Source organism: Neltuma alba, unplaced genomic scaffold (genome assembly GCF_004799145.2).
Source record: "Neltuma alba isolate B1F8T4 unplaced genomic scaffold, ASM479914v2 tig00010324_pilon, whole genome shotgun sequence".
Classification (NCBI taxonomy): Eukaryota; Viridiplantae; Streptophyta; class Magnoliopsida; order Fabales; family Fabaceae; genus Neltuma; species Neltuma alba.
Window position 1 is genome coordinate 977387 of NW_021635235.1, and position 72089 is coordinate 1049475.

At 32.8% G+C, this 72089-nt stretch overlaps 3 protein-coding genes across 3 annotated transcripts; 1 reads left to right on the forward strand and 2 right to left on the reverse strand.

Annotated features, from left to right (window-relative positions):
* Nucleotides 1-15991: 15991 nt before the first annotated feature.
* LOC114755716 (uncharacterized) lies at nucleotides 15992-20417 on the reverse strand. The gene is made up of 6 exons (XM_028944582.1): nucleotides 20037-20417; nucleotides 18666-19619; nucleotides 16766-17182; nucleotides 16478-16682; nucleotides 16212-16396; nucleotides 15992-16128 (listed from the first exon to the last, which is right to left on the reverse strand). The coding sequence occupies exons 2-6, from the start codon at nucleotides 19612-19614 to the stop codon at nucleotides 15992-15994; spliced, it is 1893 nt and encodes a 630-aa protein (XP_028800415.1). The 5' UTR covers nucleotides 19615-19619; nucleotides 20037-20417.
* An 11272-nt stretch (nucleotides 20418-31689) lies between these two features.
* On the forward strand, nucleotides 31690-35395 carry LOC114755721 (patellin-3-like). The gene is made up of 4 exons (XM_028944586.1): nucleotides 31690-33162; nucleotides 33317-33441; nucleotides 33678-33819; nucleotides 34484-35395. Exons 1-4 carry the CDS (start codon nucleotides 31813-31815, stop codon nucleotides 34736-34738), a joined length of 1872 nt encoding a protein of 623 aa, XP_028800419.1. The 5' UTR covers nucleotides 31690-31812; the 3' UTR covers nucleotides 34739-35395.
* Nucleotides 35396-37089: 1694 nt separating this feature from the next.
* On the reverse strand, nucleotides 37090-42394 carry LOC114755723 (uncharacterized). Its single transcript, XM_028944587.1, has 9 exons — nucleotides 42126-42394; nucleotides 41502-41625; nucleotides 41353-41408; nucleotides 40706-40868; nucleotides 39938-40026; nucleotides 39386-39518; nucleotides 39081-39173; nucleotides 38089-38191; nucleotides 37090-37614 (listed from the first exon to the last, which is right to left on the reverse strand). The coding sequence occupies exons 2-9, from the start codon at nucleotides 41562-41564 to the stop codon at nucleotides 37250-37252; spliced, it is 1065 nt and encodes a 354-aa protein (XP_028800420.1). The 5' UTR covers nucleotides 41565-41625; nucleotides 42126-42394; the 3' UTR covers nucleotides 37090-37249.
* Nucleotides 42395-72089: the final 29695 nt, after the last annotated feature.

Consider the following 72089-nt stretch of genomic DNA (forward strand, 5'->3'; position numbering starts at 1 on the left):
AATTTGTTAGCTATTTGGTATAAATTTAAGGTGTTACAGGGACAAATCAAGTTAGAAATATTACTTTGATGCTTAGAAACTCAAAAACACTCTAGATGTTGAAAATATCAATCGCAACTCTTATACAAGTTTAGAGCCGTTCACCACGGCCAACGACATAGCAATAGTGACTCAATTTTAAAAATTTGTAATTAATTCCTCACACCTTCAAAAATTATAAATGAGAACTGTTTAAAGAGCTTGAGATGTATAGTTGCCAATGCAAAAAGAATCATTCAAAAATGTTATCATTTGTGCCCTCAAATGATTATTTACCAAAACTGCTTAAAATTTTATACGTAGTATGGTAGCTTAACTTCAAAAATTCAAAATTAATTCTTTGCCTTTTAAAAATGAATTTATTGGAAAGCTTAAAGTATATAGAGAGATATGGCCTCGAATCATCATTCTTAATGTTTCTAACCTTAAATCTCCAAATTAAAATACTTCAGTAATCATTTTATCAAAACAATCATCACTTAATCCATACTAAATCTTGGAATTAAAATCTAGGATTTTACAAAAACTATATTAAAAATTATTTTCATTTAAGAGAGCATTAAAAATAAATAACTAAGAACTTGTTGAGAAGCACAAGGAATATGCAAAAAGAAGTATAAGGACAACAAAAGCATAAGGGCAAAAATGTCTTTTGATTCCAAAAAGCTGCTTTTGCATAAACTATAAGCATGTTTCAGGTGCCTTTACAAGGGGTGTTTGAACTAACAGTGGCAAGGATAGCTTTTGTTTCATATGACTTTTACAAAAATAGTTAGAGTGAAAAGCAATTAGTGCAATGTGATTTATTTTTGGATTGATACTTATAAAAAAAAGTCAGTTTAACAAGTTAAAACCTGTTTGTATGATTAATAAGAAAGTAAGTTAAAATGTAAAATGACTGAAAAGAATATAACTTTATTGAATAGTATATATTTATATTATATGTTTATAACATAATAATTGTTAGAGAATAATTAAAATAAAAATTACAAAAGTAAGAATAATTATGATTGAAAATCATATGTACTTAAATTTTAGGGAAAACTAGGCAAAAGTCCTCCTATTGAAAATATAATTGGTGAGAAGGATCTAGATCAAAATACAAGTACCCTACATATATAAAATTTGCACTTGGCATATAAAATTTATTATTTACTTCTTACCAATTAAATTTTTAACAGCAACTTTTCTCAATTTTTCCTAAATTTTGTAAATATGATAGTAAATAATAAAGAATAATAGATTTATTTTTTTAAAAAATAATTTTATCATTCAACAAAAAAAAACTGTTTCATTAATATTAAAACAAACTCAAGGGGTTGGGGAAAAAAGAACTCAAGGGATCAATGACGGGTTAAAAGCATTCTCTCCCCGGCAAAAAGTTAAAAGTATTCTCGAACTCATATCATGTGAATCCCACTTTTCTGGTTGACGCGCAGTGCAAAAGACAAAAGCCACAAATGACATGTTAAATTTTCTTCTTTTTTTTTGGATTACTCCATCCTGTATCCCAGGAAATAGGCATCTTTCAGCCGTGACAACGTCCCCAGACTAATCCGGATTCGGGGCTTGTAAGGATCCATACGGACGGCGCCCCCTTGCCCTTTGGAGTGCTGCGTTCCCACGTCTCGAACCCAAGATCCGTGATTAAGCTAGGACGACCCCAGCCAGTCGACCTAACCCCGCGGGGTTAAATGACATGTTAACTTTGAAGCTACTTTAGAGCATAAGCCCATTTACTCCCAGCGTCTATCCAAACATGGATGTTAACTTTGAAGTTACTTTTTCTAACTTTTTGCGGTGGAAAAGTTAGTTTGGCAGTCACTACGGGTGTGTTTGGGATAGCGGTGGCAGAAGTAAATTTTTTTCAATCTAACTTTTACAGAAGTCAGATTGAGTAAAAGTCAGATAGTATAATGTGATTTATGTTTGGATTGACTTTGTAAAAAAGTCAGTTTGAGAAGCTAAAACTTGTTTGGATGATTAATAAAAAAGTAAGTTTAGATATAAAATGACTGAAAAAAATATTCCTTATTTGACATTTGCAAAAATTTAGTTTTTTTTTGTCATTGTCCCTAAATCATAATACAAATATTCTATATCTATAATATTTATACTTACTATATAAAAATTTATCAATTACTTCTTACTAATTATATTTATCATCAAAATAAAAATTAAATAAGGTCTTATATTAAGGATCGAAAATAGTATTAAGAACCACCTCAAGTGGTTAGGTTAAAAAAAGAAAAACACACATCATGCATAAAGTATTCTCTCTCCTCCCTTACTCATGGATCCCACCTATCCAAACTTACCGTGGAGAAGTCAGAAGCAATGAATTTGAGCTTTTGGAAAAAAGCTCTTTTCAGCCATAAGCCCATTTACTTCTACCGCCATTCCAAACATGACATTTAGACAAAAAGTTACTTTTTTCATCAATTGCCGGTGGAGAAGTCAGTTTAGAGGGTCTCCGTGATGCCAAACACACTTACCATGATTCCAAACACACCAGTAATCATGCTTGTGGACTCAAAAAACAGCTTAAAAGCACTTGAAATGTGATGCCAAACGGAGCCGAATAGGTGAAGAATATGGCATATGGGTTGGGAAACATATTCAGGTACACCTTATTTTAAGACGTATTCTGAATAGTTAAGATTGAATAGTCATGTTCTTCGCCTATAACAAATCCTCCCTCCCATTTATAATATAAAAGTTGGTTAACTTTTCTTATATACTAAGAAATAAAAGTTTAGTCATTAAATTTGTCCTATAATGATTAAGTTTTTCTATTTTATCCCTAAAAAATAATAAAATTGTATTTAATGTTGTACTTTTATTATCTCTTGTCTCTCTCCTCTCTCTTCTATATTTAATAGGGGCGTAAGTGAAAAAATCACATTAATTATCACAACAACGTCTTATATTATGATCCAGAGAAAGTAAAAATTCCATTGGTGAGGATGTTGTTTTCTTTATCATCATGTGGTGGGAATAATATTAATACTTTCCAGCCTCTTAGATGCTTTTTTTTTTGTGCCAATTCTCATTAGCATAAAATTCCTTGACTTATGACTTGGTATTATGTGGATCTCTTCAAACATCATTTAATTGCTACTCATTTATTTGTTTACATGAAAATTCTCCAATAAAAAATCCAAGTAATAAAATAATATAGGTTGAAAAATTTTGTTAGATAAAGCATTTTCCAGCAGAGGTAAAACCTTTTTGTATCTTTCGTAGACCAAAAGGATGTTGTTTTTGGCAAACAAATAGGGCTTAAGCCCAAAACAAAACAAGGAAAGCAATAAACAAGAGGAGACGGGGCAACCAAAGCCCAAATATCGCATTATCACATCCCCATGCAAGTGGCTCAAATGGGCTCTAGTGGAGACTGGAGACCAATGGAGCAGCAAGGCAAAAGATTCTTAAGAAAGCTTTCTTTTTCTTTTTTTTCCCGTCTCGACGAGAACATTGAGAAGACAGATACAGAACCATATACTCTGAGGAGGGCACACTCACATTGGCCTTCATCAACACCTAAAACATCATGATAGCCTCAAGTTAGAGACTTTTTTCCCCCAAAAATAAGTATCATCTTATTAGAAGTAATGATGTTCAAGACATTGTCGAGTATTCAATGTGGGCATTTCTTTTAGTTGAAATTTAAATCTTGATTCGCTACACTATGAGAAACAAGTCTCTTCTATTAGACTCAACTCTTATAATATAAAGGCTTCTTCTTCTTTTTTCAGTTACAAGAGAAGGTGATCACCGAGAAAATAAAAGCAAGTCAACTACTCACCACAAGCTGATGGGAGTTGTTCGGATATAGATGATCCATTCAGCTGCAATGGAGCAATGATTTTTAGTAGACTCATCCGAAATACAAATGGTAATTTGATCAAAGGTTTCACCCAAAAAAAAAACTGACCTTTTTTCAGCCACAAACTTGGATTATGACCTGAGTACTGCAGCTGAATTATTGGCTATCCTTAAAGGCATCAGGTTCTGCTCATGAGAAGTGTTGGGCCATATCTGATTAAGCTCACAAGGCTTGGGGTCCAGTTATATGTGGTATACCCAATTATATTATAACATTGGATTAATCATTCATAACGTAATAAACTAATATTTCAATCCTCATTAGATAGTTGTTCACATTTAATATTCCATAATACCTCAAATATAATTACTTCTATATATCTATACTTAGCAATATACTACCTCCGGTCTTTAATATAAGACCCCGTTTGACTTTTTGTTTGGTCTTAGTTATAAGACCCCAATCCATTTTGTCTCTCATATTTATACATTTTTTTTCAAAATAGTCCTTCTAATAATGATAGTTCTAACCAATACAATTAATTAGCAAGGATATTTTAGGAATGACAACACTTATTAATTACAAATAACTAACTTAACTTGCTTCCTTAATCTCCTCAAATAAGTCAACTGGGTCTTATAATTAGGACCGGAGGTAGTATATATATATATATATATATATATTGTGCAATGCATAGGCGTAAGGGAACAATTATCCATTACGAGAAGAAATATAGGAAATGTGGGAGCGGTTGTTTGGCAAGCTTTGTGACTCACTCTGCACAAAAAAGTATACTTTCTTCTCCTTCATTATAGTTAGTGCGATTTTAAACAACCATCCCCTGAAGCGTAGGAATTTATTTCCTTATGATTCGATTTAATCATTCTTTTTTCAGTGTTTGTCATAGGCTGATGGCCTTATGATTTCGGATGAAAAATTCAAAAAAAAAAAAAAAAGAATTGTTACCCTTGTCATTTTTTTATTATTGAATTAAATTAAATTAAATGGCAAACACTAACACGCTGAAATTATAAATAATGATTGAACCGAGTACCTCCCATTTACAAGACAATTGATTACCCTTGTCATCTTTATTCTCCACCCTTGCATCTTCAAGATACTGTACCATTTAATCCTCACCATTAAATCCTTAACGTCACCTCCCACAAGTTTTTTTCCGTTTGGACCAAATGTCCCCACGGCCTTTAATTACCTGCAAGCATACACGAAAGCAAGACAAAATCATTAGTTACGGGCATAGAAACTCTAATAACAGCCGCATTTAGAAATAAAATTCTAGAACTGTACAATTAAATTTTTATTGACTTGAAAACTTAGAAATATATATAATTCAGCTCAATTAACATCAAATTGAGATTAAAAAGTCAAAAAATATAGAAAATATATAATTTTTCATAATATTAATGAGACAACAGGCACGAAGGAAGCGAGCTTTTATCAATGAGTATAGTTTACTTTTGTTTTGCTCAAACGCTTAATAAGTTGATTAGATATATCTTTTTTAATACCAAATTACTTAGATGTATCTAACTTATAAATAATGTGGTATTAATTTTAGATTTTTTGCTTATAATTTATTTTTTCAAATTTTTTAATAAGTAACGTCGAGTACATGTGATTGATTAATTTTAAATATCCTGCAGGATGCATAAAAAAAATTTTCACTTTATTATACATATGTTTATATATATCTCCACCGTTAGTGCCAAATAATAATGGATCAATTTAAAAATATTACACCATTGCCGGTAATATTTTTTACTGATAATAACTTTTATAATGATGGTAAAAATAATTTCTTATTACCTTTTTTTTAATATAATATAGTTTTACAGAACTTATCGCCTATATAAGTTATGTAAAACTATATTATATTACATTTGTCCTGTAATAGTTTATACTGATAATGCAATATTACTATAAAATCCTTCTTATGTATATCCATTATCCATATCAAGACTAAAAAAAGCAAGAAGCTTCAAAACTTTAACTATGGATTATGTGACGTTGGATTTAAGAAATCCAAAGCTAGAAGTTATTGTTTCAATTATGTAATAAGTCTTTTTCTTTTAGCGAATTGTAATATGTCTTTTTAAATTTTAAATTCTTCACATCACCCAAAAAAAATTAAGAGGCTCCAAATATTTCACAAAATAAAAGTAACAAGGGATTTGGATTCTCTCGTAATTCTTCTCCCTCCTTATCCTTTAAGTAATTACTAAATAAAATGTAAATATCGATTCTATAATAAATCTATACCATGTGGATAATTTTTTCGAAAAGAAAATTTGTTTAACTTTAGTCAAAATCGAAGGCCTAATAACTTGTGATTATCCGAAGAAGTCAATTTCATTACCTATATGATATGGAAGCATGAAGTCGATTATAATAAATTAATAATAAAATAATGATAGTTGTAATGATATAATAATACTAATTTATATTTAATTCTTAATTGATAGGAACATGTTTTTGACATAGACAACTAGGTCTTGGAATTTACATGAAAAATCATTTTTGTTTCATTAAGTATTTGATATGTTTCACTGTCATCACCTAATAATAAGTATTTTTCATTTAAAAGTATACAAACATTTTGTATTTACACCATATGATTTGTATCTTATTTTAAGTCTTCAACAGGTGCAAAGTTATCTTTCGCTATCAGTGATATCCTATGGATATCAATTTGTTGTGTATATGAAAATCTTCTTAATAACTAAATTATGATAATAATATTTTATCATTTAATTTCAAAATTCTTTTAGTTATTAATGATAAAAGAAATATGAATTTCATTTAGAAATCATTTAATCTTTATAAATTAGATATCCAATCTTTCCATTATTCCTTATAAAATAAAATAAAGTGACAATTTCAATTAAGTACAACTGAAATGCCAAAATTCATATTTAGACCTAAACTTTTAACAAATTTTTAATTAGGTCATGAGGTCTAATTAAAATTTTTTTATATTTTTAAAAAATCAGAATACCCCTCTATAATTTAAAAATAAAAATTGAATGTAAATGTAAGTCTAACTTTGATTTTGATTATTTTTGCTCGATTTAATTGGAATTTAATTACAATTAACTGGGATTTAATTGATAAAATATATTACATCAAGTCTTAACCAAAAAGTACGACCTATTACAAAAGCAATCGAGTATGGTTCTAAACTCCTAATATTAGCAAGTAAAACTAAGCTTTTCGATAGACAAGGATTACAGCTCACAAGTATGAAAGTGAATATGTTCTTTAAATATGTAATTTTCAATTGTAGTGCGTAAAAAATTTCTCTTCATCCCTAACATACCAAGTAGCACCCCAGAATGTATATAGATAAAAAATTTTCATAGTGCAATGCATAAAAAGAGGAAAAAGAAAACAATTCGCCGCAGTTAACGCAGGTATGAGTTTATAGAAAATAATAACTTGTTTCACCAAAAAAAAATAATAATAACTTGTTTCACCAAAAAAATAATAATAATAACTTGTATAATCAAAATTCATCTTATTGATATCATTAATCATCAATTAATCTAATTGCTATAATTAGAATAATTTTAATATTTAAAATAAATAATTGATTCCTCCATTCCGATATAAAAGAAATATTCTAATTTATGACTGAAAATAGAAACACTAAAATAAATTATTTTAATATTTTTAATGAATTTTTTCATAAATGAAAATTTCAGGTGACATTTGTTTACTTAAGAAATGTTGGAAAATTCAACCCAGAAATATAAATTATAATAACTTAATATTGAATATTTCTTATAATTAAAATACTTTAACATCTAAAAAGAAATAGTTACAACTTGAAAATAAAATTTATTTATTCAATGGCTTCTTATATTGTAATTTAAAAGGTTTAATTAAGATATCTTTTAAGGTTTAAGTTATATATATAAATATATAAATTTTTAACATTGCAAAATTACTTATATGTTTTTTAGTCTAAAAAATAATCATTCAAGATGAGAGACCACTCAAAAAAGGCAAAATAATCGTTTTTCTTTTTTAAGTGAAAAGGGGTATTTTTATTTTTAACAATATCTGAAAATTTCTAATCATACCTCATGGTTTAATTACAAATTTATTAAAAGTGTAGGTTTAAATTTAGGTATTTCAACCAGATTTGATTGAGATTCCCTCTAAAATAAATATACCAACATTTAGATTAGCCAACAACCAATGTGGATTGGTCCAAGTGGTAAGCGGTAGAGCTGGTAATACGGGCTGGGCCCGCGGGCCCAGCCCGCCAGCCCGCCAAAAATGGCGGGCTCGGGTTGGCAAAATGCCAACCCGCCAAGGTGCGGGCTACTCCAGCCCGCACCGCTTTCAGCCCGCTCCGCCACGGGCTAGCCCGCCGGTTGGCGGGCTAGCCCGCTTTTTTTTTTTTTTTTTAAATTTTAATTTTATATAATTTCTAATATATTATACAACATAATTGGAGGATTTTAACCCCCAAATTTCATATTTACATCTTCTCATCCATGTAATTGCATATGTAATACATACATAAAAGATCTACTTAATTAATTTGGATAAGAAAAATAGTCAAATTAATTATTTAGAAAAAAAATGTGTTAGTTTTTCTAAAATATATTCTCAAATTATAAATTAATCCTCACATTATTTTATTATAACTCATTACTCAAGTTTAAAACTTCAAGTCCAATTTTAACATTACAAACTAAGCTCAAACTTATATAAATAATAATATTTTTTAAAAAAAAAAAACTTAGGCGGGCCGGCGGGCTAGCCCGCCAGCCCGCCTTGGCGGGCTCGGGCTGGCAAAATGCCAGCCCGCCAAAGTGCGGGCTACTTCAGCCCGCACCGCTTTCGGCCCGCACCGCTGCGGGCTGGCCCGTATCCGCACCGCCAGCCCGCATTCCCAACTCTAGTAAGCGGCTTAGTACCGCTTAAGCGAGGTCTCGAGTTTGAGCCTCAGCGTATGCAAAAATTCCCGTTGGGCTCCGGTAAACTGAGTGAGCAACAAAAAAAAAAGAGATCAGCCAACAATTTGTCACTTTTAAATTATTTGTTATTTTAAATTTCACAAAAGTAGTTTTGTTTTTCACTTTTCCTGAAACAAAAGACAATAAGATCATTTCACCTAAATTCTAAAATCTCCTTTTATTCTAAGAACTAATATGGAATTTGATGATTATAAGGGTTTGATTTGAATTTTGGCAATTTCGTTACTATTTCAATGTCTTTTTCCTAATAATTTTTCTATTATTAAAATATTTAAAATTAAAAATATACAAAAGCCAAAAAAACAATCAATGACTTACTCCATCATTCAATCAACTTTCCATTAAAAAAAAACAATGATTTGACGAGCACATGGCCTCGTAGCAATTAGGCTTCTCACTTCCAAATGCAAACCTGTCCACCAAACAAGCTTCCTTGACAATTGACATTAAGGTTTTTCTATTGGCCCAAAAAAAATAAAAAATACAAATGTAAAATCCTGCATTTTCCTGTAAAAATTTTCTTATAAAAAAATGAGCAAAAGTTCTGCCAGTAAAGGGGCATTGAGGTATTGTTCATAAGCATGTACCATCAAAAGAAGAAAGGATTATTTTTTTTATTTTATCCGAAAAACTGAAATATGTAATAATTATTACATTATTTTTTATTATTTAATAATAATTATTCTTTATCAATTTTCTAATTTTAAGAATAAAACATATTTTATATTTATTAAAAAGTAAAGTGCATCCAATATCTCGATATTATTTTTTTTTAGTTGCATTCAGCACTCTAAAACTAGATGCATTATAAATAAAATTAGAATATTTGATGTAGCTTTAAGCATTTAACCTTTATTAAATAACCTGTTGTTTATTTTTAACTTATTCTATGAATTTATTGGTGCTACTTAGCATCCTCAAAATGACTATGTATAAAAATCGGTATGTAGACTAATCTTCCAAAATTCCAAGTTCTTCTTAAGCGACATAAATAAGTTTTTGCGAAATCAATAAAATCCCAAAGATTATTAACAACATCAGAATTATTTCAATGGTTAAAATAAAATAATATTGGACTGGCTGGCCAAAAAAAAAATCTTGGACTGGCTACCTTATTCAAGGCTCTACCAGTATAAAACAACCAACTAAATCTTGGTCTGGTTTTGAACACTCATAAAATAAATAATAAATAAAAATCGAAAAATCGAAAAAGAATAATAAGCAATAAACTAAATTTTATGCGATATTTGTATATTTATTAAATCTAAATATAGGGCTGTGAAATCTAATTATTTCCTAATTCTTATGGCTGAATTTTATAGCATGGTTGTGTAGATTTATCACCATAAAAATAATGATTCAAAAATATTTTGAATTGCTGAACTGCATACAAATTATCAACAGTAAAGTTTTAATGTTTCATTTTAAATGTTTTTTAATTTACATATTTTAAATTAAAAATTAATATGTCAGTATTTAAATACTAAGTTATTCTTTTAAATTTAAAGTCATTCAATTGGAATTTTCTGTCAATGAGGTCAACAAGTTTAAATACATTTTTTAAACTTAAGAAATTAAACTAAAAATTAAAATAAATTCAAAGAACCAGATATTTTGATCACTTTAATTCCCTCTATCACGAAAGTTAAGAACGCATTACCATTTTAATTTTATATTTATAAGGAAAATAAAATAAAATATATTTTGAGTTAGAGAATTATAAGCTTTTATTAAAATCGGCTCATAGTAACGTCAGTGACAGCACTCATTTAAACTTCAAAGGACTCCTTCGCACGTAACCTCCTTGAAAAAAAAAAAAATTGTCTTTGTGGCCTTTTGTGTTTTGTCTTCAACGGTCAAACTATTAACATTAATATTATTCCAAAATGAATTTTTTGTTAAAAAAAATCTAATAAACAATAATAATCACACAGCCAAGAAGAGTCAGGCCGCAACGTTGGGTTGCTCTTAGGAGCAAGAAAGCGACAAGGTACTAGTTGGGCCCGCCAATTATGTAAAGACAAATTTACCCCTCATGTGTTCACAGGTTGGTGAGCCCCCCTTGCGTGCAAGAATGACCATAAATAAATAATAGCATTAATAACAATAATAATAAGTTTAACTTTATTTATGTATTTGTTTTTAGAGAAGTCTCTTTTAACTCTTATAAACTTGTTTAATTTTTATTTTATTTTAGAAATATAAATTTTAATTTAATTTTTACGATGAAAAAGCTTTGAAAAAATTGCTGAGATTGCAAAATTTATTACTCAAAGTACATAAAATTTGTTTGGGAGTTTAGATGCAACATATCTTTAGCAGAGCCAATTATTCTTCAGTTATGTAGAACTTATCTTCAACAATATGTAAAATGAAATAATTTTGCCCTTAATTAATAGAATATTTTAACTTAGTGCTAAAAAACATATAATCACCGTCATTATGCAAAGCCACAAAGCATAATGTGATTATATGTTTTCTATAACGTTTTATTTTTACGCCCTTCGTTCATTGGACGAAAATCTAGATAACTGGCTTAAATGGCAAGACAATGATGTGTAATAAAAAAAAATACTAAATTTTGCATACTTGCTCTAGTATATTCTCTCTTAAGTATTCTTCTGATTTTTTTTCAGTTTTGATACTGGATACACCAAAAAATATTTTAGAGTGTTAGACATATCTAAAAAAATACATTCAAGTACTAGATAAAACAAACAATACTTTAAGGTGTTGGGTGTATTTTCAAAAATATTTTAAAATAGTAGATGTATCTGAAAAAATACTTAATTGAATTGAGTAGCTAGAATACGGAACTTTTCAAGTTTTTAACTTTTTATACAGCTCATGATCAGATCTCATTAACTAAAGTTTCCTTCTTTTTTTTGGGTCAAAAACTAAAGTTTCCTTTTACAATTCCACCACCTAGTTGTCATCTCATACCATGTTTGGGTTGGGCCAAAAAAATTAATAATAATAATAATAATAATATAATCCCGTACCTTGTTTTTAAAAAAAATTCTGAGCATTTGATTAAAGTATTTCTAATTCTAGACCACGAACAATTAAAAATTAATATAATTTCTCATATTTGTTATATCGTAAGATGTAAGTATTACATTGAAAAGTTCTAAGTTGTCATTCTTAAAATGCTTCTGTTTTATTATTTAAAAAACTCTGTTCATATGCTTTTAATTTTTAAATTTTATAATGAATTCAAATTTGGTTCTCTTAACAAAGGTCTTATATTTGTTTTCCAATTTTTAAAATGTTGATACTCAAATCATCTGGTCATTCTAATATCTATCTCTAAACAGCCTATTTGTTTACGAAATAAGTAATTTTTAGATAGTTTGAAAGTTTTACAAAAAGTTATGAGTTAATACAATTTTTAATTCCTTAGATTTACTATTATTTTGATTTTGGTCCTTTAAGTCATTTTTCATTTAAAACATTGATCCTATAATTCAATAAACAATTAGATCATTTTGTTTCTTAAGGGACTAAAACCAAAATAAATGTAAATTTGGAGGACCAAAAATTATATTAACCAAAAAGTTACCCACAACATTATTTTTCATTTATGATTAGAGAATGTTTCAATAAAGGCCCACAGTAGAAACTTAGTATTAGTCAACCCCTTAAAAGATTTTAAAATTTCAACCCACCCCTTGGATCAAAATGAAATTGAAATTTCAAGATGAAAATACAGTAATACCCCTCTTTTTTATTTTTTTTAAATAAATATTAATTTTACTGGAGCCCTGGCCTTTGGTGCCATGAGTCATCAGCAATAAAAAAAATTTATAATGTCCTACTTTTTCTATGTTACTGACAATTAGTAATTTGTATTCTTCACGTTGATTTTGGGTTAAGCTAATGTGAAAATAAACAATTTTCATGTTAATTGACCGTGATGCAAAAAATTGCTGTGAGGAAATTGGGAAAAAAAATTGTCTAAATTTTATTTTCTTTGTTTGTTTTTTTTTTTACCAGCAAATTTTCTGTATTTGTTTTGTGATTATAACAAACATAGAATGGATATAGAATTGTTACTTTGTACACCAAGTAATTATAATGTAGCTGGCAAAAAAAACAATTTAATTCTTAATGCATGATCTAATTAACTAAATTAAATAGATTAAAAATATTAATTAAATTAGTTAATTATAAATGCTAAACAAGATAGTTGCTTCTAGTCATAAATATCTTAATCTATTTTATCTTTTAAATTTATAATTTTTTTAAAATATTGTTATTGATTATACGTACATAGTAAGCGAATTTCTATCAAGAGTAACTTTTTTTTTTTTTTGCCAACATTCTATTAAGAGTAATTGTGCCTTATAAATATATGATTAGAAAGGGATTCCATAAAAGTAACTAACTTAACTTTTTTTAAATAAAAAACAATTTTACTACTAACTAAATAAAACAAGAGATATACACTGTTACGAAAAATGAGAAAAGTACCAAGATTGAGATGAGGGAGATAGGGAAAATAATAGGAAATTAGAGGAGAAATTAAAGAGGAGTTCTCATTCACTTTATTATCTCAAATGTGTGTACATCATCTCCTATTTATAGAATCACAATATTGAAAACCAACCTAAAGAGTTACAAGTACATAAAGAAGGGAATTAACCAACATAATTGTACAATTAGGGGTTATAGGAAATAAATACTAGAAACTATTCAATTTGAGAGTTATAAGGTATAATGCTATTAACCATGAGAAGAAATCCCAACGTGCTAAGGAGTTATGAATATCTACACAACATAATATTTATAACACTCCTCCTTGGATGTTCATGAACAAATATTGTGCATCATTAAAACCTTACAAGGAAAACTCCAGCAGGACAAAAACCCAGTGAAAGAAAAAGAGTACATAATATACATTGAACTTATCTCATTAAAAACCTTCACGGAAAAACTCTGTGGGGCAAAATCTTGGTTAAGGAAAAGAGTGTAGCATGGTCTTTACTACCCTAATGATAATGTCACTTTTACTCTCCCTGATAATATTACTTTTTCTCAAGTGGATTATTTCTAATCCTTTTCACATTATATATTTCTTTTAATCGACCAAAATATGATGCATTGCCATATTAAGTTTAAATATATTCCCCCAACATATCTCCTGGATATGCTGGGTTATCAATATACACTCTACTTGTCTTATACATTGTGAAAATAACAACAGAAAAGTTATTATGAAAATCATTAGGATATATCTTGCATCTACATGTTTAATTGGTTTGAACACAATAATCTCATATAATAGTTTTATAGTACTACAATATTAAATATAAATTCTATTATTCACTTGTATACATGCTGGAACTTAATAATAAACAAAATCTTAATCAAAATCCATAACAAAAAATATATATTTTTGCGTACAAAATATATATTATTATAGAGTGAATAGATAGGACCATTAGTCCATTAAATTTAATATATTTTTGCAGTCAAAATTACCACAACAAAAATCCATCATTTTGTAACCATTGAAATATTCAATAACTTGATCTATAAGTCAAGTAAAATGTAAAATTATTTATTTTTCAATACTTTTTTCTGAATCAAATATATACACTCATGTTATTTTCTGGTATTTTTGAGTCCTTCATATGTTTTCATATAAATTTCACTATTTAGTGAGTCATATGCAAAGACTATAATAATATCTTATAGCCGCATATTTTATTTATACTACCAGACTAATAATGTATGCAAAATTTATTTATCCACCAAAAATTAATATGCCTTATCATAATCTTCATTAGACCTTTGTGAAAATCTTTATTTTTCACATAAATATTTATATATCACATAATAACTTTATATTTCATGTGTTTGGACTACAGGTCCTCAGTTTTCACATATTGAAATAATATTTCCATTGCATCTTTTTCTTTTTCTTTTTTCTTTGGCCAAATTTCTATCTACTTTGTATAACATATCTACATATAGGATCCTCATTTTAATCATGTGATCTCATCATAAAAAATGTTGTCAACAACTTTATCTTTTCAGTTTTATTTTTCTCTTGTAACATAACTTATTAAAATCTTTTTATTACTCTTTAGGGGCCTGAACCTATTCTGGGATTTTTTTTTTTAATTAGTCATGTCTTAGCACCCTTCTAGAATACATGCCTCCTTAATATAACTTTTAAATTTCATGCTCCTTTTTATCTGATATAATTATATTAGAACCGATTAATCTCTCATGCTTCAGGCAAGTTTCATTTTTATTTATACTAATTAGAACATTTTCAGCTGGAATATGAGATTTAATAATACTCATTTAGGTCAGTAATAGCATCTGATAGATATTTTGTAATATCTTATAAATGCATTCTTTGATGAACTTTTAGTTCATACTACCATATATTTGATAATCCACACTTGATAATAAGAATGCATTTTGTATGTTATCTTTTCCAACTACTCAATTTCTCCCCCTCATGATGGGAAAATTTTGTCGAATGACAATCAATTAATTATGCAGTATAAGTCTATTAAATCTATTTGTTTCATTTTTCATTTCATTTAGAGATCAGAAGGAAGTTCTTACTCAACATATATCCCAACTTTATTTAAATATCTATTTATGTGCATTGTGGTGGCTGATAGTAATAAATATTGCACATTTAAACTTCTAAGATAGAAATATTTGGCTAATGACAAAAACCAATTTTATTGGGAGAATTTGTTGGCTTGATATGTATAAGTGTTATAAAATATCAAACCAAATATGCCAACACATAAATGAAAAATCTTGTTCTCAAAAGTATTGATCTAACTACTCCTAGAGGCTTTAATAAATTATTCTGCTTGATCATTCTATTAAGCAGCCTTTTCAATAATTTTCCAAGGAACAAAAAATCGGACCAGAGACTAAACCGGTCGAGACAGTGGGTCAAGGGTCACTGGTTGGACCGGGGTCGGACCGGTCATATTAAAATAATATAATTTAATTTATAACATTAAAATAGAACAAAATTTATAAATAATAATTAGTTGAAAAAAGATAAAAAATTACAAAAGTAGTTTAAATATTTCATTGTACCAAGCAAACATTAATAAACTACATATCTTCATCGCTATGGAAAATCAAAATCATCATTAAGGTCATTGGCAATGGCATGGACCAAGACATCAACAGTTGGACAAGGAACAATAGGAGTGACAACATCATCATGCAAAGGTGGAGGATCAGCAATATCCATATCTTCATCACCTATGTAAGACAATAAGCAATATTAATGATTATGCAAATAATTATATTCATCTAAGAATAGAGTGTTAATTATATATATAAACCTTCGTTATCCCTCTCAAGAGTTGTTGAATTTGCAATGCTTTCATTGTTAATGACACTTTCAAGTGTAGCCACATCTCTATCATCAAACTCTGGAGTGGGATCTTCTTCAGCCACCCAAAAGTCCACCATGTCAATATTTTCATAGTCAATTGGATCATAACTTTTCTTCTTTTTCAATGTACTCCTTTAATGACAAGTAAAACTTCAATTAAACATAAATCAATTAAAATAAAAGACTAAAAGTATTCATTATTTTCAAGATTACCTATGCTTCAACCGCAGATTGTAGTTTGTGAACACCAAATCATTTAACCTCTTATGTTCCAATCTGTTTCTTCTTTTTGTGTGAATTCTTTCAAACAAACTCCAATTCCTCTCACAACCAGAAGAAGCAGAAGTTTGACTAAGAATACGCATTGCAACACGCTGCAATTCTGGAATTGAACAACCATAATATGTCCACCATTCATCTACATAATAAAATACATTTAGTATACAATAGTATAAGAATTAGTAAATAACTATGAATATACTATAAAGTATTAACACTTACAAGGGTCTAATTTTTGTGCAGCTTTTTGACATGAGGGTCTACTAAAAGATTCCTTGCTTTCACGATAAGTAGTTGCTTGTTTCATTACCAGAAAGCCATCAACATCTTCATTTGAGTAAGACTCCACCACATCAATCAACGCCATCATTAACTTTGACTTACTAGGACAGTCTGGATCATATGTGATTGCAGGATTCAACAAATATGATGCTGCATGAAGATTAGTCTTCAAATGCCTGTCCCATCGAGCTTGAATGATGCTTGTGTAGGGCTTATACAACTCCTTGTTCCTTTTAAACATCTCTTTAATCGCCACTTTTGCCCTTCGCATGCCTTCATGAACATAAGGCAATGAAGGCTTCTCATCTGAATCCACAATTCTCAACAACTTTATGAGAGGCGACACAATCTTCACAACTTGATAACAATCATTCCAAAACCGATTATCTAATATGAGGGCACTAAAAATTTTTCCTGCCTCAGTCTTGGATAATTTGTGATCCACAAAATGCTTATCAACAACTAGAGCTTGCAAGTCATTTTTGTGCATATATATACTATGCAACGTAATAAATGTAGTAGCAAATCTTGTGGCACCAGGACGTACAATTTCTTTCCAACTCGGTCTTTTCCTCAACCATGAGAGGAAAACCATATGGTTGTATGCAAAAATTGTTATCTTTGAGGCTTTTGATCAAGGAACAAAAAACCGGACCGGATATTAAACCGGTTGAGACAGTGGGTCAAGGGTTACTGGTCGAACCGAGGTTGAACTGGGGTCGGACCGGTCATATTAAAATAATATAATTTAATTCATAATATTAAAATAAAACAAAATTCATGAATAATAATCACTAAAAAAAATATAAGAAGCAACAAAAATAGTTTAAATATTTAATAGTAATAAGCAAACATTCATAATTTGAACTCTTCTTATGCGATTTGAATTTAAACTCGCAGATAACTATCTGTTGGGAATAGAAATGAAAAGGGAAAAAGGCAAAAGTGATCAATACGTGGAAGAATTGCACATAGAGACAGGATAAGCACCACTCTGTCAAATCTCTACAATGCTTGGTGTTTCGCAATTCTCAGAGGCGTTGAAACTTCCTTCCCTCCCTCTCTCTCTCTCTCTCTCTCTCTCACCAACCTACCTTCCCCATTCCAAATCATTCATGCTCGCTCTAGTTTCCTCAACTTCTTGTTCGCAATTTTTTTATTATTTTTTATTCCATTAATGTCCTTCCTCCTTCAATCTCCATGTTTCTCTGTGCATAGAAGGAAACAGAGTTGAGCTGTGATTTTTTTTTCTTTTTTTGTTCAATTTGCTGTTGAAATCACCAGAGGAGGGAGAAAATTTGTTCTCCTGAATGGCCGGCCAGAAATCCTACACATGAGAACATTTAGGTTTATGTACATTGTGACCTTCAATGTTCGTTGCAGGGATTTCTGGTCAAGGTTTTAGCATTTTTGAGGAGGCGATTTGGTTTTACTGTTTTAGGGAGGGAGGCGAGGCGCGAGCTGGAGGAACGAGGAGTCAGATTCACGGGAGGGTTTTTTTTTTTTTAACTCAACAACGTCGTTTTTGCGGTTTTGCCAGACAAAAACAAAAGAACCGACCAACCGGCTTTGCCCGGTTCTACACTGGTTTAACCGGTTCAACCAGTTTTTTACCGGTTTGTTTAGCTCCCGGTCCATTTATCGAACCAGATCGGACTGCAGACCGGTTCACCGGTTTTCCGGTCGAACCGGCCGGTCCGGTCCGGTTTTTTTTTCCTTGCTTTTGATGCAAGGTCTGACACATGAGGCATGCTGGAAAAGTCTTTCAATACAAGATTCAAACAATGAGCAGCACAAGGCGACCAATAAATATTTTTATACTTTTCCTTAATCAGCCTACCACATGCTACATAATTGGCTGCATTGTCAGTCACTACATAGACAATGTTCTTAGGACCAACCCACTCAATGACTTCACAGAATAGAGTAAATAGAGTTTTGGCATCTTTGACTAAATCTGATGCATCAACAGACTTCACAAACACCATACCATGTGTAGAATACACCAAAAAGTTTATCAAAGTCCGTTGTCTAATGTCAGTCCATCCATCAGCCATGAGTGTGCAACCGTTGTTTTTCCATTTAGCTCGATGGCTCTCAATGAGTAACTGACATTCTTTTCTCCAATCACTCAATAAATTAGTTTTGAAATCATAAGCACTAGGAGCTTTAAACCCAGGCCCAATTGAAGCAATACCATCCACAGCTTTTTGAAATAAAGGGCAATCAAATGCCTTGAATGGAATACAGTTTACAATGGCCCATTCAGCAATCAACATTTTCACATTGTGTTTTGCTTCTTTAGTTGCTAATGCACTTTTAATGCCTGGTTGGGAATCAGGAGCTGTCCTAGGAGCAAAGTAATTGTCCAAACTCCCAGGAGCTCTCCTCTTCGTCCCACTACTCATAGTAATTGGAGAATCAACGTGGGTTTCTTCTAGGTCCTCATCTATGTTTTCAACAGCCTTTTTCTTTGAACATTCTTTCAAAGACTCTATCATTCTATGACACACATCATGTGAAACTTTTTTGCATGAAGCTATTTGACCAGTAACACCAGCAAGATGTTGTTTCATTCTGTTTATCCCACCTCCTCTATAATTATTACCACAAAAAAGACATGTATATATAGTTTGTGTCCCCTCTTTTTTGTAGGCAACATGTGCCCATGCAGGATCAGATTTACCACGCAATGAAGAAGTCAGGGTGGGAGAAGAGGTTTCGTTATTAGGAGTGGAAGATTGAGTGACATTTTCATTTCCAGAACTTTGATTGTTTGGAATATCCATAACTGCTATTAAATAACAAATCAAAAATTAATAAAAATGATCAAACACAAACAATAGAGCCACAAGCTTCAGCCTTTCAGGAACCACTTCAAAACACAAATTTGGAATATGCAATGAAAGGCAGAACTAGAATTAGGAACACAAGTACACAACATCAATATTCAGTTAAAGGCAGAACCAGAATATCAACCAACACAACATCATTATTCAGTGAAACGCACAACCAGAATTAGGATCAGTCCACAATATTTCCAATCATCATATTAATCCATAGAATGGCAGAAGCAAAACTACCGGTCGGTCCACAACATTAAGATCAGCCAACATGCCAAAATACTTCTAACATTGTTTATTTGTTCTAATTTCACTTCTGTTCAGCAGAGCAATCAGTGAATAAAATCAATTAATGAATAGTTAAGTACCGGTATTTAATCGGAGGCAGCGGCGCAGAGCAACCCGTGACCACCAAACTCAACGAGCAGAGGCGCAGAGCAACCCACCGGCACCGCTTCTCCACTCTCCACGGCAAATCAACGGCGCAGGGACACCGGTCGACCACTCAATGAGCAGAATATGCCGAATACGGACACCGATCGACCACCAAACTCAACGAGCAGAGCAACCCACCGGCACCGCTTCTCCACTCTTCACGGCAAATCGGCGGCGCAGGGACATCGGTCGACCACCGAACCAATCTCAACGAAGAAGGAAATGCCGAATACGGACCCTAGACCACCGCGCCTCCACCTCCACCACAAGTCGACCAACCCACCGGCACCGCTGTCTCCACTCTCCACGGCAAGTCGACGGCGCTGCAAGGGAGAATGGCCAGACGCTCAAACTCAGATACTCAGCGAAATGATGGACGATGGGAATGGGGGAAGGGATCTGCGATGTGCGATTTGCTCACAGAGCCAGGACGAAGGAGGGAATGGGGGAAGGGAACCGGGCATTCGACCGATCGGTTGAGTACTTGAGTGTAGGATCGAAGTTTTTTTTTTTTAATATGATACGACGTCGTTTTGGGCAGTTTGAGGGGAAAAATATATAACCAGTCAACCCCCCAAACCGGGCGGTTGACCTGTTTACGACCGGTTTATTACCGGTTCACTTGGTGACCGGTTTTCTTGTTAAACCAGACCGGACTTTGGACCGGTTCACCGGTTCACCGGTTGAACCGGCCGGTCCGGTCCGGTTTTTTTTTCATTGTAATTTTCTAATAAATATATGATAATCATTCAAAAGTTAAGTTATAATCCTACTAATGTTTCCAATAGAAATTTTCTTGATCGCATTTTTCTGGAAATGTGAACTCAACATATATAATGATTTATTTAATTAGTCTCGTAAATATCAGGTTGCAACCTAATAATAACACATGTAACTATCTTATAGATACATTTATCAAATTTATTGAATACTTATATGGTTTACATGCTATTTGTATGGGCCCATATATCTTTATTTGATATATTTTTCAGAAATGTAGAGGTTCATTCCACATCATAACTAATGATATCAACATAATCAATTTTGAAACTATATGAACTCTTGAATCATATAATATGTTGTCTATTCATGAGGAATCTTCTAGTTCTTCAATGTATGTCAATAATAATCACCAATGATTTGTTACATCATATATATGATTCATGATGATAAAACAAGACACATCAACTATAAATCTAATTGGATAAGTAAACTTCTGATTTACTGTAACAAGTTTCTTATATAAGTAAAATTCTATCTAACTTCAACTCACACTAGTATTAATTCAATTGGGCTATTACTTTTTAGACCTTTTGGAGAATTAAAGTTTTGATGTAAATCAATGGGTTATATTTTTCACTATCAATTCTTAGTCTGTCCATAAAAAATTTGTATTAGTTCTTCAGAAACTATATTAATATTTTTTACACATAGTTCTTCAGGAATTATTTGATTTGAGAAGAATGAGGAGACAAATTCATCTTAATACCATTGTAATACATAATAATGAATAGTTATAAATATCATAAATTTAACTTGCAATGTAAACAGAGTTTACACATGCTATAAAAAATGATTTTGTCTAACAAATCAAGATCAATATCAACTATTTATAATAAATTTTTTCATAAAATTAAATAACTTTCTATTCTTTCAATTCAAATGCGACATAAATATATAATGTTTATTTTTCCTTCAAATGTTGTAGTAAGAATAATTTAATTTGAATATACAAAACCAATTATTCATCATTTAAAAAAAATTAAGGATTAACATACCTATTAACGTTAGAATAGAGAAATATAAATATTTAATTTTTTATTATGTTATTTCAAAATGTTCAAAACTCTAAATGATATTTGAACTAATCCAACATCCATAAAATTTTCTTAAAATTATAATTATCATTTGCACATGCTTAATTTTTTTCATAAGCAAACTCATATAATTGAAAAGAACATAAAATGTAAATGATCTTTTAAAATAAATTTTTTGAGAATAAAGTGTAAAATTGAATGTATTGTTCAAAATTTTTCAACAATAATCAAGATATCATACACCATTTATTTAATTTGCAATACTCAAAATATGTCATTTGGAAAAACACTTGCATGTTATATGAATTCTTAATTTTTCTTTCTCAACTAATTTCTTATTTAGTCAAACTTAAAATAACTTCAAATGCTTATAATAAAATGTATTGTGAAACTATAATAAATCATTCAAACTAAGATCATACGAATAGTATATAAATGAACAAAATATGAATAATATACCATGTCTTTAATTTACACATAAGTAGCACAATAAAATATCAATATCATAGTATGACCATTTTTTAGGCTATTCTATTAATATAAAAATTATATTCATATTTCTATTCTTAAGTATGCAAATAAATCAGCACAATTACCAATAATTACTTTTTTGGTATATTTTGTTTCATACCACTCTTGAAATATTTATCAATATCTTAATATCAAAGATTTATAATAATATGTTTTTACCAATCAATTACAAGAAATTTAAAGTAACATCTTATAGCCTTTTGGGCTTATGGTTATATTTTTCAACTCTTACTAATTTGAGCATATGTCTTCACAAGACATTGTTTTGGGCATAATAAATATGTTTAATACTTTTCATAATATCTTTTGATCTTTTTGTTTCACAACCAATTTTAACATTCACCTTCAGTGGATTGGTACATATATTTGTCCATGTGACTTCTGATCATAGTATAACATTTGCTCATAATTGTTTTTTACTATAAAGGTATCATTATCTTCTTAATTACAATTCAATAGTCAAGACCAAAGATTATTGCACTTTAATTATTAATTCCACCGATACAACGTGGTTATATTCTTTATCATTCTTATTAACATGTTCCTTTCTTTCAATAGTACACAATTAATTCTTCCAAACATCGGGTTTCAGGACTATAACAAAGATATTTCAAATAAAACTCTTTTATATCATTTGATGTTTGGACCATTAGCCTTTAGGACTTTGATATTTGTCACCATGTAACCTTTAGAGATTTGATATTTGTCACCATTATTAGACCATAAAAAATGGCATAGATTTCTCTTTTCATGCTATTTAAAGGCACCCATAGTATTCTTTGACAGAAGAACCATTACAAAAGTGATATGACTTCTGGTCATCTAATCACATGATCAAAAGCATTATTGCTTCTAGCCATTCAATAAAATGAAATTAAAATAATATTATAATGAAATAAATTAAATAAATTCAAATTCATAATCAAATAAATCCAAATGTAAATAACATTATATAATCATATATATAATACTGTGATAGATATAAAACGACATAATATAAACCAAACATATATATGTAAACAAACAATCGAACAAGAAATATTGAAAAAATAAATAAAATAAATAACACAATATCACAATGGGGAGATAGCAGAATTAAAATGTATGCTTTGAAGATTTGAGGTATAAGTCTGTTGTAAATCAATATATTCTTATAGTATATGATAATACTTTTTACTAACTTCTCTTTGCTCAATTATTCTTTTTATCTTATTATCATGTGTAATTTTAATTTTCTATATATTTGCTTTATATTATGTTATTTTTTATGTTATTTATTAATTTGTTATGAAAAATAAGAAAAGTACCAAGATTGAGATGAGGGAGATGGAGAAAATAAGAGGAAATTGGAGGAGAAATTAAAGAGGAGTTCTTATTCACTTTATTATCTCAAATGTGTGTACATCATCTCCTATTTATAAGATCCCAATATTGAAGACTAACCTAAAGAGTTACAAGTACATAAATAAGGGAATTAAGCAACATAATTGTACAATTGGAGGCTATAGGAAATAAATACAAGAACCCTTCAATTTGGGAGTTATAAGATATAATGCTATTAACCATGAGAAGGAATCCCAAAAAGCTAAGGAGTTATGAACATCCACACAACATAATATTTATAAAATACACCAAGTAATTTAAAAATAATCCATATTTAGGATAGGAGGTACGTATTTGGTCCTTAGCATATGATCCAATTAACTAATTTAAGTAGATAAAAGATGTTAATTAAATTAGTTAATTATAAATGTTAAACAAGATATTTGCTTCTGGTCATAAATCTCTTAACTCATTTTGTCTTTTAAAATTATAATTTTTTAAAATATCATTGCCGATTTTGCGTAAATAGTAAGCGAATTTCCATTAAGAATAATTTTTTTGGGCCAACATTCTATCAAAAGTAATTGTGCCTTATAAATACATGACTAGAAAGGTATTCTAAGAAAACAAAGCATATTTCTTAAAAATAATTAACTTAATTTTTTTAAAAATAAAAAACAATTTTACTACTAACCAATGAAAAAAAAAAATCAAACCAGACCGGTCAATTTAACTGGAAAACTGGTGAACCGATCTGTGGTCCAGTCTGGTTTAAGTCCTAAACTGGCCCAGAATCAAACCGGCATAAACCGGGTAACCTGCCGGTTGAAGTGGGTTACCCGGTTTAATTTTTTTAATCTTTCACATTACAAAAACGATGTCGTGTAATTAATTAAAAAAAGAAATAGTCGAAGTCGAATGAAAGCCTCTCCCCAGTCATTCATTCAGTCATTCGATGTGTTCTCTTTTCCTCCCCAAATCTGAAATCCCTAGCATCTTAGCGGCAGCTTGTCATCTTCAATTATCAATCTTCACTTCGTTGCCCCAATCCTTCAATCGCTGGCCGGATATTTTTGCTTTATCACTGGCAATCTTCAACCTTCAATCTTCACGGTTGCAACTCGCAAGTCGCCTGTTCTGTTCTTTAATCCTAGTCACAAGTCGTCTTATTCTTCACGGTCATAGACTCAAAGATTCCACTTTCTCCTTCTACCTGTGAGATAACAAATCATCTCTGTGATTTTGGCGCTTTCAGGTGCCATTTTTGTAAGATTCCGGCAATAAGTATATGTTCTCACTCATGAGAGAGAATAATAGGCTTTGTTCTATGGATATATGGATTAGGTGCAGAATAGAAGTAGAGATAAGTTCGAATGAAGCAATAATTAAAGGAAAAGCCAATGAAGAAAATTTTAAGAGGTTTTCGCCATTATCCTTCAATTGAACAAATTCTTCAAGCACAAAAGTATCAGACTAGTTAGCATATCAATTAGCATGATATTTCCGATCTTTATTTTTAACTTTTTGAAATAGAGAATGTTTGTAAAAACTTGTTGAAGAACACAATATAACTCTACTAATTTCATTTTCACAAACCTTTGAAAGTGCAGTCCGATTATGGAAAGGGAGAAAACGAAAAACTCTGATGTCTGAATATTAAAGCTATTAAATTATATTATTTTAATATGACTAGTCTGATCCCAATCTGATCATAGTCTGACCAGTAACCCTTGACCCAATGCCTCGACCGGTTTAATTCCCAGTCCATTTTTTTGTTCGTTGCTACTAACTAAATAAAACAATAGATATACGCTAAGTAATTTAAAAATAATCCATATTTAGAATAGGAGGTACTGATGTGATTCTTAATTTATGATCTAACTAACTAATTTAAGTAGATTAAGAACGTTAGTTAAATTAGTTAATTATAAATGCTAAACAAGATATTTGCTTCTGGTCATAAATATCTTAATTTATTTTATCTTTTAAATTTATAATTTTTTTAAAGCGAATTTCTATCAAGAGTAACTTCTTTTTTTTGCCAACATTCTATCGAGAGTAATTGTGCCTTATAAATATATGACTAGAAAGGTATTCTAAGAAAACAAAGCACATTCCTTAAAAGTAACTAACTTAAATTTTTTTAAATAAAAAAAAATTTCACCACTAACTAAATAAAATAATAGATAAAAAAAGTTTCAACAGCTAACCTACTTGTACAAACTTAAATTAATTTTTGTAATATTTATAAATTAGTAACTTTCACTACCTCATATTTTAAATATAAATTCTAATTTGTAGTTCTTAATATAAGGTGAGAGGGATTTCTATTATGTGCTAGTAGGTACATCGCGTTCTTTTTCTTTTTGTTTTTTTTTTCCCCTTCTGCCGCACCAATATGTTTAGCAAACAGGTTAGTATCATGTTCCTCCAAGCATACTGCAGGCTAAGGATTAATTAGCATTATTAATAATTCCAATGTTTTCATCGTAAGCAACTAGCAGCCTCTTGTGACCTTCGCAGCGTTCCCGCCTTCACTCCCAATTCCAAAGTAACACACTTATGTTTTTAAAGGGAGATTAGATAAGGCTATTCATATACTTTTCGTTGACTAATTTAAATAGATTAAGGTAATTGATTAAGTTAGTTATTTGTAATAAATAAATGTTATTTTTTAAAAATATTCTCACTAATCAAGTGTCATTTGATAAAATATTTAATATGTACAACTACTATAAAGACTATCTTGAAAAAATAGATAAAAAGTGGATTGGAGTTTTATACTTAAAACCAAATTAAAAGTCAAACTATCTCTTATATTAAGAACAAGAGTTAATATAATTTTATTTTATGATCTTAATTGGCTAAACTAAGGAGATTATTAAATGAAGGTGACAAATTAAATCAATATTGTATCTAATATCGAATCACATTTATCAACTTTGTTGTATATTTAATACCCGAGGAAATAATTGTTTAAAAAAGAAAAATTTTTAGTCAAGTTATTTATATTCAATATATTAAGTTTTCTGATAACATATAGTCAAAGTTGTCAAATTCACGAGTTTGAGCAAGCCTGTGATAAGAATATAAATTCATATTGTAAACTCCAATTATAAACTTATCAGAATTTATTTTTATTAATAAATTGATATTAAAAGTATACAATTAAATAATTAAAATATAAAAGATAATAACAATTTTTGTTAAATATATTTTAAATTCAAATACTTGAAATTAAATTCATTGACATTGACAATTTACCATATTCAATAAAGAAATTCCGATGAAATTCATATATAAAGTCAATAAATATAAATAAATTTAAAAATTTAGCACTAGTTTAAAAGTGAGTTGATACGATTTTGTAAGTTAAAAAATGTAAAAACAATAAACTCGATAAGTGAACTCGTAAGTGTAACAAGTTTACAACTAGCACGAGTCTAAAAGTGAGTCGATATGATTTTGTAAGTAGAAAACATTAAAACGTTAAACTCAGAATGTCAACTTATGAGTTTGACAAGAATGCATATAGCCATATGTTTTTTTTTTCCTGGTTTCATGTGAATTTATATTAGATATTATTAAGTGCTACTCCTCCGGTCTTTAATATAAGACCCATTTAACTAATTTGATTAGATTAAAGAAGTTAGGTAAGTTAGTTAATTATAAGAAAAGTGACACATTTTTCCTAAAACACCATAATTATTTTTCTTAATACCTCATCTCCCTCTTTTACTTGATTATGGTTGAGGGAGTATCCACAGAGGTAATTTAGAGAAAATTGATAAATATGAGAAATTGGTCTTATATTTAGGACCAAAACTAACTCAACAATTGGGTCATATATTAAGGATTGGAGGAGTAATAATTTGATGTACCATAAGTATTGTCCTCTAAAAAATTACCACGGAGACATACTATTTCTAATGATCACGCATATAACAAGAGCCCCGCCTTGCAATTAGTGATCTTTCACTTAAACAAAGCAATTTATTCATCTTAAAAAAAGATTGGGAAGACCGCAGGCCAATACCATCAAATAGAATGTCTTGCATGCACCATTCCTCGCCTATTCACTTTCTTACTCGTCTTTTCACTTCTCCATAATTTATATGATTGTTCTGCGTTTTTTTTTCTGGTCTGTTTTATAAAACCCCTATTTTATGTCTAAACTTGGATTTTATTTTGATTTTGGTCATTAAAATTTGAAATACTATTTTCAATACTTAATATAAAAACTAGTTTGATATTCAACTTGGTCCTAAATATAAGAATCCAATTTACTTTTTCTCTCATATTTATCTACTTTTTTAAATTAGTCCTTATAGTAAAATGATAGTTTTAACTAATACAGATGATTAGTAAGGGTATAATAGGAAAGACAATACCTATGTATTATTAATAACTAACTTAATTAATTTTTTTAATATCTTCAAATTAGTTAATTGGGTTTTATATTAAGGACTAGAGGTAATATGTGATTTTAGTTCTTGAAACCTTATTTCAACAAAAAAACAGTGTCCTGGTTTTAAAAAAAAAACCCAAACTAGTGTTGGAGTTAAAAAAATCTATAAGAGAATACTAAGCCTATTCGTATTATTGACTTTGTAACATCTTTTTCTTTTCATTATCAGAAAAAAAGAGAATTGTAAACCTATACTACCTCAGATTCTTATTAGAAGAGCTAGATAACTAATTTGTGATATTAAAAAAATTAGTTAAGTTAGTTATTTATAATAAACATATGTAACTTTTTCTAGAATATCCTAATTAATCATATGTGTTTGAATTAACCATTGATGATAACTTATTAATATGTGCAATCACCATAAAGATTACTTGAGGGCAAAATAAATAAATATTAGAAACAAAAGAGATTGAGGTACTCGCCCAATCATAAATACAAGACTAAGTACATTGCAAAACAGATCTTATATAATTGATTCTCTATCTAACTCTTATATTTAAGATAAGATATCGAAGAGATATCAATCACCTTGTGAAGGGTGTGGTGTTTTTACATTTTGATGGAAAAAAAATATATCACTTTTGATTCTTAATATAAGATATAATTGACTAATTTGAGTAGATTAAGAAAATTTATTGAGTTAGTTATTCGTAATAATTAAGTGTTGTTTTTCCTAAAATATCCTTGCTAATCATATATTACCTCCAGTCGTTTATATAAGAGCTAATTGACTAATTTGAGTAAATTAAGAAAGTTTGTTAAGTTAGTTACTTGTAATAAATATGGGTTATCTTTCTTAAAATACTCTTATTAATCGTATGTATTACTTTAAATTGCCATTTGACAAAACTTTTAACATGTGTAACTATTATAAGGACTACATTGAGAAAAATTGATAAATATAAAAGATAAAGTAAATTGGGATATTATATTTAAGATAAAATTGAAAGTCAAAATAGCTTTTATACTAAAGACCGGAGGTAACATTAACTAAAATTACCATTTGATTGAACATTTAATATATATAACTTCTATAAGGACTATTTTAAAATAAATAAATAAATATAAAAGATAAAATAAATTAGATCTTATATTTAAAATTAAATTAAAAGTCAAATTAATTTTTATATTAGAAACATAATTGACTGATGATTTTTAAACTGCGAAACAAGAAAAGGGAAATTGTGAGGTAATTGTATTACATAAATAATATCACTTTTCTCCATTCAGAAAAAATAATACCCCTGATCTGGTTTCTTACCATTTGCCGGTTGAGGGGTTACCGATACGGTCGAGAAGATTATGATCCCGTGACAGGCTGTGAGGGAAAGAAATAATTGTTAGGCAATATGCTTTCACATTAGCGACGTACGAGGTGGTCCACTACAAGTACCAACGGGTTCCTGTGATTTTATTCTCCGTGACAGCTCTGTCATCCGGAGACGTTGTTGTTGTTGGTGCTGATGGTGTTCACATCTAAGATTGTCAATCATTCGTTTATTCCTTTCTCGTTTTATTCCAATCTTAGCTTGCTTGACCGTTGTGTTTGTGAAAGCAAAGGCCGGCCAGAAATAATTATTAATCATTTGTTGGATTTGATTTGATTATCTCTTTTAATTAATCTATATTATATATTATTATTGTAACACACCATTTTATTTTCACTAAATTACTTAATCACTTTTATCAGATAAAACTAATCATTTCCTTGTCCAGCATGAGAATCCTATAAAAATATTAAAATAAAAGTAAATGTTAGTTATGTAAGATAATACTAGTGCCATATGTTATTTATAAATTATGAATAATACAGTTTACATTGACCTATATATTAGAAATGAGTTTTAGATGTAAATTTTTATCTGATTATTTTATCGAAAAATGGTTGATTCATAGGAGCCAATTTTTAATTTATACGATTAGAAAAAATATAGTATTATTTTTTTGTGATATAAACTTACGATTTATATTATTATTTTATTTTATTATTATAAAATTAGATCGTGGTCTAATGTTTTGCATTAAATCATTGATGAGTGATATCATGGAAGGCATATTAAAAAAGCAAAATACTTACACGAAATTTCTTATATCCCTTACCTCAAATTTTCTAATTATATATGACTATGTGTGATTGAAAAACTTAAAAATTTAATGTAATAGATAATTTGATATAAGAAACTTGGCCTAAGCATCTTCTTATTAAAAAACATATTTGTTTTTCAGAATAAAAATGCATTCAGTAGTGGAATCCTATTTTACAGATACATCTTGTATCTTGATCTTTTTTTTGGATATGATCATTACCCTGATGTTACTTTTTTTGTATGGTTATATCTAGCATTATAATCTTTATGGTGCTAGATACACCCCAAGAATATGATGCATTATAAAAAAGAACAGGGTCTTGCAAGCACTTATGCACCTTTACCCTTTTTGTGCTAACTAAAATTTTTTTTGTATCAATCAATTAATTAAGAATAATCAAACTTAACTAATCTTATCATTTACTTCTCATGAAACATTTTTAGAAGATGAACTAAAATTGATATTATTTTGAGAATAAATTAAAAAAATAGAATTTAATATAATAAGTTTATAAATACTAAAAGAGATTATTAATATTATACTCAAACATTACTCTAAAATCAATTTAGCAAGAAATGAAATTGTAACTAATATAGATTTCATGCATTACATGGAATATGTTATTTGACTCACGGAATACATTTTTCATGAATCTTTAATAATATAACTCATTAAAATTTTGATACCATAGACAGATACTTGTTATAGGAAAATAATTTAAATTTTAGATGCAAAATGCAGGATTTTGAACGAAGAAACATTGTTCTTTCTAGGCCAACAGATCAATTTGAACATATACATATATGTATAAAATTTCTCAAAAATTCTATTTTATAACACCTAATTTCATGAATAATATATTGTGCCTAATAACATAAAAATAAGAATTCAATTTATTACATTTTAAATAGGAGAAATAATGTAATAATAATAACAACATATTATAGATATTACAATTATATAAGTATTAATTAGAAATAAAATATTGAAGATATTAATGCGTTTAGTGGCGAATGAAAATGCAATAAATGACTTGATAATTTTAAATTCAAATTTGAACGTATATTTTATTCCAGGGGGAAAGAAGGGGCAGAAAAGGGTAATTATTCCAAGGGGATGTTTGGGTTGAGGTGGGGTGAGTCAGAATATATGAAAATCAAACAAAGGATAGCGGTTTAGAGGTAGAGTGGGTCCCACTAACAAAGTGTTTTTGTATATTACAGCTGGCATACCCGTCCTTACAGTCTGGTCCTTCTCATCATACACACCCACCCACCACCATCCCTTCCTATTCCCCTTCTCTCTGCCTGTCTCTCTCCTGAAACTCTTTTAAGCCCTTTTCTTCACTTTCTCTCACAAGAATCAACAATAAGCACGAAGGCTCAATCCTTCTCTCCCCCCCCCCCCCCTCTGTATCTTTCTATTTCTCTAACCAGTAATAACTTCCATCTGTTCTTCCTTTGATCATCTCTCTTCGACATGGCTGAAGAACCCCAGAAAGCAGCTGAGGAAGTGGCGGCGGCAGTGGCCGAGAAATCTGTTGTTGAAGAGAAAGGGAAAGAGAAAGAGCCCGAGAAGCCGGTCATCGAAGCGCTGCCTGAGAAGCCCATCGCTGAGAGCGAGAAAAAGGAGGAAGCGAAGCCTGCGGGCCCCACTGAGGAAGTTGTTGAGGAGAAGCCTAAGGCCCCGATAGAAGACCGCAAGATCACCCAGTCTGTTTCTTTCAAGGAGGAGACCTATGTGGTTGCCGACCTCCCTGATGCTCAGAAGAAGGCCCTTGATGAGCTGAAACAGCTTGTTCAAGAAGCACTGAACAAGCACGAGTTCACTGCTCCTCCTCCTCCGCCGGCAGCCAAGGAGGAGGAAGAGAAGAAGGCCCCGGAAGTGGTGGCTTCGACGGAGGAGAAGAAGGAGGAAGAGAAACCGGCGGCAGCTGAGGGAAAAGCTGAAGCAGAGCCTCCTAAGGACGTTGCTGCTGTTGAAGAGCCAGCCAAGGTTGAAGCTGAAACAGTTTCTGAAGAGAAAAAGGAAGAGCAGAAGCCTGCATCTGAAACTCCGGTGGTTGAAACTGTCACTGAAGAGAAAAAGGAGGAGGAGAAGCCTGCACCTGAAGCTGCTGTTGCCACGGAGGTGGTTGAGAAAGTTTCTACTGAAGTACAAGATGATTCTAAGACGGTGGAAACAATCAAAGAGACCATAGTTTCAGTCTCTGAGGAGGCAGCACCTGCAACTAAGGATGGTGAGGCCGCTGCTTCGGCATCCGATACGGCAGTGCCAGAAGCAAAAGTGGAGGAGGTCCCTGCGCCGCCTCCACCTCCACCGGAGGAGGTTTCCATCTGGGGAATTCCCCTGCTTGCCGATGAGAGGAGTGATGTGATACTCCTGAAATTCTTGAGAGCAAGGGATTTCAAGGTGAAGGATGCCTTCACGATGATCAAGAACACCGTTCGTTGGCGGAAGGAATTCGGGATCGATGCGCTTGTTGAGGAAGATCTCGGGAACGACTGGGACAAGGTGGTGTTCACTCATGGGTATGACAAAGAAGGCCATCCAGTTTGCTACAACGTGTTTGGTGAGTTCGAGAACAAGGAGTTGTATCAGAACACGTTTTCTGATGAGGAGAAGCGCCTGAAGTTCATCAGATGGAGGATTCAGTTCTTGGAGAAGAGCGTTAGAAAATTTGACTTCGCTCCTACTGGTATTTCTACAATTGTCCAGGTCAATGATCTTAGGAATTCACCTGGCTTGGGTAAGAGGGACCTCCGGCAAGCAACCAATCAGGCCCTTCAATTACTTCAGGATAACTATCCTGAGTTCTTGGCCAAGCAGGTTCTTATTAAATCCCTACTGCATGCTGTTACCTTTAATTTTTCAAACACTCACACATACACACACGTGTATGTATATGTATATATTTGCGAGATGTTTGGTAGCTTTGACTTTATTTGATAGACGTCTGATCTCTGAGTTTTGATTTCTTTAGGTGTTTATCAATGTTCCATGGTGGTACCTGGCCTTTTCAAGGATGATAAGTCCATTCCTGACTCAGAGGACCAAAAGCAAATTTGTATTTGCTGGTCCGTCCAAATCTGCGGAAACCCTTTTCAAGTATGTGATTCCTTCTTTTCCTTTCCCTTTCCCTTTTCATTGTGTGATCATTTATTGGACCTTTCTTATGCTTGACCCTATTTATCTTTTGTTTGTTTGCCAGTCATTGGTCTATGCATTTCGGCCCTTTATTTCCCTTCTTATCTCTGTTATCAGGAATACTATTTTCTTTGGCTTATCGCTTAAATTCAAATGCATCAAAATCTGATGCCTGTTTGACCTTTTCTGTTAAATAGATATATAGCTCCTGAGCATGTGCCTGTCCAGTATGGTGGATTGAGCAGGGAGGGTGACTATGAATTCACGACTGCTGACTCTGTTACTGAGTTTACTATTAAACCATCAACAAAACATATTATTGAATTCCCAGCTTCTGAGGTGAGGAAGAGTGAATTGCTTTATGTATTTTATATTTAAGCTTATAAATGACAATTTTCCTTAGATTTCTTTCATATTGTGGTTTGTTCAATTGTCGTTTCATCATCCCAGGGCGTTTTACATATAACTTGATTGTAGGCTAGGTCACATTCTATGTAGCTTATGAAATTATTATTTAGATATGAATGTTAAAAACAATAGTTTATTTTAAGCTAAATGATACATGGCTTTCTTGATTTTTTGATTAGGCACATACACCGTCAACTTTTACACGTTGACACTAAATCCTGTTAAACTTATGAATATATCGAAACAACACATTATCATTAATTTGTTATTTCATTAACTGAATTGACATTTTTTCGGGTCGCTCTTGAAGTTTTAAAAGTTAAGTGGTGATTGCTAAAAGAGTCTATGAATTTGGTCATAATGTAAGTAAAACTTCTAATATTTAAATGCATAAAACATCACGTAATAGTTATGTGGAAATACAATAAGACCTTGGAACAATTTGAACGAGGTGCTTCAAATCAAAGGAAGACTAACTGAATTCAATCCCAAACTGAATCAGATGAAATATAATTTAGTCTCAGTATAGTTGTCTTAGAAAAATTTCCTCGTGTGCATATACTGGGTTTATGATTTGTAATTGTTGGATATGCAGCCGTGCCATCTGGTTTGGGAACTGAGAGTTGTGGGTTGGGATGTGAGCTATGGTGCTGAATTTGTGCCGAGTGCTGAAGATAGATACACTGTGATAGTACAGAAGAGCCGGAAAATTGGGGTTGTAGATGAAACCATAATCTCTAATGACTTTAAAGCGGGGGAACCTGGCAAGGTTGTGATCACCATTGATAACCAGACATCAAAGAAGAAGAAATTGCTGTACAGGTCCAAGACCAAACCCATCTCTGAGTAAAAAAGCCTTCATTGGAAGGAGAACCTGTAAGGTCTGTGAATTACTATTGATTATTATGGACTGTGTCAAGGGGAAGAAGAATAAGGGCTCTACTATGTATTTCATTTAACATGAAAATTGGGTAGATGGGGAAAGGGATTTATTCTTTTTCTTTTTTTATACAGGGTTATATTTGTTCGTTTGGCTGAAATTAATTTGTTTGGTGTCGGTGGTTGGCATATTTTATTTAGAGTAACTTGTTGTTTTTGCCCCTAGAAAATTTCCAACTTTTCATTTTGGTCCCCTACGATGTAACCATGGAAGACTAGACTTCCAGCCTGGTCTCCCAGAACATAAGATGGAAAACTTGATAGATTGAACTCACAGGGGTTACATTTTAGAGGATTGAATTGAAAAATTAGTCATTGTTCAAGGATAAAGATGACAATTTACTCTTCTATTTACAATTAATTGCTTATCCTAATGCCCTTGGTGGTTAGGGAGGGATAGACAATTGGGGTTTATTTGTATGTATTTGTTTCTGTGGAGTGTGGAGTGAGGAAGAAAGTCTATATTTGTAATATGATATACTCCAGTTCCTGCCTGTAAAGTTTGTATGATTGTGATGATGTATTACTTATTCACTTGGTAAATATTTAAAGCTCATTGTTTCACTTACTTCACGTTAGCCTGTGAATGACATTGAACTCATTAAATTTGCTTTAAATTGATAAAATTTTGGGAGTATTACAATGAGGTCAAGGAAAAAAATTACAAAACAAGTTCTAGAGGTTGTCATTCTTCACTCAGTTTTTTTAGTAATTATTTCTTTCTTGGGATTTGATTGTAATTCTTCTTAAAATTTCTGAACTGTACTTCTATTAATGAAGTTTTCAATGATAGGCAAAAAATAGAGATCCAAATTTAAGCATTAATTATCTTGACAAACTTGATAAATACGCATTAATTATCTTTTCAGAGTATTATGGGCTAAAAGAATTCTTTTAGAAAGTGTCTTGTGACAGAATCTAAAGGGGTACTACCTCCTGTCTTTAATATAAAATTTTATTTGATTTTTATTTTGGTTCTAAATATAAAATCATAATATATTTTGCCTATTATATTTAAATATTTTTTTTAAATTAATTTTTCTAACAATGGTGGTTCTTAACTAATATACTTGATTAGTAAATATATTTTAAAAAAAACGACACTTATTTTTGACAAATAATTAATTTAATTTTTTTTTTAATTTTTTTAAATTAGTCAATTAGTTCTTATAATTAAGATAGGAAACATTATTTATTTATTGATTATTGACTTCGTAGATATCAGCTTTGGGGCGTTAGGTTATAGGTGGTCTATTTGGTAATGCGAATTTGTTGAAAATTATGGGACTGTTATAAGTGCTACTTCCCACAAGATTTATTTCTTAATCGAGCCGTGTTGAGGCGTCTTTGTTGATGAGAGTGTGCTGGCAGCTGGAGAGTCTCCTTCTGCCCATAGTTTCTTGATTCACATTTCTCAAGCCACGTTCGAATCCCCTTTTTGGTGTGAGGAACAGTGGCTACCGAACGGTCAAACGACGTCGTGGCATCGTACGATTAAAGTGCACTATCACATGCAGTTGATGAAATTCTTGCAACTCATGAACTCAAGAAAAGACATTTTTCAGTTTATCAAAAAAGAGAGGACATTTTCCATTCTTGCAACTCATGAACTCAAGAAAAGACATTTTTCAGTTTATTAAAAAAGAGAGGACATTTTCCATTCTCCGGATGGCCTGTGCTTGAATGACAATATGTGACGGTTCTGCTAAACTATCTACTCAACTAGTCCTTGAAGGGATGTGAGTTTTGCTTCAGACTTCCTCTAATCCTTGTGGACGAATCGATGCCGTCGAAGGGATGAGTTATCACATCCTGCCATGACCTCAATGCAATCTGTGACCAACATTATGTTCTTAGAACCTTTTGAGCAGTACAAAAAAATCATATAATATATGCTATAATTAAATTACGTTTTTAACTTTTCTAATCTTTTTAATTATTCAATTGATTTTTATATTAAGAACTGAAAGTAATATAATATTAGATGATTGATTTCTCAAGCTTCATCTAACACCTAAACATTTGTTCAGTAAAATATAACTATATATTGTGTTTGTTGTATTATTATGGTATCATGTTGAAGTTTACATTCTTGAAAAGTTTACAGTATAAACTTTTCCTTCGGAGCAAATTACGCACATATCCGAATAAAATCAAAAGAGGCTAATTTGCGCAGGATTTGAAGCAATCAATGTTTAAATTCTTTCATACTAAAAGAAAATAATGATAAATGAGTAAGACTGTAAGAACAATCAAGCTGGAGACGGCAAAAAAAAAAGGAGACCTGATTTCCTGAGAATTTACTTACAAGTGAAAATATCTGAATTCAAAATTGAACAAAAAGTATCTCTATATTTACCTTAATTAATTGTCACAAAAAAATAAAAAAAATAAATAGCTCAAGTAGCAGAAGATCATGCTATTAATCTTGAGCATGTTGTTTAACACTAATAGCCCTTGTAGGACATGTCCTGATATTATGTCCCTTCTTGCGGCACAAACAACACTTGTATGGTCTTGGAGAAGCTGTCGTTTTGGATGTACCAACTAACTGAGGGCAGGTCCTGCGATTATGGCCATATCGACGACATATTTTACAGCGATGAAGTTTTACAGTTCTGCCGTTCCGATGGCCTATCCTTAACTTGCTGCATGTTCTTCTGTTATGGCCTTTTTCCCCACATAGCTGGCACGTGAATTGCCGATCCACCAAACTACCCTTCAGTTCTGGACAGTAGTGTCTCCTATGCCCTTCCCTTCCACAGTTTTGGCAGAAGAAATTCACTCCTGCTCCACACCAAGCAAGACCACTTATCATCTGCAACTTGCAACCACGAAACACACACACACACACAGTCATATTGTTCATAAACAGTGAACTAACGTGGATTTATCTAGTTAGTAGTTGGCAAAATCAGATTGACTTGGAGCACATTCCAAACATGGTTTGCCCAAAAGCGACACTGAGGGCAAATGTGGTCTGGGGTAATGTGAAACGTCACCCTAAACATGCTATTCATCATATTTCCAGTCTGGTTGACCTTGAAATCCATAAATATTCATTCTAAAAGGTCAAAGTCATAATAATTGATCAATTTGGAGCTAAATTTGTTCAAAAATCAGTTTTTGATTTTCTTTTCTTCCTCTACATTGGAGTTATATTGGGTTGACATATTTCATCATGGTGTGTATGTTGTGTCGGTGTGATGCTTCTTAACTGCTAACACAATGGCAAACTAGCAGGTGGGGTATCAAATTGACCTCTCATGGCAATGCTCCTTTTATGGCGATTTTCTGGGTTACTAAAGAAAGCTTTCATAGTTTCAGAGGTGCGCTTTCTAGCTGCATCAGTTCCCTTGGATTTCTGCAGTGATCACAGAGTAATGCATTATCATTTACCAATGTCAATGTAAATTATAAAATTTATAACAAGTCGCACTTTTCATAGGTAATGAACAGTGCAATTCATTCTTTAGACTCCATGTAATGTACGAGAGGAGAGACCCCCATCTAATAATGCAGAAACATTCAAATATGCCAAAGTTTTAATGCTTCCCAAGGCATAGGGTACACCAATGACATTTTGCTAATTTCTTAACGGAAGTTTTCATTTTGGTGCTAACAAGACAGGAATATGTGTTAAAAAAGTGTTAAAAAAGTTCAGAATTCTCATTGCCTAGCTTAGTTAAAAGTAGTTTCTGACATTCTTAAAGCAAATGAAAAGTTATCGCTTCATCATAACACTGCAAATTTATCATACAACAAAAGAGGCAAGCTGAAGATAGGCCTTTTAATACTCTTTGCTCAGATCCTTTACATTCACAAAAATGAATACATGCAACGTATTCAGAGAAAAATAGAGTAAAAAAAATTATGGATATAAAGATGAAATGAGGACCACATATACGTTTCACGTTTGTGTACTTTCTCTTTAGAGACATCTAAGTGACTAATTGTCAGTACGTTATATACATCTAGGAACCTACCCAAAACCAAATACTGAGCTAAACTTAGTAAAATCTAATCTTTTTATCTTTCCTTGCATATCTAGGTATAGTAAGTTACATATCAGCATATGTACGTTGATTGCTAATGGAGGGTATTTTAATTAAAAAATACAACTATGGACAAAAGACTATATTTTGGAAATAAATGGGTGACCTGTGTAATTCCTACACAATTCGAAGGTGATCCAAGTAGTTTGCTCAAGTCTTTTAATTATGATGGGAGAAATGAATGTATCATATTCAAACCTTAATTGCAGCCACTCTTTGTGCATGAAGCATGGGATCACGATGGATAATCTTCATTCTCTTGCTAAACAGACCAGTTTTTGCATTGAGATCCTGTGATCATCCCACGAAGTGAAGATAATTACTTTAAAAAAAAAAAACAAAGATAATTAAACTTATGTCCTAGTCAAACTATATCACCCCTGGGGCGTACATGTGGCATTCTAACACATGGAATGTCCATGTGCACCAATTACAAGGATGGTGGATCAAAACAAAATATATGCATGTAAACATAATCAAACAAATTTAAGCAGCCAACTAACTTTTAATGAGCGACTAATCTTTAATCCAACTTCAGGAGACGGTGATTGGTAAATCCGCTTTGATTTTTTCTTCACATCCAGCTTTATGTCTAAATTATCAACTTCATCATCTTCCTTTACTTTGAGTGGGGAACTGGGAGAAAAACAACCCACTTTAATAACCATCCCAAGTTAAAAGTCATAATCTTAAATATTGAAGCAAAATAAACAACATATTTGATCTGTTTTTCAAGCATGTTGACTAAATGTAACAATCATTATTCTCACCAAAAGGACTAAAAACTAGAGGAGTTATTATTTTTTGGTGCAACCATATTAAACATAATTATGTCCTACCTGAAATAATAGCCTTCTAGCTAAAACATCCTACCAAAAAGAAGAGCATAAAACTGAACAATTAACCAGCATGAGCTATAGCCATATCTTAAGCAAGATAAGTGATCGAGAGAGAAATAGCTAAAGCTATAATTGCATATAAGTGTTTACAAGAGGGGCTTAGCACAGCAGCCAAAAATATAATAGTAGCAAAACAGATAATTGTTCTTATGTTACATGGAACGTGCTCTTTCCCATGGTCTTTCATCAATTGACTCTTCCCAAGTAACACGAGCTCCAGAACACTGGTGGCAAGTAACAATACCCTGTAGACATGAAGGTCAAAGAAAAGTGGGAAATATATAATAAATCTAATGCAATGACAACTAGGTCTAAGGTCTTATAGCTTTGTAGTAAAAATATCATGAAAAACAATAAGCAATAGTCCAATGAAGAATTTATACAGAAGCCAACTCAAAGGGGTTAAAGAAGAACACTCTCCTTAACACTAATCACTTTGTGGGCATCATGGATTACAAGGTTACAAATATCATTAAGCTGGCACCTCATATCCCAAAGAAAGTAGCTGGATTAAATTATGATTGCTGGTCCTTTTAATTGCATGTTAAACTGCACGGCTGGAGCCGCAATTTCCAGCAACTTCAACCCTCCTTCTCTTCTCTTTCACTCTCCTCAATCCCTTCATACCGTAAAGGAGCAACTGTAAAAAGGCTTCTCTTTTAAAGCATAGAAAAGAAAGAGCTAGACACAAGGTGGCACATCCTCAATGGAGCTAAAGCCTTTACAGTTTGGTTCAAATCATTTGTGACTTGACTCAAGTATCTAGAACAGATATGTCTGAATAACAAATTTGCATAAATTGCATAACCCAACATCTACACAAACAATTGTTTATCCATAACAAATATCACTGTGATCTTATAACCTCCTAAAGCAATGTTGGCACATGTTACTCTGTTTACATAAAGACATGCATAATCATACCTTCCCACTACACTTTGGACAGTCTGATCTTGATCTTTCAATACCACACTCTGTACAAGGAGTATAGCCCCTTCCCCGGCAGCTTGGGCAAGGTAACTCTTTGATGTACTGTCCATTTGGACCAAACCATGACCTGGGCTCCGATATTTGAGAGCTGCCATTGCTGAAATGAAACATGAAGAATATAGAAGTTATTTTGTCTTCACAAATGAATCGCCACTTCATGAAATACAAAAAATGGAACAAACTAACTCCCCAATTTTATAGTTTATATTGAGCAATTGACACTATTGCATAAAGTTAGCATATAAATACATTATTTTTGTATGTCAATGTGACCAGCAAATTAAGTATGTTGGTTTACTATAATTTCAAAACCACTTTGAAGAGCATCAAATGACAATCGATACCAACAATCAAGCACAGAAAGTTTACTATCATTTCAAAACTACTTTCTTTGGCTATCGTCATTTGAAAACACTAAGCTATCCAATTTCATATGTAGCGGAAAGGGAAAGAGAAGAGAGGGAGGACGGTAGAAGAGCAATAATAAAAACTTGATTACTGCGGAACGATTACACGCCTAAATATAGGCATAATAGATGCTAAATCTTCTTATTTAAAAGAAAGAAGAAAAAAGTTCAAACCTCCGCTTGGGTTCCATATCGAGGCCGAACAAATCCTCAGGAGGGCCATAACCCAACTGCCACAAAATCACTACGTCAAGAACTGGAGGGAAACACACAAGTTGTGCCCCGCAACATAACATTCACAGGAGGGGGGGGGGGGACACCACCTGCTTTGGAGCTGGCAACGAAAAGGATTCATCGCTACAAGCGATGCACGGGAAGAAGCTCATCTTGGTCTTGAAAGGGAGAAAAATCAAGAACCGCGTGTTCGTTTGCCTCCATGTAGAGAACCTTAGGACATGAAATGTAGCCCGGGAGGAGTAAAATTCATAGGAAATCATGAAGAAAAGAATATTTGGTACTGGGGACTGAGAACAATATGTGATTCGCGAAGGGAAATTGAATGGTATGATATCAGCGTATTGCTGGTCTGTTCTTTTGATATTTGTGTATTGCGTGTGGCTTAGAAGGGTGACAAAAAGGCGCGCCTTTTTCCATGTATGGAAACGTGTCTGAATAAATTAACAATATGCAGCATTTTGATCCTTAAAAAAAATCCAGTAGAAAAAAATCTTCTTTGAATTTTTCTCTCAGGCCGGCTGAGAGCAAGCAAGCACTAAGAAATCGGAGGCCACAAATACAACAAAAGTTTTACTAGAAAATCCCCAATCAATATTTGCCTTCTTGAATAAACCAAATACAACAAAATAGTTCAAACTAAGGAAGAAATTTACTGTAAATTCAAGCTATTTTATCTAGCTAAAACTCAAAGGATGATGAAGAAGAAGAACCAGAGGGGAAGCGTCGCCGAGAGGGGAGCTGAAGAAGAAGAACCCGAGGGAGCGGAAGAAGAAGAACCTGAGACAGCAATATAACGCAGAGAAGAGCTGACGGCGAGGTCGCAAGCTATAGAGAATGAGAAAGAGAGCGATGAAATATGAGAGAGAGAGAGAGAGAGAGAGAGAGAGAGAGAGAGATGACGGGGTCGGGGAGAGTGAGCGAATTTAAGGAGGGAAGGAGACGGAGTAACGGGCTGAAGGATGGGTTGACGCCGAGGGGAGTCCGCGGAGACACTGGACCATGCGGATTAGATTATAAAAAGAAAAAAAGGGAGACAGACTGAAGGAATTATTGTTTTTGTTTTTTGGTTGAACTCAAACTATTTATTACCGGTAGCAATAACTAATCTGCTCATATCATATACTTCTAAAATTTTTTTTAATATTGGTCACGAGACTCTCTCCATACATACTGTTAGGATCAAACCCTTGATTAGGTGTTTAAAAAGCTCATCTATTTTAAAGATGCATAAGTTATATAAATCTTTTTCTTAAGACTTTTTTATTTATTTAACCATTAGCTAAATGGTAACTCTGACTTTTAAACCTTTACTTTGACAAAAATAGGTCACTTTAAATTTAATGTAAAAACTACTTAAAATTCATATTCACAAAATTTTTTTTATACAATAAAATATAATTTTAATGCATATATTTTCAAACTTTTTAGGATAGTGCTTGGTTGGCGGTTTCTTGAGGGGAGGGGAGGGCTGCAAATTCTGTCACTAAAATTAGTGCCAAAATTTTGCATCACTAAAATAGCAAAGGAATAGAATTATGTCGTTAAAGGATTAGTTGCAAAATTTACTATGAAATTTTTTCGTCGCTAATTTCTTTCATAGATCCAATGCAAAAGTTTTAGCAATAAGATGTTTTTGTGACTAAATTTGGTATGAGGAAAATAGATGGGAGGGTAGAAAATTTTTTAATGATCTCAATTTAAAAGAAAAAAAAGTGGGGTTTTAAATTTTTTTTTTTGGATGGAAAACGGGGCAAAACGCCCAAATTATTTATTCATCATTGAAACAAGTTTGGGACTAGAATAGCCCCTGCATATCTATATGCTTTGCCAAACACAATCCCTTAGGGCCTGTTTGGTTTGAGGGGAGGGGAGGGGAGGGGAGGGGAGGGGAGGTTTTAACCTCACTTTGTTTAGTTTGATTAAAAAGGAAGGGAGGAAGGGATATTTAATGATCCCTTGTTTGGTTCAAGAAGGCGAGAGGAGGAATAGTAATAATCAATTTACCATTTTACCCTTACATATTAGTTTATATTTTTTATGGATATATTATGTAAATTAATTTACATCTTAATTTAAATCATATAATTTAATAAAAATTCAGTCTTATCATGTTAATATGTGCATTAAAAAATTGGTACAGTATTTTTTTAATTCTAATTAATATAATAATACATTTGAAATAATCAAATTAACAAATTTTATATGCTCTAAAAAAATTGAAATTTTATTCTCTTTAGACTATACCTTTTTTCAGCTTTAAAATATATTTAATAAATAATATATTTATAAAAAACAATTAATTTTATAATATTATAAATTTTTATTTAAATAATGTTTTTTATTTTTATAATAATTTATATTAATTTTTATTATAATATATTTTTTAATTATAATAATTTATATTTTTTATTTTTTACTTAGGATAATATTATTTTTTATTTAAAATAAATATTATAATAACATATTTTATGGGTAGTTGTGGAATATCAAAAAAATCAAAAGGGTATAATGGTCCAAAAATTTAACTCTCCTCCAAAAACCCCCAATTTCGAACAAGACCACCACAACCTGCTATTCTTGGTTTTCCCTTAGCAGCACTATCTATTTTCACTTGAAACCAACCCACATCAGGAGGTTTCCAACCAATTTGGACCCATCTCTTTTCAATCGCTACTCTCATGGAGTTTGCACATTTAGCCTCCCTTACATGACGCCAGATAGCCTATGTATTGGCTTCCCTCTCATCAAAGTCCATTTCAAATATAGATATGTTCCTTCAAAACTAGAGGACTCAGCAAACAATACCAAAGAATAAACTCTATCCACCAGCATTATTTATAGAAGTAGAGGAGATTAGGTGACTTACAAATCAATCTTTTTATTGAAGCTAAAAAAAATTAGTTATGCACCTCTCAGCTCTTAACTTCCTCCAGATCGTCTTTATTACTACGTAGTCTCTTAGTGCACCCAGAATCGATTTAACCTTCCTTTGACCTCTACAGCAAATATGAGAGCCAACTCATGCCTTATGCCTCTGTTCAGATGTTAAAAACCCATCAATAGCAGCAGTCCACAAAAACAATTGGACATGATGATGGCCTGCCTATTTCTAGATTGTTTTCCAGGTTCTGTCAGCATCTAATAGATTATTGCCACTAAGTTGTTCATACATTCCAGCAACACTAAAACCCCTACTATTAGAGCTCTTCCCAGTCTATCATCACCATCTTCCTTGTCTAACGGTAAAAAAAGCAAGGATCATTTTCACAATTTTCTCTACTAAGAGAGAGATAAAATCTTGAACTAACCATGTACTACCATTAACATAGCTGCTAACATTTCGTTCAAGCTCTCTCTACTTAGGTTGTTGCACACATAATTCAATGAGAGACACATTATCAATCCATCTATTTTCCTAAAAATTAATCTTGTTGCCATGATGGACATCCCACTGTCAATTCTTCACAATCTCAGGCCATAAAGAACCTAACTTCTTTCAAAGCACAGAGTCAGTACTCTTAACAACACATTCAAGCGAGAGGTTCGCATTTTTTCCATACTTATTTCTCCAAACTGTTGAGCACAACTTTATTAGGTGTGCAATCACCTCCTATCCAACTTTACACGATAAGGCTTCATTATTTTTTGCCCCCAAATCTTTCAAACATAATCCGCTCAGCTGCTTTAGTTTACAAAAAAAATGTTATAGCTAATAGTGTGTGTTTTCCTTCTTCCCACCAGTCATCCCAAAATAAAATCACGCTCTATTTTCTCCAATTCCTTACACACACTAATTGAATATCATCATGAAGCATATTAAAGACAAGTACTTGTTATGTTATTGATTGCGCTAACGTTAGTCTCCCTGCAAAGGACAAGCAGTTTGCTTTTCATCTGCTCAATGTCTTTGAAACCTTATCAATTAAGAATTGAAACTTGATCTTCGTGTGTCTTTTCTGGAGAGCAAAGGAGCCCAAATATCTACCAAGCTCCTCCATTTACTGGAACCCACATCTTTTAATTAGCTCTTCTTTCTTTGTAGCACCCACATACATTCTTAGAAAACATGACTTTTTTTTGGATATTTATTTTCTGCCTTCAAAACTGGATTAAGACCAAGCAACTTTTATTGACTTCACTAATACTTCTTGGATTACTCTAAGCTTTCTTTACTAGCCGAGTTACGCTCTTTCCAACTATCTCCTAATTCTTATGATAAAAGATATCCAGAAAGTCGTCCTCACCTGAAGCTTTAAATACTCTAATATTAAAGATAGCCCTTCTCATTTCTTCATCCCTAATATCTACCTCCAATCTTCTTACACCAATCACGATGTAACAAGTCTTCTTTAAACAGGTTTCTATAAAAACACTAAAACCATGCCAATTAATTCCTTTTCATCATCTATCCGGTTCCCTCACTGTTTTTCAACATATGGATCTTGCTTTTCTTCCTTCTATTTATAGTTTTAAGGTGACAATATTTGGTTTTTCTATCAACATTTTTAAGCCATTCACTTCTTGACTTCTGGAACCAGTGTATCTCTTCATTTTTTCCATCAACTCAGCTACTAGCTTCATCTCTAGTTCTTCTAGGAAAACATTAAGGGACCTATTCAAACTTCTCTGTATACAAGTAATTCTTGCTATCAATTCCCACTTTCTATGATGAATAATATCGAAGACCTCTTCATTCCAAATCTGTAGAGATTCTTTAAGAGAACTTAAGCTATCACACACATCCAGATTGACATCCTAATTACTTCTCAAGAAGCCTTTAGACTTATGATGGGGTAGCCACATAGCCTTAAACCTAAAAGGCGTTCTTAGAGGCATTTTGGATCTGACATCAAGCTTAACAAATAATAGATGGTAGCCTGAGTAGACCCAAGCAAGCACTCTGGTCACCATATTGGGAAATCTTTGTAGCCTAGCTTTGTTACAGAGAATCTGTAACACCTTAGTTTCAAACCCATTTTCATATCAAATAGAAGCAAATGGAACCATTTATTAAGCCTTTAAGTTGGTAAATTTTAAATTTCAAAACATTTTTTCTCAGGTTACTATTCACATAACCCTAAAAATTCAACCATCTTTGAAAAATCATAACTAATTCTAAAAAAAATTGAAATGAAGTAGTTCCAAAGAAGCTTCAGATATTTAAGGAAAAAATACCTTCAAGTTATGATCCTCTCTTATACGCACCTAGTTTTCATGTAAAAGTACACTGTTCATTTGGTCATTTTTTCAAATTTTCTGAATTTGTGCCAAATTTTGGATATACATAGCTTTCATAACTTTTTGTACAAAACTCTAATTTTAATGAATTATCACTCATTTTAAAGCTAAAAATATGATTTATTAGACTGTCAAGTTTTAGATTCCAATTCATTCAATTGCTCAAAATTTTGTTGGTCAAAGTTTAGGTGCAATTAGGTCAAACTTCAACCACTCAACACCAAATCTTGCACCATAGCATTTTATCATCTTAAAACCATTAACTATCATACTAATCAACTTAAGATCATGCTTTAACCATAATGTGCAGCATATAATAATCAAAGAGCCAAACATTTATAATTACACAATATACATAACGAAGTTCCAAATATAATGGAATGAGATTCCAAAGAATCCCAATAGCAAAGAACATCAATTTAAGCATTAAAATGCAAGGTAAATTGATATTATATGCAAGCATTAACATATTATAAACATGCCATTAGTATGCCATGGAAAGGGAGCATATATCATACAATTCAACAACTCAACTAAACACATTTTTCAAGGCATCAATGCAAAGAGTTAATCACATTCCTATATACATAACTTAACTACATCATGACATATACACATAACACAAACAACTAAGACAATATAACACTAAAATTGAAAGTTCCTGTTACCTCTTAATTGCCTTGCTTTCTTGATTTACTTTTCTTGCTCTTGAACTCCTCTTTGCCCAATGTCAATGCCTATCAATCAAAAAACAATAATGGCATTCCAATTAACTTCAACAACACCATTAATGCATTAACCTAAACCCCTAACCCTTTAACTTTTATTTTAGGGTGTTAGCGTCATCTTTTTTTTTTTTTAATAAAAAAATTTAACTTCCATATGCTTTTCCTACATGATTTTTCATATAGAATCCAAATATGAACTTAGATTTATTAAAATTCAATCCATCCTATTATTTCTCCTCTTGGTTGAATGGGTATACCTTAGTGTTCAAAATTTTATTTTCAATTTTAATGCTTCTAAACATGTGTTCTTTACATATCCCTACACAATTTTACCTCCTAAACTCATTAGAAGTATCAAATTAACAAAAATCAAACCCTAGCTCAATGAACCCTAGTTGGCTGAATTAAACACCATAGTCCAAGTATTTTCTATCTTCTAATCCATAAACAAACATTAAATCATCCATAGATCAACATATACCAAATTGGATAGCACGAAACCTTAACCATTTCATGCTTCAAACTCTATCAAAACTACAATTTAAACCATCAAACTACTTGGCATCTTAAACTAGAAGGAAAATCCAAGCTTTGACCTAAAATCAACTTGATCTTCTTCTCCTCTTTCTTCTCCCTTGGTTGGCCGGAAGGTTTCCCTTCCTTTCTCACTTCAGTTGGCAAAAAACAGGCCCTTGAAAGGAGGTGTCTTCTATTTATAAAATGGCCAAAATTCACCTCTTAGTATTTCTCTTATTTACCACATGGTTTAACCTTTAACACATGGCATCATCTTGGTCCATCTTCCTTCATGATCATGCCATATACACCCTCTTATGTGTCCCTTAATTGAATGTAAGATGCCAAATCAATGGACACCTAATCCATCATATGCAAGAATTGCTATTTTTTATTCAATAATTTATTCTTCCAATTTTACCTTCAATAATTTATATTATTTCAATTAGGTCCTTCCCCCCTCAAATTGGCGCCATATCCACCAGAAAAATAACGAGAAATTTTGTCTCACCAAGCTTATACTCATTACACTATATAATCTTCCATTATCAGTTGAATTTTTCTTTGATCTTGTTAAATCTACTGCTCTCAAAACTTCATTTCTTTTTGCCAATAGCACCTTTAACTCTTTAAATTAAAATTTTCCCAAAATCGACCCTCTACTAATAGAAATCAAGACTTAAATATTTTTAAAGCTATCCTCTGCATTTTCATAGGTCAGGAACAATTTTAAAATTCATAATAACTCTTTAAAATTTTTTTCTAAATTTTTGGTGAATTATTAAGGCTTTTAAGTATTTTAAATAATTCAATTGGGCCAACTTTTCCTTAATTAGCAAAAATTTCAAGAAAATACTAAAAATTCGAAAATAAATCATTTTTATTCTGTTTTCATTCTTCAAGCCTTAAATACTATTCTATACCATTTATTTTATTTTTCATAATTTTCTAGAAATTTTTGGAAACTTCAGGTGTACCTTTATACTCCGATCAACATTGACTGAATATTTTGAAAATGACAGTTGGGTCCCTGATCTAATCTCAGTTCAAAAGTTATTCCATCTATTTTCCTACTACACTACCTGGCCATTGATCAATTCTAATTTCTTCATTTTCCTAGTTAAAATTAACAGGGTATGACAAGATCCTATCAATCCTTTTAAACACACGCTCCTTTCCCTCCCATTTCGGACTTCACCAAGTAAACAAAGGTCCCTTTACTTCTACATTAATCAATCCACACTCTTGAATTCAATCTCTTAACATGCTTCACCTTTGCATGTTGGGATCAGCTTCGCCTTTTTGCTCTAAAGGGTTCAATTTCATTGAAATTACCCCTTAAAAGCTAAGCTTCAGAAGCATTAGCAACAAACTGCTTTGAGTGATACCAAAGATCTTTGTTAATTCCTTGAGGATTAGCATAAATAATGGCGCACAACCAAGCATCAACACTAGCATTAACACAAACATGCAAATACTATTTAGATTTTTCAAGGACTTGAACTATATGGTTTTCAACTTCCTAACATAGCCATATACCACCTGTAAGGCCTCTAGCCTCTACTCTAATCGAGCCTTTAAATCCCAACTCCTTAATCACCTTATCCGTCTTTCCTCCACTTAATTCTAGAAGGGCAGTTAAAACTGAATTTTTTAACCACAGAATATTTTTACAAGTAAGGGTAAAATGCTTACTAACAGTGCATCTATAGTTCCAAAAGACAACAGACATTAAGCATTAGATGAAAATGATGGCCTTTGTAACATCCTGAATTTTGGGCCTAGAAGTACTGAAATTAGTCTAAAATGGTAAGGCTACTAGACTCTTTTTGGTAAGAGTTCCAGAAGTTCCCTGAAAGGGTAAGAGAATTTTCAGGGACCAAACTGTAAAATAAGATTTTTCAGGAACCACGAGACAAGTACGTTAAAGATACTAATGACGTTTTGAGGGCCCAAGCATGAGAATTAGAGATGATTAAGGGCCAAAGGTTATGCTAGAAACCTCAATGAGATGATTTCTGAAGCTAAATCCAAGTAGGGATCTAATAGTAAATTCAATAAGTTTTGAGTAGGAAAGGGCAATGATTGGAAGTACCCAAAAAATTCTAAAAAAATTTCAAAAAAATAGAAAATAAGGTTTTGAGGCCCGTATAGGTTTAAAAATGATAAAAATACCATGGGAAGAAATTGATAAAATTCCTAGGGTTTTGGCTAGCTATGAATATTAGTCAAAATTGAATTGTTTAAAAAACAAGAAGGCCTTAGATGATTGGAGATAAATGGAAAATAAATGATTGAAGAATTATCATAGGTTTTAAGAATAATTTCGCCCACAAAAAGTGAAGAGGTTGGTTTTAACATAATTTAAAACCTATTTATATGCTCTCTAGGGAAAGTTAAAATAAACAGTCTACGGGTTGACTTTTGATTTGAGAAAAATTAGAAAAATTTTTCATGTTAAAAAGATAGCATTGGTACCCAGAGACAGATTCTTAGAGTCATAAACCGATAGAAAGACTTCGATCAAGTTTACTCTAAAATAAATATTATTAAATGTTTTAATGAAAGAACAAAGGGAAGAGCACCACTCTGTTTTTTTTTGCATGTTATATACTATCATATGAGGTTAATTATGGTGAAAAAGGAGTGCCAAAACATGCCCTAGGTTTACTGTGTAAGTTAGGATTTGAAAAAGCATCCGATACGATGTAAAATTGTGAAATTGGTAGAGAAATAGTTAAGGGTAAGAGGGAGCATGAATTTCTCCCTATTTCCTCCCTATTTTAATGGAAATTTGATGAAGGGACATGAATGGAATAATACATTTTGTTAAGGCTTAATTGTGGAAGAATGGAATTATATAATAAAATATTATGTCTTTACACGCGTAATAGGTGGCATGTGAGATGTCCCTTGAGGTGGCATGGAAATTGAATGAGAAGGACATTTAAAAGGTTTAGGTGGCAAGAATCAAGAAGGAATGAGGTTTGATACAAAACAAGTGTCTAAGGGTAAAAGTGAATGGTGAAATTGAAAAATTACCATAAGATGAACTTGGCTTACATTATAAATACCCTTCCCTCCCGCAGAGCCAAGATTTTTGGCCAACACAAGATAAGAGGGAGGGAGGCTAAAAATATGAAGGGAGAAAGGAGAAGAGAAAAAGCAAGGGAAACCATGTAAGATCAAGCTCCAAGATAAGGCATGCTTATAGTTTTTGACGTAGTTTATCTTGCTATTTGTCTCATTAAGCTTAGCCATAGTTTTGATTGATTTTGAAAGCTTGAAACCCTAGGTTGAGATGCTATTCAATGATGTTTAAACCATTAAAGAGATTGATTGATGCTAGAATCATGTTTAAAGGTTTAAAAGGAATGAGAATCAAGTGATTTTGAGATGATTTGTGAAAGATTTCATGGTTGTATGCCTAGGGTCATACTTTGTCCAGGGTTGGTTCTTGAGGCTAGGGTTGGATTTTGATGATTTTGATAGTTTCAATGAATTTAGAATGAAAACTTGTGTAGGGTGCAAGTTTTCTTACTAACCTCTCAGCCAAGTGAGATTCAATATAAAGGAATTAGATTTTATTAAATCCAAGCTCATACTTGAACTCCTCATGAAAATTGAGTGGGAAATGATCAAGAGAATGATTTTAGACGTTAAGAATAAGGCAATGAAAAGTTAAGGTTAAAGAGGAATCAAGTTTGAAAGTAAGGGTTGTTAGTGATTTTCATGATGTTGATGGATTGGTTATTAATGTGCAATGTATATTTAGGGCCATGAGTCATTAAGAAAGAGAAATGAGAAGGTTGATCTAGCAACCTTAATAGTTGGAAGCAAATGGAGCACGAGGAAGCAAAGAGAAAGTCTAAAGACACAAGATATAGCAAACTTTACCCCATTCTTATGTGCTTGATATTTGTTTACATGTATGGTATGTTTATGTGTTTATGTGATTTTATGAACTCATGCATTGTGAATGTGAATATGTTTCAAGTATGCCATAGGCCTATATGTTTTATGATAAATACATGATGATTTTCAAACATATCATTATGTTATAAAGATGTTAAGTTGCAAGCATGTTATGAATGCCAAGTTTGCCATGTATGTTTGAGTCGTTATTATTTACTACTGAGATTTTTCTAAATCTCACCCTCTTTTAACCAACCCTACTATGTGCAAAGTGTCACACCTCCTTTATTGCCTTATTATATATCAATTGGAACCATTTAAAGTCATTACACAAGGCTGAAGGGTGGAAGAATTTCAACTTTAAAATTTCCAGATTTCCGTATACTATTTACAGCAATTTGAGCCAATTTTGAAAATTCATAAATAATTGTAAAAAAAATCAAAATAGAGTAGTTCTAAGTTCTATGGAAAGCTCTTGACATGCTCTTTAAAGAAAAAAATACTTGTTGGTATCCAAATCTCATGCATCATTCCCAGATTTCGTTCCAAGTGGTATTATTCATTTGGTCATTTTTTAATTTTTCAGGATTTATGCCCACCTTTGAAAGGGTATAACTTTTTGTACAAAACTTCAAATTTAACATTACCACTTGTTTTAAATCTGAAAATGAGATCTATAAGCATGCCAAGATTTAGATCTAGATTCATCCAATTGCTCAAAATCATATTGGTCAAATTTTGCTCTCAAAAAGTCAACCTTTATCTCTTTTTCATACCATTCTTGACTTTTCTTTTCCTTTTCCTTTCATCTAGCTTTTCTAATCATATGACACATACTTAATCATGATTCCTTAACCAATTATTCACATGTAAGGCACCCTTATCACTGATACAACAATTCGATATAATTTCATACATACACATAACAATGTATATAATTACATAGTATTATTTTAACAACAATAAACTTCATCCTCTTCCAAGTAAATCCCTTTTCTTTCTCCTTGCTCTCAGTGACACCACTTGGGATTCATACTACTATTTATACATTGAGGGGAGTGTGATTTTATTCAAATCTTAGTAGCCATGAATTACAATCTTCATGTAAATCAAGCAAGTATAATGTGACATGTTATAAAACTTCAAACATCATCAAGTCACATAAAATCATATTTTGCATCATACTAAAAGAGGAACATCAACAATTTCACATTGACATATTTCTATGTATTTGGCCAAAGCACAAACAAATGTCATAACATCAACCATTATCACCATATAAATTCTTCAATTCAAGCAATCAACCTAATCACATTAAACAAGCAAAATAAATAATCAAATACTTGATAGTTCCGGTCTCCTTAAGGGATAATGATTCTCTTTGATTCCTCCTCACAAAGCCTATTAATTTAGGCATAAATATAAGCTATATTAATAACCAAACAACTTAAACATAGTCCTTTATCTTTAACTTAACATTTCCCCCCTTTTTCTTTGATTTTTAACAAAATAATTCCTCCATTAGAATCAATAATCTCTTGGCTCAATCCTACACAATTTTTCATGAGGAATCCAAATACCCAATCAGTTTTTCAAAAATCAAACTCCTTTCCTATGAAATTATAGCAGTCGAATAGGGGTTTCAAGCTTCTAAAAATCCCATTTTTGATTCCAATGATTTTAAATACTTCCCAATAGCATATCCCTACACAAAAACACATTTTAAACCTATTGGAATTATTAAATCAATGCAAAACAAACTCCTCCAGCAAGAACACCTCTAGGCCGAAATGAACATATATAGCCTTAGGATGATTTTCTTCCAAAAACCACTTCATACACCACTTAAACAAGCTTGTTCCATATCATATTTAAGGTTTCTATCCTTCCCTAATAGCCAAGCATGTCAACCGAATTTGTGTATCATTTTCTCTTAATTTTTCAAGCAAAAACCCTAACTAACTAGCTTGAAACTTAGGGATAAGAAGGCTTAAACATACCTTGATGTTTCCTTGATATAAACTGAATGATTCCTTGCTCAAAACCCTCTCAAATTCTGTCTCCCTTGGTTTGGAATGAAAATGGCAGCACCTTCCCTTCTTTTTCTAATTTTCCAATATTTTTTTTGTATTTTAGGGAGGGGTATTTATAGACAAACGGACCTGCCATTTCTCTCTCAATTTAAAAATAAAAAATGGCAAAAAATAGGGTGATTTGGTAGCCATCAAGTGCATCATAGCTTTAGATTTAACCATGTGTCCAAACTCTAGAGTTTTCCAACAATTATCCCTTAATTTGCATTTTATTTTAATTAAAAATAGAGCTGTCCAGAAGCTGCACAAAATTATGCTTGAATTAGGCCTAATTTGGGCCCCACAAATGGTATAGGTTGGCCCAAAAAGATGGCCCACAATCCAAATCAAAATTCCAAACTAATTTGAAACTTTATCAGTTACTATTCACTAGTAACTTTTCATAATTTTTTAAGACCTCCAAAAATTCATTTCTCTCCATTATAATTACCTTTTAATATGAGAACATGATCTGAAAATTTTCAAAGTTTTTCACCACCTGTAGGTATTTATTTTGAATTTTCTCTGATTAGGCCTCTATCGGTATCACTGCAGGAAAATAAATTTTCTAAAATTAATTCCTGAGCGTCCAAGACCTAAAACCAATTTTATAAATTCAAATAAATATTTAGATAATTTTTTCATATTTTTTCATAAATATTGAGGCCTTTAACTAATTAAAATAATTATTTTCCTCTGATTTCCTACTAATTTCCTAAAAAACCTCAATTTACGGGAAATTCCGTAACAATTTATTTCCATAATAATTCCACCTTCCAGGCTTCAATTGAGTTTTCAAAACCTCTAATTTGCATTTTTTTCTATTTTTTTGGGGAATTTTCTAGAAATTTTCTCAAAATTTCACGTTTTACCCTTCTTGGACTAATAAATTTGAAAATGCTGGTCCAGACCCTTTTTGAGTTTCACACCATGCTTACTTTTCTTAGCCAATCTTCTTTTCCTATTGGCCTTTAACCGAATTTTTTTATCCCTTCTATCAATGCTAAATTTGGTGGGATGTGACACAAAAAGTGTGGGAGAGCAATGCAAGATGTGGAAATACAAGAATGAAGGGAAGAATTGAATAAAGTATTGTGATAATTCATTATTATAATCATTGTTTACATATGCCATTGATATTATGTAATGTGTAAGAATAACAATGGCATGCATAATTGGCTACAATGATGTATGGGAATGGTTAGTGAATTGACGTAATGATAATATGCATGAAAAGAATTAAATATAAATTATTAATGCAAGTTAGGGGAATAGTTTATTCTTAAATGAGCCACGAATTTTTGACATAGTGAAAGGGAGGCAAGTGATAGAATTTGCCCATGACATTTGATATGCTTAAAGTATACATCCTGGGATTTGAAGCAAGGGGTAAATTGCTTAAAATGGATGAGAGTGTTAGGAGTTATAACTGCTCAAACTCAAAGTAGAGAAACTAGAAAATACAGTTTTTACCAAATAAATAGTAAAATTTCATGAATTAACTATATGAATTGGTAAGGGTTAAGTCCATATTTGTATTTTTTTTCCTGTAGAGAATTGAATTAGCTTTAAATAGAGACTTAGATTACCTCAATATGATTTTTTTAGAATTAGTTATAAATTGTCAAAATTGGACAAAAAATCTAAAATTTACCCTTGAATAGTAACTCAAAAATTAAATTTTCAAATTTCAATTTATGGGCCTATTTCGTGATGTGCTTGCATCATAACGCTTCCAGACATATACTAAAAGGGGTAAATGAAAGGATTTCCATGTATATGATCGAGAATATGCCTACTCGAAGAAGTTGCTTTCTCTGGACATGGTGGTTTTTAATGAGGAAATTAGTAGAGTCTAGCATTTTTCTTTCTCTATCCTTTTTTTTTTATGGATCTATAAATTTTGTCTTCACAGAAGATGTAGAGAAGTTTGTTACCTGAACTATATGAAAGCAAGTTCCTTTATTTATGGTGTAGTTTTCTGATTAAATCGTTTAATTACATGTTACATAATATTATTTTTATAATATTAGAAGTAGGAAGGACATAGTTTGACATGTTAGAATGGTTGCTTGCAACTTTATGCAGCCTAAAAGTTTCAGTATTATTTGTTTGTTTGATCAAGATGGTCAATTTTATTGCAGCATGACTAAATAAAAAAAGTTTTGTTAAAACATTTCAGCATTGCAACATACGCATAGGGATGGTAGATGATACAGAATTTTAGCTTTATTGGTATAAATAAGTGATAAGTTTTTATAAACTTTAAGCAAAATATTCATTTTGTAAGATTGTCATGGTTAAAGGAAGTTGGTTGGCTTTTAGTGATAATGCGAGTTAGTATCGCTTCTGAAAAACTTTGAGGTGAAGGAAAAGTTTCACAATGCATGTTTATTATTACGGGTGTGCATACGAAGTTCTTGGCTAGTCAGATTTTTGTTAGAAAATTGGTGATATAACTAACAGTAAGCTACTAGTAATTCCTAGTTCGATAACTATTTTTTTTTTAAGTTTGTTAATCTTTTGTGAGTATGTGCTTAAATAGGTTGAAAAAACTTAAATTAGGGAAAACTAATTCCTCGGTCCTTATACTTTACCCCAATTTTGAATCAGGTCCCTATATTTTTTTTTATTAGGTCATTTAAGTTTACTTTGTCGGATCCGTTCGTCCTTCTTACCTAAAACTATTAAATAGGGATTAACAGTGTTAAAACTCTACTTAAATAAATATGAGGTGGCACAGATCTGAACATACTTTTACAACAAGATTTGACTAGGCAACTCGGCGGAAAACTAAAATCAAGAAACAAAAATGCACCGCAAAAGTTCGCTTCAACATTATAGGGCATGGGCGTCTTCATCTGTTTGAATCTCTTCACTCATAAATCACAATATCATCTCCTTCGTGCGGCAATTTTCATGTCTCTCTTTGGCCAAAGATTTTCATTTGTCTTTTCGGCTATCCACACACACAGGAAATTGAAGGTATTTGGTTATTTTCTTTCTTCCATCTTTTTGGGCAATTGTCATTTTTGAATTTGGTAATTTTCGTTTCTTGATTTCTCTTTTATGTGCGGTTTTCAAATTATTCTCCTTTAGTTTGTGACTTTGGTCTTGACAAGGCAATTGGGAGTGAAATCACTTTCTACACATGGGTGTTGGTGCTCGAGAGATGGGAATTTTTTTTCCCCCCTTGAGTTAAGTTTTATTGCTACGTGAGAAAGAAGTAGTAATATACCGGAGTTGAAGTTTCTATCGTCAAAAGAAAAATCTCTCTTAATAGTCCATTCCTTGACACAGTAACTTGTTCTTTTGTACATAAACTATATTTCTGGTTTATGTAAATATGAAGCGTCATTACTGAAGGCAGTGGCGTAAACTATCCTTGAAATTCTGGTTTATTTAAATATGAAGTTGCATTATATTTTTATCATCTAGATTTAATTTCTCTTTTGAAGTTGTTTAACATTGATTTTTTTTACTTAATTATTTTTTCCCTAGATGCGTTACTTATATATACAAGGAAGTTTCATGGGGCTAAGGATATTTTGATCTGACTTTAGTCTTCGAACTGACACAATGCATAATGTTGAAGTAGAAGAAGTCACTATGGATTTGCATGGGCAATATGCAAATATAGGAAACAAATTAAATATTGTTATTGTGTCATTAGTTTGGGTCATTTAGGATGCTAAATGTAAAGCTAAGCATTAGGATGCTGATTGTATTTTTGCCATTTTCTAAGATGCAAGTTTTGGCACTTGTACGTCAATGAGTGTTTTTGACAATTTGCTATGAGAAGTGTATGTTATAGTACTTGTTTGTTGTAATCTAAGTCACATTTGTTTAATGTACGCATTCTCCATTTTCAGATCCACCTTTTATGCTAAAGCATATGTCATGATTTATTACTAAAAGTTTATCTGTAACAGCATATGTGTGTGATAATACTAACATTAAAACAATTTAATTCATTGAGTACCCCTGCAGCATTTTGGATGGTCTTCATAAATCTGATTAAAATATTTAAAAATTATCATATTGAAAGCATTTAATTTTGGAATGAACCTTCATATTGCCACTGTGAGGAGCTACTCACATGCTCTTCATATACATACAATGCATCAATAATTATATATATAATCTTGTCATAGGAATCACAAATAGTAGAAAATTAATTTTCAATCCATACAGTAGCCACAACATATTGTCGTATAAAGACATCCAAAATAATACATGAAATTAGTTTCAACAAAAAAAATAGCAGAACCCATCATCATCAACAAATTGGCATATAAAGCCAAATCCAAAAAGATGTCATATTATAAGTTGAAAACATGTTAAATTCAACTACATTAAGGTTGATGCTTGGTGGATGTTATGCCTTCCTACTAGAATAACTTAGAGTTCAATTAGAACTATTTTAGACCATGTTGGATGGTCTTGGACTCAAAAATTCCATAAAAACACTGATTTTCAGATTTTTACTGCTTATTTGGTAAAAATCCAGTTTTCTGGTCCAATTTCGAAAAATCATCACTTAATCTAGAAAAATCAAAATAGAGTGCTTTAAAATTCTATGAAAAGCTCTTTGAATGATCTTTCAAAAAAAAAATCTTAGAAATTAATTCCTTATGAGAAAGTGCCAGATTTTTGTGAAAATCAACTCTATCATTTTGGTAAAAACTCTTTTTTCAGATTTTGGACCTTAACTTTAAAAAATCACCAAAAATTGTATTAGTTGTTCATTTTTAACGTGCTACTATTGATTTGAAGCTTATGACATAAACTTTAAGCATACCAAATTTCGTGAAGAAATTCGCTCGGAAACTTAATAAAAACGTAGCTCCAAGTTGGCATCCTGCTGGGAGTTACAACACCAAACACACATACTTATATATAACCAAAATGTAATTGTTTCCTTATGGTTCACCACCACAATTACCTTTGAATTGGTTGCTTCCTTTTTGATGATTCAGCCTCTAAAATGGTAGATTATATATGGGGGATGAGATTTCAATGAAATCCCAGTAGCAAGATCAATCAACCAAAACATCAACATGTATCAATTATAAGCATTCCAACTTTTTGCTATTAATAGAAAACTACTTTACCTCATACATGTAGCACTCTAACATGCAATAGTTAAGGCACTTAAAGCAAGGAATATGGCTACACAATCATTATCATCATCATCATCATTTTACTTAACCATATAATAGCACATGAAATTTCATAGTAATCAATACAACAATCAATATTAAGGTTAATTATATCTTACAACCTTGATCCAACAGCTTCTATGATTCTTTGTTCTTCTTTCTCTCCTCCATAATTAATAAACCTTAACTCCAAACTTACTTGATCCAAGATGGTTGTTTTCTCTTTGTTTCCACTTCAAACTCTCTCTCTCTCACTCTCTTCTTCCCTTGGCCGAACCATTACATCTGAAAAGGGGGGAGAAAGACTTCACTTAATACTCCAAAATATCTCAACTACCATCATTTAATGATATGCCAAGTGTCACTTCCTTACTCCTTCTTGAAACTTCTTTCTTAATTAAGTAAATCCAAATGTAATTAGTTTCCAAAGTCAAGATCCTCTCCTCTTAAGGCTTGACACTTGGCAACTTTAATTACTCTATAAGAGGGGCTTGACAAGCGGTAACTTGTGGGTTAAGTAAAATGCAAGACTCTAATCTATACTTTATCGATGCACTTTTACCCCAGGTTTAATTTCTTTTCTATAATTACAGTACTCTGGTCTATGTAATTATTTTCTGTCAGATCCATAATTTAGTCTCCTCAATTTTCTCTTCGCAAATTGCCCTCTGTAGCTCAAACTTGAATTTCTGTTAATTATATAAAAAGGAAAACTAATTTCCTTCTTATTATTGATTTTCCCACTCGTTTAAATAATTAAGAAAAATCTTGGATATCTGAGGGTCTCCTTTTAATTCCATAATTTCTTATAATTCTTTAGGACATCATAGGAATTTTCTTGAGATTTTATTCTTTTTCCAAATATTTATTTGGAATTTTCAAAATAAAAGGCCCCAATTTAGCCTAAATCACCCTTAAATTCCTTTATAACTTTTTCAAGAGTAATTTGATCATAAAACCAATTGTATAACCTCATATATTCTCAAGAAATATTATCCTTATTTTCCTTAATTTTCTAAGACTTGGAAATATTTTTTCATAATTATTTTGGACCAATTTTCTTTAATTAGCCAAACTTTACATAATTGACTTGGAAAATCATAATAATTATTTTTCACCATAAATCTTCTATTTCTCCTTATCATTTTTGGCTCTTGAATATTTAGAAATATTCTTATTCCTAATTATCATATTATTGGATGTGACATTTCTCTCGCCAAATAAATTTCGTCCTCGAAATTTAAAGCGTACCTTAATGGAAACGCTCGGGATACTTTTCCTTCATTTCAGTCTCCATCTCCCTTGTGACTTGTCCAGAGGAAAGACCTTTCCAAACTGCTTTGATTAGTAGAATCTGCTTGTTCCTCAGCTGTTTGACCTTCTGATCAATGGTTCGTTCTGGTTTGACCTCAAAAGACAGATTGTCTTAGGGCACAATGTCATCATAGTTTATGACATGTGTTAGGTCTGGGTGGTACTTCTTTAATTAGGAGGCATTGAAGACATCATGAATTTGACTTAAATTCAGGGGAAGGGTTAACTTTAAGCCACTAGTCCAGCTTTGGACAAAATTTGAAACGGTCGAACGTACTTTGGACTTAACTTCTTAATCTTTAGGGACCGACCGTCTCCCATCGTTGGTGAGAGATTAAGGAAATGTGATCACCAACTTTCAATTCTAACAGTCTTCTTTAGTATTACTTGGCTCTTCTGTCTACTTTAAACCTTTAGGAGTCTTTATTGAATCTTACTTGCTAGGAGGTTTGATCCATTATATCAAGACCATACATACTTCTTTCATTGAGCTCTGTCCAGCACAAGGGAGATCTACACTTCCTCTTATATAGTGCTTTGTATGATGCCATTTGAATTACTTGAATAGAAACTATTATCTTATATGAATTTGGCTAATGATAAGTGCATATCCTAGTTACTGCCAAAATCAAGCACATATGCACGTAGCATATCTTCTAACATCTGTATCGTTCCCTCTGTCTACCCATTCGTCTATGGATGGTGGGCTGTATTGAATCTGAGAGTAGTGTCCATTTCTTTCCACAAGGACCTCCAAAACTTTGAGTTAATCTCAGGTCTTGGTCCGAAACAATACTGCTTGGGACACTAAGTAGCCTAATAGCTTCCTTAACTTTATCTTGCATTTTCGCTGGACTTAGTGCATTTTTGCCACAAATGGCTAACATTTCTGGCTTTTGTACTTTCTTACCTTACTTCCCAAAGGCTACCTATCATCGGGCTACTCTTGCCTGAGCATGCTTGACTGAACAGTGCTAACAGGAATCTGAAGCATTGATGCTAATAGGCTTAAATGCTGGTACTTTACTGTCTTAGACCCTTTTTGTTCTGTCTTTAGTCAGGTCTTTTCAGTTTACATTCTTGTCTCTAGCCTTATCTTGAGGATTTGCCTGTCAATACTCAGTCTGTTGTTGTATCACAAGGGGTTCTTCCCATACCTGGGGCTAGCCTGAATACCTCTTGTTCAGGTTTTACGGCTCTAATGCCTCTAACTTTGGCTTTCCTCTATTAATCAGAAGGAAATTAAGCCTCGCCTAATCAATAATAAGGTTATCTGGAAGGAAGTCATGGGTACTCTCTCAGTACTGGTTTACAACTAAAGGAGGTTTCCATATCTCCAACTTATCCCTGGTCTTTGTCTTCCCAAAGAGGTAGTATACTCTTACTCCTATAGCTCAGCCACTTCCTTTAGGCTCGGTCTACCGTGACCTCGGGATCTACTACGCTCTACCATAAGCCTCTTCAAGATCTACTATAATCCTGAAATACCATCGTTAGTCTGATCTACATAAGGTCTCTGGGAGACTTTAGACCATAGGACTAAGTAAAGTCACCTCCACTCAGTTGATCACCTAACCAATAATTCCCCAAAACTATTCTAAGAACCAATACCATTCTCTTAGGTCTCATGTCAATTCCCCAGGCCACCTATTGTCTCTTTAGGTGCCTAAACCAATCTGCCTTAGGAGTTCTTTTACTCCTCCAGTTGCTCTTACTGTCTCTTACTATTTTAGAATGGTACAGAGAGAGGACTTATGCAACTTCTCTTTCTTCTACTTTACCTTTCAGTATGAGCTTACTTTAACATGCATAATGCCTAGCATTTCAATGCAAAGAGTACAAGCTCTTACTGGTTGCTATGTCTGTAGCGTGCCAAACAGATATCTCATCCCTACAAGGGGAGCCTCTCTTTCTGTTTGCAGCTGATTTTGGGAGTCATAGGGAGAGGACTTATGAGGTTCTTCTTCTTTCTGCTTGCTCTAGTACTCTGCTAAGCTCAGGTACATCCAAACCTAGCTTTGTTCTTGGTAAGTCATTCTTCTATTGGGTAACATCAACTTTGCTTGCCTTGCCTCAGCTGCTTCCCTTTCCCACTCGGATAAGGTATCTTGCTCTATCGAGAGCAACATCAATTCTGACTCAGAGGACCAATTCCCACTTTCTCTAGGAAGATTATTCCTAGCCAAGACCTTATCCCCTGACAAAGGGTGCCTCTCAACCTAACCCCAAGTGACTGAGTATTTCTTAATATCATCGGGGACATGCTAACTTCTTAAGGTAGTTCCCTGCACAGCTATCTGTCTCTTCTCTTCTTCTTGATCCTTAAGAAATTTCAATAGGGCTATCTATCTTGACTTCACTATCCCTAAGTTCCTATTTATCTATTCCAGGACTTGAGATAGCTACTCTATCATGATACCCCAATCCTAACGAGGCTGTAAGAGTTTGTTCAGCTTAGATGGCCACTACACCTTCTTAGTGGTGTATAGACTCAACTCCTAAACATCTTGTTCAACTCCTCATCATTACTCTGCCTTTTGAGGGGGAATCTAATAACCCTAAATAGTGGCTACCTCTCTCTTTCTGACCTTTACTAATCTTACTTCCTGTGACTTTTGAGAGTCGTTGTGTCTTGTTGAGATACCACCTCAACATTTGAGAGTTATTATGTCTGTTTGTCGTGACAGTATCTTTGTTTGCAATGATGAAAGTAACTACCTTCTCTGGTAATCACTTCTATATTTGTTCATTGCCACCAATTCCCTTGGATCATTATAACAAAAAACACTTTTTTCTTAACCTCTACTAGTCTTACTTAGCTTCATTCATCGTACCATTGCCCGTCTAGGCTTCCGTTACAAAGTTCAACTCAAACTTTCGAATTTAACTCCATTTCTCTTAGAGACAGGATCAGGTTTTGTCCTTGTTGTTATGGGATGACAACCAATTCAATCCAATTACCATATCAATTTCATGGAAGGCATATATATCAAATCTAAAACAGTGCACTATTATTCATAACGAACTATATAGTATAATCACATATCAAATGTACCATCCAGAGTATATTGGTGTGCATAAATGCATGTCATAAGGCAACGTGTTCATAACCAAGACAAGTCTTTTAGAATAATATACGAGAGAAGAAAATGACTAGTACTTGAATTAAACATTGCAATCACTAGGGAGTTGTTAATAATGATCGTACCTTAGATCATTTCAGGTAACTTCTGGGTTTCTTCCCCTGTGATGGCAAATACTCATCCTTGGGTGTGTGGCCTTGCCTTCTCTATATTCTGCGGGCATTCTCTTGAGAAGTGTTTGGGCTTACCGCAGGTATAGCAGATATCCTATCCAGCCCTACACGGTCTATTACTGTGATTCTTGCCATAATTGGGTATTCTTTGCCATTTGGGGGCTTGCCTTCCTTCTTATTCTTTCGGTTGTCCTATGGCCTCTTCTTCTTCCTATTGGCATTAGAAGAGGTGCTACCCTGATCTCCCTTCTCTGACTTGGGAGTAGACTTAACCATCAGATGATGGTTCAAGCTGTTCTCTATAATTCGCTAGGCTTCAACTATCTCATTGAAATGCTCAAACTGCCTAGGAGCAATCATCTCCCTTAAGGATTGCTTCAGTTCTCTAACCATTTTCTTGGTCGTCCACCTCTCATCATCTCAGTAATATAGGTAGCTGGAGTAGAAAGAGAGATAGATAAACTTAGTTAGGTACTTGTCAAACGGCTCGTTATTCTTTTGCTTTAGGGTCAGGAATTCTGCTTCCCTTTCGTCCCTAACTGACAGTGGGAGATACTTCTCCTAAATTGCTCCAGGAACACTTCCCATGTCACTCTTGTGTTCTGAGCATCAAGAATAAGTTCGGTGTTCTTCTACTGACGGTTGGTGTCCTTTTCTAGCTTGTAGATTGCCATTTGGACTTTCTACTCAATCGGACAGTCCAAAACTTTGAAAATCTTTTCCAACCGATTAATCCAGTCCTCTGCCACTTGGACGTCAAACACTCTATTAAAGGATGGCATATTGTACTTGCAAAAGCGAGTCATCCATTGCTGGATATTGTCGAGGTCTACTGTTGGCATTACCGGTATAGGCAGTTGTTTTGATGCTTAACCTATGAAAATTTCTTCTTTTGGCTGCCTCCTATTGAGGTTAGCCACTACTGCTGCTACCGCTGCTGCTATTGCGGTGTCTCTTTCTTGTTCTTGGCGAGCTTGTGTCACCCTCACCTCTTCAATAATCCTTTATTGCTGTTCTAAGCGATCCAAAATTAACCATAGCGGATTGGGAGGGACCCTTATATCATGTCCTGAGGGTCTCTTGGGCAAAGCATTTCTTCGAGTTCTAAATATTATGCTAACTAAATAGAACATATAACAAAGGAACAAGAAATAAACAATATGCTTGGATTTCACTTAAAGATATGCATACAACATACAATATTCATATATCAACCAACAACAACGAAGTTCAAAACATACATAACAATCAAGCATGCTAGACTAACCTACTACGGTTAGCTGTAACAAAATAAGTCTTGTGTTAGTGCTATGAAGGTCTAAATGACTACCTAAAATGGGAAATAGCAAAGCCCTTAAGGCTTTGGATCCACTCCTCAGCATCGGGTCCCAATAACTAATCCAGGCGATAGAACTCATTCTGCCATAAGGGTGTGATGGGAGCATGTCCGTTATTGTTAGGATCCAGTCCTCCGCGTTTAACTCAAGCAAATGTATTCCTCACAAAGATCTCAAGGGCATCTATGAGATTGTTGAACTAGCACTATCCATGTGATTACAAACGTCTCTTACACCATTTCTCCAAAGCCGAGTCCGAGGGAGTACTCTAAGCAATGCTAATATCTAGTCCATCATCTCTAGGGTAGCATCTTCCCTAGTCACATAATAGTAAAGCTTTCAGATATCCTCCAGATATCTCAGGTACACATAGGCATTTTGATTCTCATCGGGCTTAATGTACCAGCCTTTCTGTCTAAAGTCCTTGGCTAGGTCATTTATGGTGTGAAATTCCTTCATGATTAGAAGTAGTTTAACCTCACTTGGTCCAGCTCCATTGTCATTCTTCAAAGGTTTACCCTTGTAGGGTATCTCTCCCTGGTTCACTGAACCCTTAGTTTTAGCATCCCAATCCATAGTATTCTCCATCTTGTTTCTTGAAAAATATGTCAATTTTTCCATTAACTGACACATTATCTAAGTAGAGCGTTCTATCCTATGCCAGAACCTTTGCTCTAATACCAAAAATGTTACACTTTACTACTAGAACGACTTAGAGTTCAATTAGAACTGTTTTAAACTACATTGGATGGTCTTGGGCTCAAAAATTCCATAAAACATTGATTTTCGGATTTTTACTGGTCATTTGATAAAAATTTAGTTTTCTGGTCCAACTTCAAAAAATCATAACTTAATCTAGAAAAATCAAAATGTAGTGGCTTAAAATTCTGTGGAAAGATCTTTGAATTCCCTTTCAAGAAAAAATAATCTTAAAAATTAATTCCTTATGAGAAAGTGCCAGATTTTTGTGAAAGTCAATTCTCTCATTTTGGTAAAAATCCTTTTTCTAGATTCTGGACCTTAACTTTGAAAAATCACCAAAAATCGTATAGTTGTCTATTTTTAACATGCTACCTATTGATTTGAACCTTATGACGTGAAATTTATGCGTACCAAATTTTGTAAAGAAATTCGTTCGGGAACTTAATAAAAATGTAGCTCCAAGTTGGAGTCCTGCTTGGGGTTATAGCACCAAACACATATACATAACCAAAATATAATTGTTTCTTCATGGTTCACTACCACAATTACCCTTGAATTGGCAGCTTCTCTTTTGGTGATTCAACCTCTGAAATGTTAGGTTACATATGGGGGATGAGATTTCAATGAAATCCCAGTAGCAAGATCAATCAACCAAAACATCAACATGCATCAATTACAAGCATTCCAACCTTTCACTATTAATAGGGAACTACTTTATGTAACATCCAAAGTTTTAGGCCTAGAAGTACCAGTAATAGCCTGAATTAGATAGGTTATCAGACCTTTTTTTAGCAGAAGTCCCAAAGATGAGAAAGGAAGTCAAAGTAGTTTCAGGGACTAACTGCAAAGTAAAAGTTTTAAGGGGCTAAAGTGTAATAAAGTTAGAGGCTCCAGTAAAGTCTCGAAGGCCCAGAGAGAGAGAAAAGAGATTAGACACAGGCCAAAGGTTAAGTTAGAAACCTCAAAGAGAGGATTAATAAAGTTAAGTCCAAGCAGGGACTAAACTGTAAATTCCGAAAGTTATGACGAACAGGGGTAAAAGTGGAAGAGGGTACAGAATATTCTAAGAAAAATCCCAGAAAATGGGAAATAATATTCTAAGACTCTTCTATGAAGAGAAATGACAAAAATACCCCTGAGGCAGCTTAAATGGAATTTATGAGGTTGTGACCGGTAAAAAGTATACCGTTTGAGGTAATTATTTGAAATAGCAAGAGACCTCAAAAGTGTATACAAAAATGAGGTTAAATGGTTGAAAGGTTGTACTAATTTATAAAATTAGTCCCGCAACCAAAAGGCCAGTAGAGTGGCTTTAATAAATTAAAGAGCCGGTTTTGCCGATAAAAGGGTATTTTAGTAAATGAATTTTATGCAAGGCTTAAAGGAAGTGTTATGGCCTAAGAAAATTCATAGATACTCTCTAGAACTAAAGGGAATTTATGGATCTGACAAAAAATAATTACAGAGGCTAGAGCACTGTAATTACAGAAAAGAAGTTAAACTCGGAGTAAAAGTGCACCGATAAAGTGTTAATCAGAGTCTTGCACTTTGCTTGGACCACAAGTCGCCACTTGTCAAGCCTTTAATGGACGGTAATTAAAGCTTTCCAAGTGTTAAGCTACTAATGGAGAGGATCTTGACTTTGGAATTTAATTACATTATGATTTAAGTTAATTAAGAGAGAGGATTAAGATTAAGTAGGCTAATGACACTTGGCATAACATTAATGATGGTTGGTGGGATATTTTGTACACATTAATGAGCTTCTTCTCCCCCTAATTGCTGATGGAATTTCGTCCAAGTGAGAGGAAGAGGGAAAAGAGAGGGTTTTGAAGGAGAACCAAGGAAAAGCTATCAACTTTGGTCATCAATCAAGGATTCAAGGTGAGATCTTGGTTCTAGATGTGTTCTTGTCTTGTTTTCCTTCTCTTTTAAGGTTGAAAAATCTGTCTTCTCTCCCTTTTGATGGCTGGTCGAAATGGTTGATGAGTGGGGAAGGGAGTTTGGTTGTTAGATCTTGCTAGAACACCTCAAAGTATGGTAGATCCAAGTGGATCTATGTGAAAATTGGAAGAATTACGTGATGATTTGATGGCTTTTTCGAATTAGTTACTGTTCATATCTGGTTCTGAAATTTGGCATACTTAAAGTACACTCTGTGAGCTTTAAATCCATGGGTAGAATACTTCATTTGGATATGTGTACGATTTTTTTAGAATTAGTTATGATTTTTCAAAGTTGGACCTGTAATATGAAAACTGGACAGTGAACAGTAATTTTCCGAAAATTAACGTCCAAATTGAAATTCTTAAGTGTAAGACCATCCAACATGGTCTGGAATGGTTCTAAATGAATGCTAAGGTACTATATAAGTAAGGTGTGACATTTTTGGTATCAGAGCAGAGGTTTTGGCATAGGAAGAAGAGAACTATCTGCAAGAATTTAAAAGAGCCCAATTCAGGTTAGAGCTAGTAGTGGAATAGTAGCTAAGGTCCAACTAAGGTTATGGATTGGAGGTGAATGCTCTAGGGAAAATAAGTAATAAGGATCTTTAAATGAAGTTGGGATCCTCTGTTAGAAAGGTATAGATAAAATGATGATGAGAAGTTATACGCAGAGGAAGGTAGCCACTGTGTAAAGATAAAGAGACTTCCCTCTAAAGAAAAGGGGATAATGGCTCATAAGTCAGATAGAGGTATGAGTCTAAACCCTAGAAGAAAAAGGGTCAAATGGCAACCTAAGTTAGATACAGTTACTGTAGCCTTGATACGAGGTTAAGGCAGAATGATCAAAATAATTATCTTTGATTCTTAAATAGATATAAAAAGGTCAGAAGAGCTAAAGATCACTTTCTGCCGCCGGTAATCCCCGAGGATAAGGGGAAGCAAAAGTGCTAATGGCCTAGAGTTGTGAGCCAGACCTTTCCTTCATTGCTTGAAAGGAAGTAGTTGACTTAGTTAGGGATTACAGTGAGGCTAGGACATGGAAGTCCTTCAGGTAGCAGTTAAGGTTACGATGAACAAAGCTAAGTAAAACTAGCAGAAGTAAGAGAAAGTATGTTTTGTCATGATGAACCAGAGAAAGTGGTGGCGAATAAGAATTCTGGTCATGACGAATAGAGATAGTAACTCTCAGATGCTGAGGTGGTATCTTGGCATGACTTGATGGACTATGAGGTCCCTGAGGTAAGACTGATAGAGCTCAGAGAGAGGGTAGTAGCCACTATTTAAAAGCTATCATATTCCCCCTCAAGAGGAAGAGTAATGGTGAGTTGAACAAGATAGTTAGGGGTTGAGTCGGTACACCGCTAAGAGGGTGTAGTGGCCACTTAAGCTGGGCAAACTCTTGAAGCCTCGTTAGAGATGGGGCACTATGATAGAGTAGCTATCTCAAGTTCCTGAATAGATAAATAGGAACATTGAGATAGTGAAGTCAAGGTAGATAACCCTAGTAGAATTCTTAGGATTTAAAAAGAAGAGAAAGAGGTGAGAATGAGACAGATAGCCATGCGGGGAGCTAGTATTATGAGATTGGCATGTTCCCGATGATGTTAAGAGATACTTAGTCACGTGGGGTTTAGGTTGAGAGGCACCCTTTCCAAGGGATAAGTTCTTGGCCAGGAATCTTCCTAAAGAAAATGGGAATTGGTCCTCCAAGTTAGAATTGATGTTGCTCAAGATGGAGCAAAATGCCCTATCCAAGTAGGAAAGGGGAGCAGCCGAGGCAAGGTAAGTGGAGTTGACCTTACCCAATGGAAGCATGACTAGGCAAGAATAAAGCTAGGGTTCAATGTCCCTGAGCTTAGCAAAGAAGGGCAAATAGAAAGAAAAAGAATCTCAAAAGTCCTCTCCCTATAACTTTCAGTAGCAGCTGCGAACAGAGAAAGAGGCTCCCTCTTGTAGGGATAAGATATTAGGCTAGCATGCTACGGACATAGCAACCAGTAAGAGCTTACACTCCTTGCATTAAAATGTCAGACATTATGCATGTTAGAGTATGCTCATACTGAAAAGTAAAGTAGAGGAAAGAGAAGTTGCATAAGTCCTCTCTCTGTACCGTTCTAAAGTAGTAAAAGACGGTAAGAACAGCTGGAAGAGTAAGAGAACTCCTAAGACGTACTTGGCTTAGGCCCCTAAAGAGGCAAATAGGTGGCCTGGGGAATTGACAGGAGGCTTAAGAAATGGTATTGGTTCTTGGAAAAGTTTTTGGGGAATTATTAGTATGGTGACCAACTGAGTGGAGATGACTTCACTTAGTCCTATGGTCTAAGTCTCCCAGAGATTGGTACCTATTTGGGAAGATAAGGACCAGGGATGAGTTGAGGATATAGAAACCTCCTTCAGTTGTAAACCAGTACTGAGAGAGTACCCATGATTTCCTTCCAGATAACCTTATCATTAATTAAGCTGGATTCAATTTCCTTCCGATTAATAGAGGAAAGCCAAAGTTAGAGGAGTTAGAGCCATAAGACCTGAAAATGAGACACTCAGGCTAGCTTTAAATACAGGAAGAACCCTTGTGATATAGAGACAGACTGAGTATTGATAGGTGAATCCTTAAGATAAGGAAAGAGATAAGAATGCAAGCTGAACAGACCTGACTAAAGGTAGAATAAGAAGGGCCTAAGATAGCAGGGTACTAGGGTTTGAGCCTATCAACACAATTTAGTTAAGTGTGCTTAGACAAAAGTAACCTAATGATAGGTAACCGTTGGGAAGTTCAGGTAGAAGTCCTGACTAAGGTATGAGTAGAGTATTGGTCCAATTGAGATTAAGATATTGAGGTGTTTTCTTTAAGGGAAATAGATATAGAAGAGAAGTAAGGAATGACAAAGAGTAACCTGAGAGATAGGTAGTCACTGCTAAGAGACTCCCTCTCAGGACAGGAATGGTTGGGCTAAGAGAGCTTGACTAGGGAATGAGTCAAAGTTGTAAGACGCCTCCTGAGGGTAATGACTAAGAATATGGTAAGCCAATAAGGAATGGGAGTCTAGACCCTAATAGGGAAGCAGGGTGACAACCTAAGCCTCGGGTAATTAGTTAAAGGTGCCTGACTGGAAGGTCACATAGCAGAGATGTTTTAATGATTAATGCCTGCTGTGTAGTATGGTCACTTTATGATTAGCATTTGACCATAGAAACAAATGGTTAAGGATACAATAAGCCAGTCAGAGGTATAAGTCAATGCCCTAGTAAGGGAACTGAATATCAACCTGTACCTTAAGTAATCAATATGACCTCGATAGAGGCATGGTAACAGAATGAGATGTTTAAGGCTTGTTCAAATCCCTGAATAGAGGTGCAAATTCCTAAGGGATAGTGAACCAAGAGGGACAGAGATTATATGACAACGAATGAAAGGTCAATGATGACATTGGTGCCAGACCTAGATACCGCACAGCAAGATGATTAAACATTTACTATTTGATGTGATGTGATGAGAATATGGTGATCAATACCTGACTAGAAGAATAATTGGTCAAGAGGTAAAGAAAGTCAGAAAGAGTAAAGTGAGGCAAGATCCCTCTTGAGGATAGAGATGAAAGGAAATGAATAAGAACATGATAGTGGATGGTTGCATTGGGAACTGATAAACAAAGAGAGATAAGTAAGTTCCTTGTGATACCTAGAGCTCGATGATGCTTAGATATATGATTATGTCAGGGACTAAAATAATATTCTTTTATGTCTCTCAGGTATCCAAGAGCATGCAACCATGGCAATTAGGCCATTAAGGAATCTAAGAAATGAGATTCCTATAGATAGATGCCACTGCTTATAAGATTGAGTAATCCAGTAGAGAGGCTCTCTTTGATAGAGATATGGTATTCGAGGAATGTACCCTAGCCGAGATTGCATGAGGAAAGTCTTGACCATGAAGTACCTCTCTAAGATTGGGAAGTGGTTCTCTGGATCAGAGTGACGCTGCTCTAGTAAGAGTAAGCTATCCTCTGAAGGAATGAAACAGAAAACAAGTGGTTGAGTTGACGATGCTCCAGTTAAAGCAATTTGTCCTCCCACAGGAAAAGCAGAAGTAGCCGAGATAAGGCACAGGAGGACCTTACCCTAGAGAGAGAGAGTGAAACTGGTTAAGACAACAGAAGTGTGATATGCAAACAGATGCTCCTCGAGCTTAGTAGGGTACTACGGAATACTGAAGGATAATGAGAATGTGATGATATAAGTCCTCTCTTGATGTTGTCCAAACTATTAAGAGATAGCGAAGACTACAGAGTCCTAAGACAAGGCAGGCTGGCATTGATATAATAGCAAGTTAATGGGCTCTAGAGATGAGCCAGTGCTTAGGGATTCGAAAGGCACAAAGAAAGGAAAGTGACTTCAGGAAGCTAAAATAAAGGGCTAAAGAAATAGGGAAAGGCTAAGAATTTCAGGAGTTGACAGAAAGGATTGAGCAATGCCTAAGAAGACAATACT

Coding starts and splice junctions, on each gene's coding strand:
- LOC114755723 (XM_028944587.1), bottom strand. CDS start 41,564: ATGAGCTTCTTCCCGTGCATCGCTTGTAGCGATGAATCCTTTTCGTTG. Junction 38,192..39,080: donor AAAGAGTGGCTGCAATTAAG/GTTTGAATATGA, acceptor TGATCACTGCAG/AAATCCAAGGGAACTGATGC. Junction 37,615..38,088: donor AAGGAGCATTGCCATGAGAG/GTCAATTTGATA, acceptor GGTGTGGAGCAG/GAGTGAATTTCTTCTGCCAA.
- LOC114755721 (XM_028944586.1), top strand. CDS start 31,813: ATGGCTGAAGAACCCCAGAAAGCAGCTGAGGAAGTGGCGGCGGCAGTG. Junction 33,163..33,316: donor CTGAGTTCTTGGCCAAGCAG/GTTCTTATTAAA, acceptor TGATTTCTTTAG/GTGTTTATCAATGTTCCATG. Junction 33,442..33,677: donor TCTGCGGAAACCCTTTTCAA/GTATGTGATTCC, acceptor TCTGTTAAATAG/ATATATAGCTCCTGAGCATG.
- LOC114755716 (XM_028944582.1), bottom strand. CDS start 19,614: ATGGATATTCCAAACAATCAAAGTTCTGGAAATGAAAATGTCACTCAA. Junction 17,183..18,665: donor AGCCAATTATGTAGCATGTG/GTAGGCTGATTA, acceptor ATTGTTATCAAG/TTGTGAAGATTGTGTCGCCT. Junction 16,129..16,211: donor TCTTGAGAGGGATAACGAAG/GTTTATATATAT, acceptor TGTCTTACATAG/GTGATGAAGATATGGATATT.